Here is a 70,854-nt window from a genome sequence, read left to right as displayed (position 1 = left end):
CTGTCTATGACAGCATTGCAGGGCCAGCCCCAACATTCCCCACTCTGTGACCCCTCAGCTCTGGCAGCCGCTGTGACAGCACAGCTGTGGCAGTCCCATTGTCCTGGTCTCTGTGACGGCACAGCTGTGGCAGCCGCTGTGTTCCCCTCTCTGTGACACCACCGTCCTGGCATCCCCAGCGTTCCCCTCTCTGTGACAGCACAGCTGTGGCAGTCCCAGTGTTCATCTCTCTGTGACAGCACAGCTGTGGCAGTCCCGTTGTCCTGGTCTCTGTGACACCACAGTGGTTGCTGCCCGAACGTTCCCCTCTCTGTGACAGCACAGCCCTGGCAGCAGCACTTGAACAGAAGCAGCAGCTGTGGAACAACAGGGGAGCAGGGGAGGAGCAGAGACGGAACTCTGGAAGAGCAGGAGATGAGCAGTGCTGGAGCAGTGTTGGAGCGATGTTGGACAAGCAGGGGAACTGTGCGGGAGCATCCCCAGAGCAGCAGTGGAGCAGCTTTTGAGCAGCAGTGGAGTAACCATGGAAAAGGTGGAACAGTGGTGGCACAGGAACCACAGCCATGAACAGTGGTGGCACATTGGTGGCACATTGGAGGCATTTTGGTGGCATGTTGGTGGCACGTTGGTGGCACATTGGTGGCACGTTGGTGGCATGTTGGTGGCACATTGGAGGCACGTTGGTGGGACCGTGGTAGCACATAGGTGGCACATTGGTGGCACGTTGGTGGCATGTTGGTGGCACGTTGGTGGAACGTTAGTGGCACATTGGTGGCACATTGGAGGCACTTTGGTAGCACGTTGCTGGCACATTGGTGGCACATTGGAAGCATGTTGGTGGCATGTTGATGCCACGTTGGTGGCACAGTGGTAGCACATAGGTGGCATATTGGTGGCATGTTGGTGGCACATTGCTGGCACATTGGTGGCACATTGGTGGCACATTGGTGGCACATTGGAGGCACATTAGAGGCACGTTGGTGGCACATTGGTGGCACAGGCTCCACAGCTGTGGAGCAGCGCCGGAGATGCCGAAGCTGCGGGACACAGAGCGGCTCCGAGCGCTGTGTCCTGCAGGAGCCGGCCCCGCACACCAGAGCGATCCCGTCAGGCTGACCCAGAGCAGGGGCAGCAGCAGGAATTGCTGCTGGGCTCTGGAAGGCGCGGATGGAGAACATTTAATGGTGGCCTGGGGGTTTGATCCTGCTCATTGTGGTCGCTTCTGGCGTGCCGGGACAGTTCCAGTCCATCTGAAGTCATGAACTCAGGAGATACTGAGGGCAACAGCAATCAAATTGCCTTCTTTACTGCAGGGAAACACAGCTTGGGAGAAGTTTCATGATTTCTGATTTAGGAACCAAACTGGGTCAGTTACTGGCCTGTGCTTTGTTCTAGTCCAAGAAGAAATTTCCAAAGTGCTGCGGTTTGGAGTTACAAACGAGCAACGTGCCTCATCACCTGGATATTGCACTTGGAGTACAGAGCTATTTGTGGTCGTTATGATCAAGAAAACCACTGGAATTCTTTTCCCGATTTCACTCTTTATTCCTCTCTCTGGGATGAAGCCTCCAGGACTCCCTGCAGGTCTGCTTTCCAGAATCTGCTCCTCTGGAGTTGGGATTGGACAAATGAGCAGTGGGAAGAGGGAGGAAAATGGACGGTTCAAACTACAAACTCTGTTTTTGTAGCCTCTGGATTTCCAGTGTTTAGAAATTGTCATGTTTTCAACTATCTGCCCAAATCCCACATTTCTCACTTTTGCCCTGGCAGAAAACCTTCCTTTGGCCCCATTTAGGAACTGACCCTCAGAAACACCTCAGTGCAGATGCTTTTTGGTTGGTTTTGCTAACAGATGACAAGAAAATCAGCGCAAGGGGAGGCATGAGGGAGAGGGCAGAAACAATTCCTTTCTTTTGTCTTCCTGGTAGAAAATCTCCTGCAGAGGTTGTGCTGCAGCAGGAGACTTGGCGGGCCAAGGGCTGAGGGAAGCGATTCAGCTGAGTCAGCTGAGACATCTCCTCCCTGGTTTGCAGCCCTGGGGCTGGCAGGGGACACAGCTGCCCCCCGTGCACCCCACAGCCCCTGGAATGGGGGATTCTTCCTGCCTCTGCCAGATGCTCCTTCTCCATCCCTGGCCTGGGTGCTCCTGCTCTGAGCTCCCTGCCGTGGTCATTGCTGGCGGTGGGGAGCAGGAGGGAGGAGTTCAGCGCCAACCTGGGAGGTGCCAGTGGGGCAGAGATGTGTGGAGGTGACAGTGACAGAGCGACAGGATGTGCAGATGGACACAGGGACAAGACAACACCTCTGGGGGAAACCTCTTTGAGATTTAGAGACATTTCCTTTGGAACACACACACGGACACAGACACACAGACACAGAGTGTAGCTTTGCTGAAAGGGTTTATTTCTCATTTGAGGAAAAAGGCCCAGGGCTCACAGGGGATCAGGTGATTTCTCCAGAGGTGATCATCTCCTCATGCCACTGGAGGGGGACAGGACATGGTTTTCACCAAGCGTTCCAGTGCTAAAAGACAGAGCCCAAAATGTGATGCCCTGTGTCCCCTGGACAGGAGAGGGGCCTCCTGCCCACCTCTCTTTCTAGAGGGTGAAAAGAATTGAGGTTCTGGATAAACCCAGGACAGGATTTGGCCCCTCAGATCCACAGCGTCCCCAAACCCCCTAAGCCCTGGGATGCTCCAAAACTGGCCTGAGAACCTCCCTGCCCCCAGGGGGACTGTGGGGTTCCCAGAGCTCCCCAAGTGCAAGGAAAGACTTGGGGCTGCTCTATGCAGCCACCTTGGGAAACAGATCAGTGAAAGCTCCTTTCTGTCCCTCTGCTGGCCCCAAACTCTGCCCACCCAGAACACCCCAGGGTCCCCCATGAACCTCCCAGCACCACGTCGGGGTCAGGGGAGCACCAAGTGCTGCTCACCTATCCATGGAGAGCGGCAGCCAGGCGCTTCTGCCGCAGAACAGCCACCAGCTTTTCAGCCACAGGGGGCTGGGGACAAAGGCAGCGTTAGAGACACACTGGGGGCACTGGGCTGCACTGGGAGGCAGGGGAGAGCAGGGGCGCCTTGGGGAAGGGGCTGTGGGAGCAATGGGGTGCAGGAGCTGCTGTGCTGCTGCCCAGAAGCACTGGGCTCCTGGCCAAGAGGCACAGCTGGGGCAGGGGCTGGCTCATCCAGGGGCTCCTGGGCTGACAGGGATGGGAATGCAGCAGGGCCCTGGGCAAAGGCTTCCCTGGGGAGCAGCCCTGGGGCAGGGCATTGTCTGGGCTGTCAGGAGGGGTGCACTGGGCTCTGCTGGGACAGACTGGGATGGCCTGGGCTGTGCTGACCAGGCAAGGGGAGGCTCTGACAGCGGCAGAACTCGTGGTACCCACCAGAGGCGTCTCCAGGACCGCGACATTGTCTAAATCCAACTGCAGAGAGACCAGGAGACCTCGCTGGTCACTGGGATGTCCCCGGTGCCAGCAAGGGATGGGGGGACACCACTGCCCCCCAATGCCCTGAGGGGATGCCCTCCCATGCCAGCAGCCCACTCACCTCCCGCAGATCATCTTGGGTTCCTTCCAGGAGTGCCTGGAAAGGAGAACAAAGGCTGGGTCTGGACTGGACCTTGTGGGGCTGGGGGGGACATGGGTGCAGGGAGCAGGGCGCAGGCAGAGGGATGGGAATTCAGGGCCTCCAAGGAGATCTGTTTGAGGTGGGGGGAGACACAAAGACACTGATCTGGGGTCACTTGAGGGCCCAGGGGACAGGGCTGGGGCTGTGGAAGGAGCAGGGTGTGAGGTACAGGGGAGGAAAAAGGAATTGAGGTGTAGGGACATGGGAGGGCAAGGGAGGGACTTGGCAGGGACAGAAGAACGAGGACAGGTGGGGACAAAACCAACGGGACTGGGAGATCATTGGAGTATGGGGAGTGAGTCAGGGAATTCTATAGGAGGACCCTGCTGCAGTGGCCAGGAAGAAAGGCAAAGGATTGAGGGGGGACATGGAAGAAAAGGCCTCAGGACTGGTCAGTGGGAGGGCGTTTGAGGACCCTGAATGGGACACAGAGGAGAGACCAAAAGAGTGGGAAGGGAGGCCAGAAAGGAGGACAGGATGTGGGGACAGCGTTTGGCTGGTGCCTCACCTTGGCCTGTGCCGGGGGGCACAGCAGGATGGAGAAGAGCAGAGCCACGCTGAGCACAGCCACCTTCATCTTCCTCTGGCTCTGGGCAGCGCTGCCTGAGGCTGCAGCAGGTGAGGAGCACCTTTATCCCTGCCGGGACTCCTCCCTGCACCCTCCCTGCCAGCCCCCAGGCCAAAGCCCGGCTTGGCACAGCCCCCAGCCCTGGCCACAAGCCCAGCCCTGGCACAGAGTCCACCCCACCCCACCTGTGGCACGGATCCAGCCCCCTTGCCCGGCATCCCTCCAGCTTCCTGCACGGGGCAGCTGCCCCTGGAAGGGCCCAGGCACCTGGGGGGCCAAGGGGGGCAGGCAGGGAGCCAAAGGCACCTGGGGACCCTGTGGGCACAGTCCCCAGTCCAACACAATCCATCCTCCAACAGCCCCCAGTGCCAGATCCCCCATCTCCTGCTGCCCCTCCCCTGCCAGAGCTTTCCCTGGGGGACACCCCAGAGCTGAGCCCGGCCCCAAACCCAACATGTGGGAGAACAAGGGGAACAAGGCACATGGGATCAGGTGGCTGATTGGCATCTCAGCCACTGCAGACACTGGGGAGCACTGGGCAATGCTGAGCACCTGCAGACAAGGCTGAGGCCTGGGGAATGCCTCAGGAGTGACAATTCCCACATCCACACAACCCGATAGCCCTTTCCCTGCAGATGCCAAACCCCACCAAGCTCCATGCCCACAGCACTGTCCCGAGGGGAATATGCCCTGCCCTGCCCCTCATCCTGTCACACCTGCAGCCACCGAGCCCTCCCAGAGCACCTGGGTCATGGCCCTGGCTCTGGGCCCAGGCCAGCACTGGCCCTGAGCAGGATGTGCCCATCCCAGGCACATGGGGAAGTGGGCACCTGTCCCCAGGCAGCCACTCAGAGCTAATTGGGGTAACAGAGGTGCCCTGTGAGGAGGAGGAGGGGTGTTGGTGCCCTGCCAGCCTCTCTGACAAGCCCTGTTTACCCAGGCCCTGAGGCACCAGGAGCACATTCAGACATCTTGGGCTTCCAGGAAGGAAAATCCACACTGAAGTGGTTCCTGAGAGCTGTCCAAGGCTGGGATTCCTGTTCCCCATTCCAGGGCATTAGTGAAGGGTTCTGCACATCTCTTTCCCCAGGGACAATGTGCATCCATCAGAGAAGTGTTATGGCCCAGCTGGGAAAACATTTCAGGCCACTGCCTTGATTGTTTGCTCTGGAACTCACCCAAGGAGGCGCAGGGCCCAAGGGGGAAGATTTTCCTCAGGGGTTTTGCTGCTTTGTGCCCTTGGACGAGAGACCAGAGTGTCCTCGTGGGGGATTCTTGACCAGATGGACAAGAGCTGTGATGTCATTGGTTTTCTGAGGTCACCTTGGAGAGAAATTGAGGAAGTGCCTGCAGGACCCTCAACAGTGAATGAATGGATGAAGGAGATTCTCACTGTCCTGACCCACTATCCACAAAACCACAGCCAAGGGAAGAGGCCTGGTGGAATCAGGGGGGGAGGGAGACCTTGTTGAGCCTGGTGCACACTGGGCACTGTGGGGTGATCCCCTGCTGGTGTCCCAGCTGTCAGTGCAAAACCACTGCTCTGATAAGACTGGGTCCTTAAGAAACAAAAGAAGTGTTCAAGCTCAGGGGAGGAGGGGATCTGGTCGCACTTCTCTTCTCTGGCAGTTTCTCTCCCAGGGGGGACATTACATGAGAATTGGGATGCGGTAAAGGACAGGGCTGAGGGCAGCTGCTCCCTCTCTCTCTGGGCTTCGCAGGAGGACGCTGGGAGCTGCTGCCTGGGAAAAGGAATTGGTTGCTGCGGGTGGCCAGAGCAGCTTCCCCAGGCAGGCGCTGTCAGGCGCCTGCAGCACCGATAGCGGCTCCACTTGGGGCTGCCTTGACAACTGCCCCAGCCCAGCAGACGCCTGAGCCCGGATGGTGCAATCAAAGCCTCACCAGAGGGACGAGAGGACTCCTCGCAGAGCAGATCCAGCCGGGTTTATCAAGGGAAAATCCAAGGGCCCAGCTGCAGTGAGGGGGAAGAGGGAAACAGGAGCAAGCAGGAACACAACCTCTGCTGAAGGGAACCAGAGGCAAAGAGCCAGGAGCAGGGCTGGGGCCAGGGTATATAACTGGAGGAAGGCAGGAGGGCTCAGGGTACAAATTATCCAATGGGGAAGGGAGTCAGGGCTGGAGTTAAGGTGGGGTGACACGGGACGCACCAATGGGGGAGCAGAGTGGGAGGGGTCTCTCAGGGAAAGCCAATGGAGGAACGGGGAGTACAGAACTTTCTGGAACTGGGGGATGAGCAGCAGTCGATTGACAACAGCACATTCACATTGACAAGCAAAGAACCATGGGGAATTGCACCAGTCTCTCACCTTAACTTAAACAGTGGTGTCCTCCAATGGCATTCCAGGTTTGTCCTCTCCATGGCTGTGTCCTGCATCTCCCCCTTTTTTATTTATTAAATAAACATTTCTCAGTGTTTTGTCAATTCTTTTCTTAAAACACATCAGTGCTGCTGAAATGATAACAACTATGAGAAGGACGCACAATAAACTTGTAAGAATGGGGGCACCCACACAGGAAGGCTCCACTGCATGAGAGTTTTGTCCATCTTGTCCACAACTTTATTTTCAGTAAGAAGAGTCTTCATTTGCTCTTGCATTTGTTTGATGCTGGCCTGGATCGATGTGCTTTTCCATGACAGGTTAAAACAACAAAGTCCTTTGAAATCTTCACAACCATGGCCACGGGAGAGCAGCAGGAAGTCAATGGCCGCTCTGTTCTGAAGGGTGGCATGTCTGGTGGTTTCCTCGTCCGCTAGAAGGTCTGATAAGGCAGCGGATGTAGCCTTGGTCTGCTTACGAAGCCAGCACTCCAGGTGAGAAAGCTCACCGAGGGCCTTCACAGCTGCAACCCATGGTAGAAAGATGGAAACAGCGACCCTCTTCGTCTTGCCCCAATTATAAATTTGGCCATCACAATTTTGATAGAATTGGGAGTACGATCTTTTCTGGGGCACCAATTGAGTTTCTTGTTTCCAATTTTTAATTTGGGTAGTGTTTGGGGTGAGGATAGTAAGCTGACCAAGGCTGCAGGGGCCCCCTTTGATCTTCAAGGGGATCCCTGCCCACTCCCTGTCACCACAGATGAGAAACACTCCTTTGGGAAGCACTCTGGGAAACGGAGAGGACTTAGGTAATGTTTTGGCAGTATAATTGCACCAGTCAACATCATTGTATCTCTTATCATTTGGTGATATATCTCTTCTCACTATCATCTGTGGTTCAGATTTCTCATGCCAATTTTGTTGGGGTGGCTTGTAGAAAAAGTTGACACAAGAAGTCGCTTTGAGGAGCCCGGTAGGTCTCGTTCTTGGAGGTCCTGTGGTGCATGGGGTAAGATCTTCATCCACTTGTCCCAGGTGTCTACCAGGGTGGGCTTCTTACCTGCACAGGGATATTCATTTGGTGACAGGGGGATTCCCACCAGACATGTAGACAGCGGGTCTTTTGCACCTCCCATGGCCATGCAAAAGTTATCCTGCTTGAGAGATTTCCCCAGTGTGACCCATAGGTTTTCTGTTGGTTGTGCCACGACCCATCCAACCACTGTTTGGATGCACAGGAGCACAGTGACGGTGGCAGCAGCTGTTAAGGTATTTCGGGGTGTCCTGGGAGTGGCCATCTGGTCCTCTCGTGAGTCAGGTATCGACTGTTCGAGCACTGATAGAAACATGAATGGTCAAGTTAGTTGTCACTGTAATTTTCTTCATTTTGTCCCCATGGTAGGGAGGGCGAGGAATTGGCAATTGGGGCAGGTGGAGACAATAGCCTTGGCTTGGTCTCTGGAAATCTTAAATTGACCTACTAAAGCTGGAGCATTCTGAGGGAAGAATGCATGGCTTAGACGAGCCTGTTGAAAGACATGTGGTGCAGCGGGGGAAATGTGGGTGGCACTTGCTGCCATTGCTAACAAGTCTGCTCTCCGGTTGCCCTCAGTGATGTATCTTGGCAGCTCTGTGTGCGACCGGACGTGCAGGATGTGATAAGGTTGCTCTCTGTGGGAGATGAACCAAATTAATTCAGAGAGCAAGCTGTAGAATTTTTTATTTTGGACTTCCTTGAGCAGGGCACGCTCTGCCCGCTCTGCTATCCCAGTGACATATGCAGAATCTGTGACTGAATTGAAGGGTGGTTGGAATGTTCGAAACGCCCTCACAGCTGCAGCAAGTTCTGCAGTCTGGGGGGAACCTTCAACAACCTGGATATCAGACTCCCACTTCTGAGTGTCCGGGTCCCTCCAGGTGAACACTGACTGGTGAGATTTGCCTGGACCGCCAATGAACTTCGTGATAGAGTTTTTGAGTGGAGTTTTACTTTTATCTGATTTTGGGGCCAAATGCAGTGAATCTTTAAAAAGTCTGTGTTGAGGATAATGAATTAAAGTTTTTCCGGGATAGCTGTCAAAAGAAATTTGCAGATGTTCATTTGTTTGTAATAGAGAATCCAATTGTTCCAAAGTATAAGGGAGGTAAATGCACGCTGGATCGCAAGCTGCGAGGGTCCGGAGGCGATGTCGGCCTTTAATAATAAGTTTGGCTACAAGTTCTGGTGGGGTGGTAACTGTTTGATGTGGTTGGTGCGGCAGAAAAAGCCACTCGATGATGATGATGAGTGGGGTTTTTGAAGTATCATCCCACTGAAAGAGCAGCACATGGAAGTTTGGGCACTTACCAAAAATACCGAGGCTGAGGGGAAGGGACCGGTCTGTCCGATGTGCCTGGCAGTGTTTGATGGCGCTGGCGACTCTCTCCAAAGCCTCCCAGGCTTCTGGCGTTAGCGAGCGTGGGGAAGCCAGGTCGCCGTCTCCTCGTAGAAGGTCGAAGAGCGGTGCCAGTTCTTCTGTGGTGAGGCCCAGGAGAGGTCGGATCCACGTGATGACGCCGCACAGCTGTTGCGTGTCTCTTAATGTCTGGGGGTGCTCGTTGATGGACAGAGTTTGAGGCACGACGGTCCTTCCTGTGATTAAAAACCCGAGGTACTTCCATGGGCTCCATAGCTGGATTTTTTCCTGAGCTATCTGAAACCCCGCACTTTCGACAGCTGCGACTCTCTTGGAAAGTGCTGCGTCTGAGTAAGACTTGGTGGAAGCACAGATTAGTACATCGTCCATGTAATGTAGGTGTGAGACTCTGTCCAAAGTTTCTCTCATCTGCCTCACGATCGTCATTGGGGACCACTGAAGAAAAGCCCCTTGTCTGAAGTTTCTGGCCCTGGTGGAGAAAGTTACATGCCAAGGGCCCCGAGACCCGAGCACAGCTGCTGGCATTGCTAAGCTATTGTTCACAGGTGTGTTTGCTGTATGCTACACTGAACCCAGTGAAAGGAAGAAGGGGGCCCCTTGCCTTTTTGCAACAATAGCCTTGGAAGTTGTCCCACCTCTCGGCCTGGCTGGACTTCTCCTGAGTTTTGGGTGGTCCCCCACAGAAGACCCCTCACTTGTCTTACAACGGCCGTGACAGACAGACTGAGATGTACAAGGCCTCTCCATCAAAGACCGAGACATGAAATCCCTATGTGAAAAGGCCCCCCCACACTCTTTCCAAGGACTGGGACTGAGACCCCTAACCTGGGGGAGGTGTGTGGGGGAGGCAAGCTAACCAAAGCAAGATGGATGTTGCAGGTGCGAGCAGTGGACCAAGAAGACAATGGCTCTCGCCCACTGCAGAGAACATGGACTGTGTGTACCCTTCTCTAAATACCATTTTTTCCCCAAAAACACAATAGGCTACCTTTGATTCGGTTTCAAGTTTTACCCCTTCCCCCATCAACAAAAAGAGTATAATAAGAGTTCAGATGAACTGCAACCCTGAGATCTCCCCAGAGGTGACCTGGTGAACTCCATTGGCTGGACATCAAAGGACTGCGCCTTTTCTATGTTTGGTAGCTCTATACCTTCCTTTCTCTTCCTCCCTCTTTTTCCCTTTTCCCCAATTCCTCCCCAATGCATTTTCTTGTGGTTATTCAATAAAGGTACATTTGTTTTGATTATCACTGCAGCCCCCTTTACCGTGTCGGTGTTTTTTGCACTCTGAGATCAACCCACAAACCATCACAAAACCCGTTCGTAAGGATGGATTGTGACACTTGCATACATACTATAGAAACCTTCTATCAAACCTTAAAAATTCTCTACAAATTCATTTCCAACATTACTGGGTCTGGCACCGCCCAGATCTGGTGTTTGCTGCCACCTCAAGTGCCCAGACCTGGAAATTCCATTGTTCTGGCAGAGCCAAGTCCAGTAATTTTCTGGTAAAGAAAGTCAAAATCTGGCAATTTCCCACTGCTGGCACTGGCAATGCCAAGATCTGGTGTTTGCTGCCACCGCCTGTACCCCAGTCTGGACATTTATCGGTTCTAACACAGCCCAAGTGCAGCAGTTTTTTTGGAAAAAGAAGACAAAACGCAGCAATTTCCTGGTGCCAAGACTGTCACCACCCAGACCTGGTGTTTGATGGCACCGCCCATGCCCAGATCTGAACATTTCCCTGTGCCACACAGCCCAAGTCCAGCAATTGGCTGGCACAGAAAGCCAAAACCAGGCAAATACCTGGTGCCTACACTACTCCGATCTCGTGTGTGCTGACACCGCCAGTGCCCAGATCCGGAATTTTTCAGATGCCTGCACAGCACAATTCCAGCAGTTTGCTGGCACAGAAAGGTCACATTTGGCAATTTCCTGGTGGTGGCAAATACCCCACCAAGATCTGGTGTGCGCTGGCACTGCCAGTGCCCACATCTGGCAATTTCCTGGTGCGAGCACGACCCAAATGCAGCAATTTTCTGGCAAAGAAAACTAAAACCCGGCCACTTTCTGCTACTGGCTCTGGCACTGCCCACATCTTGTGTTTGCTATGCCAGTACCCAGATTTGGAAATTTCCCGGTGCCAGCAGAGCCCAAATCCAGCAGATTTCTGTCACTGCCAACGACACCACCCAGATCTGGTGTTTGCTGGCAGCGCCAGCACCCAGATCTGAAAACTTCCTGGTGCCAGCACAGCCCAAGTCCAGTGATTTGCTAACACAGAAAGCCAAAAGTTGGAAATTTCCAGGTTCTGGCTCCAGCACCATCCAGATCTGGTGTTTGCTGGGACCACCAGTGCCCAGATTTGGAAATTTCCCAGTGCCTTCACAGCCCAGGTCCAGCAATTTGGTTTTAGCTAGCTTAGGCAGAGAAGTTCCTGGGACTGGGACTTTCCTTTTTCTTGGAACTGTTGAAACCTGCTCTGGACTGAAAACCCAGAAAAACACCTGCAGCTCACACCTGTGGCCCACTGAGGTCTGGGACGCTGCATTCCAGCACCAGAGGGACTTAGAAGAGACCGAGTGAGCCAACTACACCCCACAAAAAGGACTTTCTGAATTTGCCATCTCTTCAGCACTGTCAGAGGTTTTATTTAATATTATTCATTTTTCATGCTCTGGAATACTTTACTTGTTAAATAACCTGGTTTTCTCAACTTTTCTCCAGGGAAGTTTTTTCCGGAACTAATAGGAGGAGAGGCCGGTTGAAGTTGCTTTCTAGACGGACCCCTTTTGGAGGTTTCCTCCCAAAATTTGCCCTAAACCAGCACAAACAGTCACAATGGAAACTTCACCAGTGGCACAACACCCCAGCCCACCAGGAAAAGAAAGGACACGTAAAGTTCTCCAAACATTTGTCCTGCTTTGCTGCAAAAGTCCTGCTGCAGACACTGTGCAGTGTGGAAAGCCAAGAGAAGCTGCAGCTGGTGGCAAATCTTGGGACAGGAGCTTGACCTTGTTCTCCAGGAGAGATTCTTGGCAAGAGCAGACAGGAGAAGATTCCTGGAAAACAGGAACAGCTTTCCAGAAGGGAAATGAAAATGAAAGAAACAATCCAAGATGTTTTCCTTTATTTATTTCTATACTCCCCTTTTCCATGGGGCACTACTTCTCCATCCCAGTAATTCCAGATGCACTGCACCTCTAAGATCAGTGGCTTAGTGATTTTTAGACACTCTAAAATACCATGAGCCACACACAGTTTTGCTTCCCCTGTTTTTACTGGAAGGCAACACTGGAGATGTAAGTGCAGTGCTGGGCTCAGGTAGGAATCCTAGCCCAAGGGAAGGTGTCCCGCCAGTGTTTGCCCCTCAGCCAGGCCAATGCAGAGCAGCAAGCGAGGGGATTGCTGTGCCAGTGTGCAGGAGTCAGGGCTCTGCACCTGGGCTCAAGGCTGCAAAGTTCCCGTGTTTGGACGGACTCAGGGGCTGTGCCCGGGGCGCGCGGGGCTCGAACGTGGGGCTCGTGGGGCGAGCGGGGAACGGACACGGGGACGAACGGCCCCGGTGCTTCAGTTGCAGCGGCGGCAGAGGCGGCAGCAGCAGCGGCGGCAGCAGCGGCAGAAGAAGCATAACCAGATAACTCTATAACTCTTTCTCCTTCTCTCTTTCTTTCTCTGTCTCTCTTTCTTGGTCTTTCTCTCTTTCTGTCTCTGAGTCTCCCTTTCCCGCCGTCGGGCACCCTTCTCCCGGGGTCCCTTGCCCGGCGTCCCTCTCCTCTCCCCGCCTCCCTCTCGTGTCCCCGCCTCCCTCTCCCCCTGCCGGGCCGGGCCATGCCCCCGGCCCGCCCCCGGCCCCGGGCGGGGCTGCCCCGTGCCCGGCCCCGCCCGTCCCGCCGCGGTCTCGCCTCCGCCCGGCTCTGGCCCTACTGGCGGTGGCGCTGCTGGGCGGGCATCAGTGCCGTGTGCGGGGGCGGCATTGCCGCCCTTCGCCTCCGCCTGGCCCGAGCCCGGCCCCGGCCCTGAGGCAGGCTCCAGCCCCGAGCCCGGCCCCGGCCCCGGCCCCTGCCGGGGCCCGCGGAGGACACAGGCGGTGCGGCCGCTGCCGCCGCCTCCGCTGCGGCTTCCCCGGCCCGAGCTCCGCCGCTCGGCAGCGCGGCCGCCGGCCCCGAGCCTCCCGTGCCGCGTTGCGAGGAGCGAAGGCCTGGGCATGGCCGGCCCGGGGCGGCTGAGGGGCGCTCGGGGGCCGTTGCTGGCCCCGGGCCGAGCGCTGACAGCCGCGTCCCGCCCGCAGGGACGGCGCCCGAGGCCCTGCAGGAGCGCTACCGCCTGGGTTCGCTGCTGGGGCGCGGAGGATTCGGCAGCGTCTTCGCGGCCACGCGGCTCTCGGACGGCGCCCCGGTGAGCGGCGGGGCCGGCGGCGGGCGCAGGACGAGGGGGCGGAGGAGGAGGAGGATGGGGCTGGGCAGGGCGGGCGGCGAGCTGAGCCCGCTGCTGTCCTTGGCTTGCAGGTGGCCATCAAGAGGGTGCCACGGAAGCGCGTCCGGCACTGGGGCGAGCTGGTGAGTGAGCGGGGCCAGCGGCAGCAGCCGGGGCTGCCGGACGGGGATGAGCCGAGGCCCGGCACGGTGGAAGCCGCCAGGACGCCTCGAGGGGGAGCGGGCGTGGGCGCAGCGCAGGGCGCAGAGCATCCCGGGCTGGCTCAGGGCTTCCCCAGGCCTGGCACGGCATCGGCCCCACTGAGGGCATCGTGCTCCTCCCGCAGCCCGACGGCAGCAGGGCCCCGCTGGAGATCGTGCTGCAGGCCAAGGTGTCCACTGGCTTCCCCGGCGTGGTGCAGCTCCTGGAGTGGTTCGAGCTGCCCAACCACATCGTGATGGTGCTGGAGCGGCCAGAGCGGTGTCAGGACCTGCATCGTGTCATTCGGGCACGGCGGTTCGTGCCCGAGGAGGTGGCGCGGGAGCTGTTCCGCCAGGTGCTGGAGGCCGTGTGGCACTGCACCAGCTGCGGGGTCCTGCACCGCGACATCAAGCCAGAGAACATCGTGCTTGACCTGGCCACCGGGCAGGCCAAACTGATTGACTTTGGCTGTGGCACCTACCTGCAAGAGACAGCCTACACCCACTTTGCAGGTGAGCCCACGTAAGGGTGTACTCCTGGTCCCGGGATCTCATGGCCCAACATCTCCCAGCCCAAGCTGGCTGTGGCAGCGGGGATTCTCCCTTTTGCTGCCAGTCAGGGGACTGAGTCTTCAGCTGAGTTGCTTTAGAGCGGGGCTGGGTGGGGAGCCATCTTCCAGCCCTGCTGGCAGCCTTTGCCAGCCACTCTGCCCAGGACTGGGGCTGGGCTGGGGCAGCCAGCCCGACCAAAACCCCCCTGGGTGGGGGTAGCAGAGAGGGGGGTGGAACCTGTGCCCCAGCCAGTTTGGTGTGCAGGCGAGAGGAAGGGCTTGCACTGCTCCACTCGCCCTGTTTGCCTTGGCTTCCTAATATTTTTGGGGCAATGCAGACATGGAGGATAGGGGCATGTTTTCACCAGCAGTGAGTGGGTTCTTCCTTTGCATGTCATGGTCAGGCTTAGCCAGGGCTTCCTCTGCCCTCTTCTGACACCAGTGGCTTCTTTTCCAAGCCCAAGTTTGTGCACAAGTCCCAGGTGCTGGCGAGAGGGCAGTGGTCACCCTGTGTGCCACTGATGCAGTCCCCGCAGGCCCAGGGATGCTGGGGCCAGGCTCTGGGAGCAGCAGCATCCCCCTGCTGAACTCCATCTGTATTCCATAGGAACACCGTCCTACAGCCCCCCGGAATGGACCCACTTTGGCTGGTACCATGGTGAGGCAGCAACGATCTGGTCCCTGGGCATCCTGCTGCACCAGATGGTCTGCGGGGAGCACCCTTTCAGGAGGGGCCGGAACCTCAGCTGGGGCCAGCTCCCGCTGCCACAAGGGCTCTCTCAAGGTGGATCCTCTTCTCTGGGCACGGGGGGAATCCCAGTGCTGGGAGCCAGCAGCGGGCTCGTGAGCATCCCGCTCTGGCAGCTGCTGAGGAGGTGGCACATGTCCTGCTCTCCTCCAAAACAGGGAATTGATGGGAAAGTTTAGGCCCAGCCCTGAGCGCATCCACCAAGGCCTGGGCATGGCAATAGTGGGGCAAAGCAGACAGGAGCCTTCTCTGGCTGACTGGCAGTTTCTGCTTTCTCTGCCCAGAGTGCAAAGATCTGATCAGGTGGTGTTTATCCGTGAACTCCTTGGAAAGACCCACATTAGAAGACCTGTTCTGTGATCCTTGGGTGCAGGATATTCCTCGGCCGTAGAAGAAGGGAGAGAGCCACAGGCACACTTTGATCCAGGGCCCTGGTAAGTTGCAGCTCCACACATGCCTTGGCAATCAGAAGCAAAGGAACCCAGACCTTTTTGTGCTGCCTGTGTCACTGCACGGGGGTCATGGGATGGGCACACGCAGCCCTTGTGCTGCAGCTGAGCTGCTCTGCCCAGCACTGGTGGCCGCCATCCAAGCTGGTTTTGCTTGTGCTGGTTCCCTGACAGCTGGGGCCCTGGGCAGAGCCCTGAGAGCCTGGTCTCCCCCCAGGGAAGGAGAAGGAGCCCCTGGAGAAGCTGTACCAGGTGGGGATGCTGCTGCTGCTGCTGCTGGTGCTGCTGCTGGTGCTGCTGCTGCTGCTGCTGCTGCTGGAGACAGCCAGGATGGCACCAAGGATGAGAAGCTCTTCCTCAGCCTGGCCACTGGAGGCTGAAGGTGATGGACTTTGATTCTGGCACCTTCTTCAAAGCCAGACTCCACAGGGAATTTGCAGGTGAGTCCCCACCTGGGGAAATGCTGCCAGATTTGGGCATGGCCCAGCCTGGCTGGGAAGCAAAGGTTCCCCCTGTGCTGGGGCAGATGCAACTCATTCTTCAGTCGCTGCCCAGCTGCTTTTGGCAGGGCTGGGGCATGGACTGGGCTGGGTACAAATGGGAGTGGGCTCCTGGCCCTGCCAACAGCCCCCAGCAGCCACCGTGGCCTGGGCTGGGGCTGGGGCTGGGGCAGCCAGCCCGACACAAGCAAAGCCCCATGGTGGGAGCAGAGGTGGGACTCCAGAAGCTGTGCAGGGGCTGCTTTGCTCTGCAGGCAAGGAAGGGCTGGGCTGCTGCACTGCCCTTGTTTGCTTTGGGATCACTGTGATTTTGGGGGGCAGTGCTGGGTGGAAGTGAGAAAGTGTGGGCTTCCCTCAGCCATGGCTGGGTTTTTCCCTACCATGTAGGAGTTGGCCTTCCTCAAGGCCCTGACAGAGATAAGAGTTTTTCCCGTTTTTCTTGTTTTCCTTTTTTGTCTGTAATCTCTTTTCAAGAATGTGTTGTTTGTTTTTCCAGAGGAAGCGTTCCAGGTGGTCCAGTGCGGATGGGGAAGTGCTTGGGAGCAGCTGTGGCGTGGATGGGCGGTGGCCTTGGAGAAAGCTGAGGCCGTGGTTTGGGAGCAGCTTTTCTTGCAGCCGTGGCTGGCGTGAGGTGGGTCCGTGTGTGCTTGGCAGGGTGGGATCAGAGCTTTTGGGAGATGGCAGCGAGCACAGGAGCATCCTGCTCTGGGCAGCTGCTGAGGGCTGGATGTGCCGTGGCTGGCTGCAGGCTGGGCACATGTCCTGCCCTCCTGCTCTGCTGCCAAAGGCAGCAGGGATGGGCAGCTCTGGGCACAGCTCTGGGCACAGCCAGCATGGCCTGGGCACCGCAGGCCTTGGCACAAGGGCACAGGAGCCCTCAGCTGATGGGCACTTTCTGCTTTCTCTCCTTGCAGCCGGGCTCTGCGGCTGCTGAGGCTGCTCTGGGCTCTGCCAGGGCTCTGCTGGGCTCAGCCCTGGGCCCAGCTGGGCTGGCTCTGCCCTCACATTGCTCTGACAGCTTTGCATCAGACGAGCCCCTTGCGAGCACAGCGCCTGAGCTTTCTGCTTTGGCAGCTGAGTGAGACCCTGCTGCAGGCCCAGAGATTGCAGCTGGGGACACACATCCAATTGGCAAGAACCCAAACCCTCCACAGTCCCAGCTGAACGCCTGGATCTGCACAGGGTGTTTGTCTGTCCCATTCTTCCTTCTTGATTGGCTGGAATTGTTCAATTGCACTTTCTTCCTCCTCTAGAAGTGCCTGAGTGGGCCAAAGCTGGCGAGTGGGCCGTGTTCCTGAGGCAGTGCAGTCTGGAGCTGATGGATGGAGAATTGCCCTTCTGCACTGCCAAACCAGAGCAAAAAGCCCTAAGTGGCACTTGGTGTCTCTAAGAAATCCCTGACAGTTTCAAAGGGAATGTGCAGCTCCTTGCCAGGCTGAGAAGGAAGGGCATCTTCTAAAGGATTTGGGCTTTGACAGAGTTTCCATTCCCAGTCCTGCTTGGAGCGGGAAGGGCACAAAGCAATTTCCTCTTGCTTTGAGCACAATTTCAAATGGCAATGTTGGAAACAAAGCCCAAAATCTTTTCAAAGGCTGCTGGGGTCAGTAAGATGGATCCATGCCATCAGCACATTTACAATGTAAATAACTGAGTTCCCCTTTAAAAAAGATCATTTACCTCTTAATGCAACGTTTCAGAAGTTTTTCACTAACACTTGGGTTTTGTTTTCATCTTTCACATTTTATGTAGTTTTTTTTCTTTTTCCTTTTTTTCCTTTAAATAGAAAACATGTCCTACAGAAGGAATGTCCTTTGCTCCTGGTTCCTGTGTGGAGCAGCTCCCTTGCTGCTGGCTGAGCTGCTCAGGCAGAGCCCGGCAGCTCCTGGCCCTGCAGGGCTGAGGCTTTTCCCCGTTGCTGGGCACAGACTGATGGAGCAGCACTGCTGAACACGGGCACACACAGAGGGCCCAGCAGCAGCTGCCTTTGGCCACCTGAGGCTCCAAGGCCCAACCTCTGAGCAGCCAGGGCTGGAAGAGACTGGCAGCATCTGATCCCTGACTCTGGGCCAGGGCTGCACAAATGACCCCACAGCAGCAGCAGCAGCAGCAGCAGATGGAGCTGACTTTCAGCACAGCCCCTGGCCCTGTTCCCTCCCGTGTGCAGCGGTGTCACAGCAGCCTGAGGCACCTGGGAGCCCCCAGTGCCAGCAGGGACTTGAGATGGCAGCCCTGGGCTCCTGGAGGCTGTGCAAGGAACGGAGCTGGGCACTCCCTGTCCATGGGGAGCTTGCAGATGGAAAAGGCTGCTGTACCCAGGCAGCTCCAAGGGCACAGAAAGGAGGCTCTGGAGCACTGGATCTGTGCCAGTGCCACAGTCCTGGGCAGCAGCCAGGCAGCCCTGGGGGAACAGAGGGCACAGCAAGAGGGACAGAAGCAGGCAAGGGCAGAGACTGGGAAGAGCCCGGCCCGCGAGCAGGAACAGCTGCTCCATTGCACTCTTGGAGAAAGCTCTTGGCTGCTTCAAAGCGCTGAAAGGCGTGAAGGGCAGAGAGGAGGCCACAGCAAACAATGCTCCTGTTTGCACAGCCTCCCCTCTGCGTGTCCCAGAAGGAATTGCATGGACTGGATTCGTCTCTCCGAGTGCTCTCGTTCAGCATGAGCAGCTCAGCACCAGGAGCTGAAGGAGCTGAAGCCTCAGGCCACAGGAGCTGGGCAAGAGGGAACTTCTGGAGCAAAGTAATGCTGCTGAAATAGCCCCAGCTGAATGCAGCGGATCTCATCATGGAATCACAGAATCCTTTCTGTTGGAAAAGCCCTCTGAGCTCACCCAGTGCAGCTGCTCAGCCAGCAGTGCCAAGCCCAGCACTAAAGCACGTCCCTGAAGTGCCAAGGCCTGGACAGCAGCCCTGAGTGAGGCCTGGACAGCAGGCCCCGAGCCAAAGGTGGCCTCTGGAGGAACCTTCCAAGCAAAGGTTATCTTTGTATCTGCTCCCTGCTGAGATATGCATGGTCATTAGCACTGTGATAGATGTAGCCACTCCTTAGTGAAACATGGATGGACCTTTGTGTATTTAGAAGCCAGACAAGGCCATGAAATCTGACATCTGGCCTTGTGTGGGGCTGAAGGATCAAAGTCAGCTGCCTTGGCTCCTCCTTGAGGCCTGGCCAGGCTTTGGGAGGGAGCCAAGAGGAGGATGAAAGCAGATGTTGGCACACTAGCAGTGCTGTCAGTTTGTTCATGCAGCACTGCCAGAGCTGGGCCCTCTCCCAGCGGGCTTGGAGCCTCAGCTGGGGCTGGAGGCACCTGCAGGAATTGCCAGTGCCCAGGAGTGGCTCTGCAGCCCTTGGCTGTGACAGCTTCCCCAGCTGCTGTGTGCATCTGGGGGATGGCAAAGGCTGAGGGGAAATGCTGCTGCATCTTCCCTAATCACTGCAGGCAATCTTTGGTGGGGATGATTGGGTGCATTGCTGAGCTGCTCCTTTTGTGATTCTTTGCTGCTCTGAACTGCAGGAAATGACACTGATTCCTTCAGCTGGAGTCTGTGTCTTTGGTGCTGACTTTGGCCACTGGTCAAACGGAACTGGCCCAGTCTGGCCAGATCCCAACCAAATGTCACTTGTTCAGTGTCAATGTGAGGAATCAGTGCCATCAGAAATTCCCAGATGGGAAGCCCTTCCCTGGAGTTCCCTGGCTCTGGAGTGGGCTGAGGTGGGAGCCCCGTGGGAGCAGTGGGGCAGTCGGGTAAAAGAAGCTGCAGCCCTGGATGTCTTCAAATGCATCCAAAAATTGCACATGGAAAAGGAAAAGGACTTGTGGGTTTGGGCAGACAAAGATGAATTTGTTAAGAGTCCATTGGAAACAGCACCTTCAGAAGGAACAATTATTGTTGGAATGCTCCCACATGGAGCAAGAGCAGAAGGTTTTAATCTTGAGCTCAGCTGCATTTGTACCAGTGAAATATCAATATAATAACTAACTATATGTATTTTTTGTATATTAAGACCTTAATATATATATATATCTGTATATTTATATATATATTATATATATATGTCTGTATCTATCTGTCTATATGTATATCAATATGTATATCTACGTATGAAATAATAGTAATGTGAAATAGTGCTGACAATACTAATTTGGTAGCTTTGGCTGCTCAGGGATGTAATTCTAAATACTCTACAGAACAGGATTGGCCACGGCCCTACTGTCAGTGGTCAACTTTGTGAGATTGTATACAATGTAAAAAGGAGGAAGGGAGGAAATTGGCTATTTCCCCAGGGTTTGGTGATACTGTGATGCAGAGTACTTTGTCTGTTGCTGTGAAAAATACAGGGATGAAGCCTGCAGGGTTTTTCATGTCCCAGACTATGCACAAGATGCAGGATTGGTTGAACGGGTGAAGGGGTTGTTAAAAGAGCAGTTGAAAAAATGAGGAGATGGGAACCTTTGCCCATGGAGAACCCATCTCCCAGATGTGCTCCATGCCCTGAACAATGGCCCACGGGGGAAATGGAAACCCCCTGGCTGTGCACGGCTGCCCCCAGTTTGCAAATCCAACCATGGGCAGTGAGACTTGGACTGCCTGGGAAATTGTTCTGGCTGTGATGGCCCCTGGCAGGGCCAGCCCAGAGGCTGCAGGGCTGGGCCCTCATGCATTGGAATTAATGAGGATGAATTCAAAGCAAATGAGAGCCATCAATACTGAAACAGGAATTCAGATTCCTCCAGGACACTTTGCTTTGGTAACTGCTCCCTTGGAGCTTGGCCTTGCAAAGTGTTCATGTCATGGCAGGAGGAATTGATGCAGAATATCCAGGAGAAATTACAGTAATTCTGTTAAACAATAGTGACCAGGATTGGATTATTCAACCCCATGACAGGGTAGCACAATTATTGATATTGCAATTTTAGGAACGATTGTGAAAAAAGGAGCTCCAGCTCCAATCACCACCGTTTGTGGAGATAAAGGGTTTGGATGCAGCAGTCCTAATAATTGAGCCAGAGTGTGGGTCCGGAGGCCAAATGGCCCTCCCGAGGCAGCTGAAGGAGCAGCTCCTGGGAAAGACAACTCTGAGTCCTGAAAGCTGGGCAGGAGCAATGGGAATGTGTCCCTGCAGCCAAGGATTGTGTGTGAGAACAAGTAGATCTGACAGGATATTGTTTTACACATGCTGCCAGACCAAATCTCCCTGGTTGCCCCAAGGGCCCCTTTGGCAAATGCTCTGATCCACGGGGCTCCATGGGAAGGCTGCTGTGACACTGAGGGACTTGCACAGGAATTGCATCCAGGAGCCCGGGTGCCCCTCAGGGACTGGGACCCGGCCCCTTCCAGTCAGAGGGGAAAGGGCCCCCCAAGCCTTGTTAGCCCCAGACAACATGGTAAAGCTGAACAGCAAAGGGCCTGGGGGCATTATTCTGGAATTAAAAAGGTGCCAGCTCCATGGACAACAGAATTCTTGTTCCTAACTCCAAGGAGATTGAGAAAAAAGAATGAAGAACGGTGTCACTGAAGTACTACTGATGTCTGTAAGGTGTACCTTGATAGTCAGCCAGAATCTTTGTCTGCCACAAACACCTCTAGTGTTTGACCAAGGGGTTAGTCATCAAAATGTAATGATTAATTCTGATGGATTGCTGAGCTTATCCTTTTGTAATTCTTTGCTAAAGATGATGTGCTTTGCTGAGCTCATCCTTTTGTAATGCTTTGCAGCTGTGCATGATATAAATGCCACAATTCCTTCAGTTGGTGTCTGTGTCTTTGGTAGTGACCCTGCCCACTGGTGAAACAGGGCCCCCTCTTGCCTAAGTGTTCCCTGGGAAGGCAAAAAGCCTCCCTCCAAAATTGCCCCCTTGCTCCTTGTTCCCCCCTTCATAGCCTGAGCATGATGTGCTCTGGTCTGGGCTGTGCCCGGGGTCAGTTGGGGTCACCTGTCCTGGCTGTGTCCCCTGCCAAGCTCCCCCGCAGCCCCAGCCCCTCCCCAGCGTGGCTGGACGAGGGGCAGGACAGGCCTTGGCTGTGCTGCAGCTCAGCAAGAACAAAACCATCTCTGCGTGCTCAGCGCTGTGCTCAGCACCCGGCCCAGCAGTGTCTCAGTGCCAGGGGCTGTGCCCTCAGTGCCTGCCAGGGCTTTCCATGGCAACTGCCAGGCCAGGTGCCCCAGGTGTCCCCCCCAGTGCCACTTGCCATGGAAACAGTGCCCAGCCCTGCCCCTTTCTGTCTGGCTGACCTGGCCTTTGGCCCTGGCAGTGCCCTTGGCTGCTGGTTCCTGGTGCCCGAGCGGCCAGCGCGGCACAGGGCAGGTGGCCATGGCACAGCCCCCAGCAAGGGATCCCCTCTGGCTCTGGGCACTGACACCAGCCCTGAGCAAGGGGCCCAGGGCAGCTTTCCATGCCCACCAACCATCACAACGGCTCCGGGCATTGCTTGCCATGGCACCAAACCAAGGAACGGGTCCCCGTGGCCGTTGCCATGGCACCTGCTGGCACCAACCAGTGTCACTGCAATTGTACCTGGAACAGCCCTGGCACCGCTTTGTCCTCAGGGTTGCTATGGCAGCCCAGGGCAGCAGCAGCTCTGCAGGCAAGGGGCCATGGAACCTGGCTGCAGAAATGGCTCCTGGGGCTGCTTTCCAAGGAAACCTGAACTGATGGCGGTTGCCATGGCACCCAAACCCAGCACTGGGGTCCCTGCAGTGTCCATGGCAACAGCCCCTTGCAATGGCCCACTGCCTGTTGGGATGATGATCCACCCTCACAGCTGGCCCAGGGCAGGGCTGGAGTGCTCTTGGTGCCACCTTGGGCTTGGCACACACTTGAGGAGGATGTCTGTTTGCAATGGGGAAACTCAGGAGTTTTAGATGGCTTCAAAACTCAAAGAAGGAAAATCCCTCTTTGCCTGAGTGCAGCCACTTCTCCAAGCAAAGCAGCTCCCAGCTGAGTGAGGAGAGACACCATGGGCTTGGGGAATGTGGAGCAAGGTTGTCCACACTGGCTCAGAGCTCAAGGCACAGCTTCTCTGAGCAGGCCAGACCTCCTTAGGACAGTCCCTGCATCAATATCAGTCACCAAATGCTGCAGTCACCTCTTGTGTAATAAGAAAAGCAATAAAAGACACCCTTTCAAATAGGAATACATATTTCCTAGAAGGTCTTTGAGCTATTTCTCCATAACTATTTCTCCATAACCCTCCTAATGAACTGCACAGGAGCAGAGGGAAATCAAGGCAGAGCCATGGTTTGTCAGGACTTGCTTGATCCTCATGAGCCTCACTGTGCATTTGGAGCTGAGCCCTTGAACCTCAGGGCCTGGGAGGAGATTGCACAAACCTTGCCAGGAGTCAGAGTCAGAGGAAACACCCAAAGTGTCTCCAGGCATTCATGGCTCCCACTGAGGTCCCTGTCCAACACAGGCTCCTCATGGACTCCTTGGAGGAGAGAATCGGTGGCCAGGATGGCACAAAAACCTCTCAGACACTCAGTGTGGAAAGGAAAATCCAAAGTACCTTCAACACCTTGAGTGTCTCAGAGCATGAATGAGCCCCACTGAGTGTCAGTACAAAGCTCTCCAGGGACTCATTAACGCAGATAATTGGGGCCATGATTGCACAAAGCTCTCCCAGAGTCTGGATCCAAAGGGAAACACCAAGTACCTTAAAAGAACTGAAGTACCTTGAAGCATTCATGAGCCCCACTGAGTGGTGTTACTGACAGAGCCTCTGCAGGGACTAATTACAGCAGGTAATTGGAGGCCATGATTGCACAAAGCTCTCAGAGACTGCAAGGCCAAAGCCAAACCCCAAGTCCTTTGAAAAAGCTGCAGCCCCTGCAGGGAGCATTCAGGAGTCGCCAGGGACATTGCTGAGCAAGGCTCCCCAGGGACTCCTTGCAGCAGATCCTTGAGGCCCCTGGGATGTGGGCCAGGGGGGGATGCAGAGGGCAGCACAAGGGGCTGGCAGTGCCCAGCCTGGCTGGGGCTGGGCCAGGAGGCCCCAGGGCCTCAGCACAAGGTGTCTCCTCCCAGCCCTTGTGGCACAGACCCTGCTGTGCCCCAGGGCACCAAGCCTTGGCTTCTCTTTGTCCCCAGCTGCCATCAGTGCCTCCAGTTCTCTGCTCTGCCTGGGGCCTGGGGACACTTTCTCTGTCGTGTCCCTCAGTGGGAGCCACTACAAGTCTCAGAAACTTTGGAGTTGGATTGTGACTTGGAGTTCTGCAGAGGCTTCTTCAGCTCCCTCTCAGGGCCTGATGTTCAGGGCCTGAGCACAAAGGCCCAGAGGCTCCTAAAGTCCTTGTGCTGTGTCTGTGCTGCTGAGCTGGGCCGGGCTCCTGGCCCAGAGGCAGCTCCTGGCAAGGGCAGCAGAGCTGCAGAGAGACAGCTCTGGGCAGGAGCAGCTCCTGTGCACAGCCCAGCAGGGCTGGGGCACTGCCTGCAGCCAGCCCGGGCACAGCACAGAGGCACAGAGAGCTTCAAGCAGGCAGGGCTGGGAAGGGGCTGGGAAGTGCCTGGGGCACAATCACTGCCAGCCCTTGGCACAGCAACCTCTGGCTGCAGGACAATGCAGCTGCAGCTCCTGCACTGATCTCCTAAAGCTGCAACATCCCAATGCCTGCAGACTCTGCGAGTGCATCTCTGAGGATTTCTGCTGCAGGGGAGCTGAAATGCTCATGAAGCTCTCACATGCTGATCACTCACAGAATATTTGCAAGGCAAGGATTTTGATTGAAATTAGGCAATTTCCTAAGACTTTGTCTTCAGATTCCTACTACTGGAGAGTGGCAGGGAGGGAGGATAATTATTAAAGGATGATTATGAATTATTAGTTATGAATTTTGGCAAGTGGTGCCTGAGACCACCAAACTGTTCCTTCTAGTGACCAGCAGGTTCACAGGAGATCCCTAATGTGCCTTCAGCCACTGTGCCCATGGACAGCAGCAGCAGCAGCTTTGCTGGAGCCATCAGGCTCAGTCTGAGCTGTCCTTTCTCCAAGCTGCAAAGAGAAGCTGCCCCCAGGCAGTGCCCTGCAAACAGGCAGGGTTCTGTCAGGCCAAGGAGAGTGCACAGAGCTTTGGGCTCTGTGAGTGCTGGCACAGAGAGATCAGGCACAGGGAAACCCCTGCAGGAGGAAAATCTCCAGGAAGCAGAGAGAAGATCAGGGAAGGAGAGAAAACAGAACCCAGCAATGCTGTGGCAGGGAGAGTTGAGAGATGTGCACAGGATCCCCTGCAGTGCAGCCCCTGCCTCTGAAGAAGCCCCCTCCCTCCTGTGCCCCAGCCAAGCCTCTGCCCTCAGGCCCGGGGCTCCAAGGTGTGCAGCCCCTCCTGTGCAGGCAGAGCTGCAGCAGAGCCGTGGGGCAGCTCTGCAGCCCCGGGCCCAGTTCCCTCTGCAGAGCACAGGGCTGGGAGCAGCTGCCCGGCCCTGGGGGCTCTGGAGGGGCACAGCTGGCTCAGGGTGACGCTGTCCCCAGGGCCCGGCTCTGGGCAATGCTGTCAGGGCAGCCAGGGAAGGAGCTGCATCTCCCTTCAGCCAATGCCAGCAGAAGGACACTTGCAAGTCCCTCTGACATTTCAGTCCAGGCTGGGAGCTTCACCCCCGCATGCAAACCTGTCCTGGAGCATCTCTGAGTGATAAGATCCATGGGCAAAGGCAGAGGTGTTGTGACCCTGAAAATGCTGCTGGGTTGGTGGAATGAGCAACGTGAGTCCTTGGCTACAGAAGTGGAGCTGGGCTCTGCTGGATCCATCTGCTCTCACAGTACCTGGGCGTTTGTAAGAGGAACGTGGGAGTGTGAACATCCTCCAGCTGAGAAAAGTGAAAGCCCAGAGGAACTGCAAACAGAATGAAGTGACAGATCATCTGCCCCCAGTCTGCACTCATTATCTTGCCTCAGGGAAATCACTCTGTTCTACCAGAGGGCAGCAGAAATGCTCAGGGTTTCTGATATCCAAGAGTACCAGGAAGTCCATGAAAGGAGCTTAAAAAGAAAACATCAGGACTCTGAAACACAAGAGCATGTCCGTGTGTGTTACAAAGGAGGGTGTGTGGGAAATGGCTTTGATTTTGGTTACAGGTATCTCCTCTAACCCTTCACTGTCCTTTTCTCCATGAACAGGTGCCCACGTGCAGCCACAGCAAATGTCCAACAGCAGCTGCATCAGGCACTTCCTCCTGCTGGCATTGGCAGAGCCGGGGCAGCTGCAGCTCCTGCACTTCTGCCTCTTGCTGGGCATCTCCCTGGCTGCCCTCCTTGGCAACGGCCTCATCATCAGCGCCGTAGCCTGCGGCCACCACCTGCACACGCCCATGTTCTTCTTCCTGCTCAGCCTGGCCCTCACTGACCTGGGCTCCATCTGCACCACTGTGCCCAGAGCCATGCACAATTCCCTCTGGGACACCAGCACCATCTCCTACACTGGATGTGCTGCACAGGCCTTTTTCTTTTTGTTCTTTATCACAGCAGAGCTTTCATTCCTGACCCTCACGTGCTCCGACTGCTACGTGTCCATCTGCAAAGCCCTGCACCACGGGACCCTGCTGGGCAGCAGAGCTTGTGCCCACATGGCAGCAGCTGCCTGGGCCTGGGGCTTTCTCACTGCTCTGCTGCACATGGCCAATACATTTTCCCTGCCCCTGTGCCATGGCAATGCCCTGGGCCAGTTCTTCTGTGAAATCGCCCAGATCCTCAAACTTCCAACCCCAGGGAACTTGGGCTTCTTGCTGTTGGTGCCTGTTTATCATTTGGCTGTTCTGTGTTCATTGTTGTTTTCTCCTATGTGCAGACCTTCAGGCCGTGCTGAGCATCCCCTCAGAGCAGGGACAGCACAAAGCCTTTTCCACCTGCCTCCCTCCCCTGGCTGTACCTCTGTTTATCAGTACTGCAGTGTTTGCCTGTTGTTGCAGGCTCCCAGCCAGGTCATAATTAGCATTGTCTCCATGATTGCAGAAGGCTGATCCATGGCTTTATTCTACTATATTATATCATATCCTACTGTACTTATTAAGGAACTCCTCCCCTTACAGACAGTGCGATACAGCTTTGCCCTAATTGCTCAATCCCTGCAAACACCATGCAGTGGCCAGGCAGAGCTGTCAGCAAAGGAAGGGCCCAGCCAGGTGGGGCAGCCGGGGGATGCCGACAGCCTGCAGGGACAGAGGCGCAGGGCAGGGACACCGTGGGACAGCCTGGGCTGCACAGGGCACAGGGATGGGCAGCAGCTGCAAGACAGCCCTGCCAGAGCCAGCTTGGGCAGCACTTTGGCCATGGCTGCTGGGCCTGGGGCCAGGAGGGGACAAGTGACCCTTGCAGGCCTGGGGCCTCATGGCCTCCTTGTCCCTGCTCAGCAGCCTGGCAGGGGCCGCCCCACGCTCCTGGCCCTGGCATTGCACATCCCCACATGCCAGTGCCCATCCCGGGAAGAGCCCTGAGCAAGGAGGGAGGGACAGGATCTGCCTGGCCAGGCCCTGGGGCTCAGGCCTTGGCCCTTTGCATTCCTGAAACACATCCAGGTGTGCTCAGCACCAGAGACACCTTTGCCTTGCTTGTGCCCACCTGGCATCACTGCCTGCAGTGTTCTGCTCTAGCTGGAACCTGGGGACACTTTCTCAGTTGTGTCCCTGACAGGGATCTCTTCAAAGTACAAGAAACTTCAGTGTTCCAATAGAATTGAGTTTGTGAGTGTTTTGTGACATCACTGAGGGGATGGTGACATCACAGAGCTGGCTGTGACATCACAGAGCATATTATGAGGCCATAGAGAAGAGTCTGCCATCACAGAGGGTGGCTCTGTGTCATGAGAGAGTGGGTTGTGACATCACCTGGTGTCTGTGTGACATCATAGAGCAGGCTGTGACGTCACAAAACAGATTGTGACATGACAGGATGACTTTGGGATATCAGTCTTCTGTGATTTCACAGCACTGCTGTATGACATCACAAGGTGACATAGAGTTGGCTCTGTGACATCACAGGGGCAGTGTGACATCACAGGGAAAGTGTGACATCACAGGGGCAATAATAGTGACAATAGCAAAAAGAAGAATTAATAATGGCAATAAAAACCCTACCATGCTTATACTTGGTTTGCATGGCCAGGTTTTGGTAAGGGGAGCTCGAGGAGCACCTTCTGTGAGAGGCTGCTGGAAGCAGCTGCTCCTCTGTGTCCCACAGAGTCAATTCCAGCCAGCTCCAGGATGCACCGGCCGCTGGGCAAGGCTGGGCCAGTTGGAAATGGTGGTAACACCTTTGGGGCAAGAGATTTAGGAAAATGGGTGATGGTGTAGGTGTAACTGTGAGCAGGGAAGAGCAGGGTGAGAACACGTGAGAGAAGCAACTCTGCACACCCCAGGGCAGGGCAGGAGGAGGGGCAGGAGCTGCTCCAGGGGCTGGAGCTGATTGCCCTGAGATTCCCTGGGCAGCCCCTGGGGAGGCAGCTGGGCCCCTGCAGCCCATGGAGGGCCCGGAGAGCAGAGATGCACCTGCAGCACCTGGAGGAGCCCGTGCTGGAGCAGGGGGTGCCTGAGCAGGGGCTGGGACCCCATGAGAAACCTGTGCTGGAGCAGGGACCCAGCAGGGACCTGCAAAGCCGTGGAGAGAGGAGCCCACGCTGGAGCAGGGTCCTGGCAGGACTTGTGAGCCCCTGGGAGAGTGAGGCAGCTGCAGCAGTTTGTGAAGAGCTGCTGTCCGTGAGATGAACTCACCCTGCAGAAGTTCATGGAGAAGTGTCTCAGGAGGGACCCCTGGCACAGCAGGGGAACGACTCCTCTCCCCGAGCAGCAGAGAAACAACGGGTGATGAACGGAGCAGAGCCCCCAGTGCCTGTCTGCCTGCACCACTGGGGGAGGAGCAGAGCTGGGAAGGAGGGAGGAACAGGCAGAAGGTGTTTGTGAAGCTTTATTTTACTTCTCACTATCCTGCCCTGATCTGGATAGAAAGAAATTCAATTAATACCTGTAATTTCAAAAAGGTTTTGCCTATGATGGCATTTGCTGAATGATCTGTCCCAGTCCTTAACTCAAGCCATGAAGCCTTCATTCTGTTTTTTCTCCTGTCCATCTCTGGAGGGGAGTGAGAGAGCAGCTTTGGTGGGTGCCTGGCATCCAGGCAGGGCCAAATGGCTACATGTTTCTCTTTTCTTTTTACTCTTTTCCCTTTCCCCTTTCCTTTCCTTTCCTTTCCTTTCCTTTCCTTTCCTTTCCTTTCCTTTCCTTTCCTTTCCTTTCCTTTCCTTTCCTTTCCTTTTTCTCTCTCATTCTTTCTTTCCTGTTCTTTTGTTCTTTCCAGAGGTCACAGTGCAGAGGTTGAGTGGGGCTTTGATGGAGGGAGTGGAGGTGGCGGGGAGTAGCGGGGACAGGAGGCACAGGGCTGTGGCACAGGCACCCGAGGGGCCCGGGCAGCTGGCAGGGGGCAAGGCCTGTCCCCCTGAGCCAGCAGCAGCCCCGTGCCCTGCCCAAGGCGCTGCCAGCAGGGGCTGGGCCCCAGAGGCAGGGGCAGAGCCCAGCCCCGGGGGCGGCGTTTGTGCCCCGAGCCCCGTCCAGCCCAGCCTGCCCCGAGTGCGCAGCGAGCGCTGGCACGGCTGCCCTGGACAGCGTGGCCTGCTGGGGACACTGAGAGCTGCCCCGCTGTGACCCTGCCCTGGGCACTGCACAGGCACCAACCCAACCCCAGCCAGCAGCACCCCTGGGCACGGCCCAGGCACTGGAGAGCATCACAGCCAGCCCTGCTGCTGCTGGGGATGTCCCAGGCACCAGAGCCCATCCCAGCCCCGCTGCTGCTGCTGGGGATGTCCCAGGCACCAGAGCCCATCCCAGCCCCGCTGCTGCTGGGGATGTCCCAGGCACCAGAGCCCATCCCAGCCCCGCTGCTGCTGGGGATGTCCCAGGCACCAGAGCCCATCCCAGCCCCGCTGCTGCTGGGGATGTCCCAGGCACCAGAGCTCATCCCAGCCCTGTTCCTGGGATGTCACAGCCCCTACAAGTGTACCGGGTGTGGGAAGAGCTTCTCCCAGAGGTCAGCCTTGACCCAACACCAACGCAGCCAGCACTGAGGGAAGCCCTGCCAATGCCCCCAGTGTGGGAAGAGCTCCGTGCGCTGCTCCAGCTCCATCCCCACGGGAGGATCCGCGCTGGATGATCCCCAGTGACCCCGGTGGGCAGAGCCCCGGTGATCCGTGGTGCTGGTGATCCCTGTTGGGAAGACACCTGGCTGGGGGCTCCACATCCTCCTGGCTCCTCATGGCCTGGGTCTTCTTTTCACATTTCTTCATTCTTTCCAAACACCCAAAACCTGGGTAAAAATAAAGATGTTGAACTAAGATGGGGCTAGAGAAGTGGGGAGCTGTTCCAGAGGTGTGGGGGATGCTGGGTCCGAGGGAGCTGAGAGTTCCCGGGAAGGACTTGGGGCTTGCTCAGGGCTTTGGGGACACGAGGCCAAGCGGCTCCGGGTGCTTTGGAAGATGCTGGTGGAGATTCTGGGGCTGCTGATCAAGGACCTCCCGGCCTGGAACTGTCCCTGTGTCCCCTTGTCCCGCTTCCTGGTGTCCCCTGTAGCGGATACCCCCCTCCCTGCTGTCACTCCCCTTTCCTCCGCCCATTCCCGTGTCACCCCACTCTCAGTCCCGTCCTGCTCCATTCCCAGTATGAACCCCATTCCCTGTCCCCAGTCCCCATTCCCTGTCCCCATTCCCCATTCCCCATTCCCTATCCCCATCCCCCATTCCCATTCCTCATTCCCATTCCCTGTCCCCATCCCCCATTCCCATTCCTCATTCCCATTCCCTGTCCCCATTCCAATTCCTCATTCCCATTCCCTGTCCCCATCCCCATCTCCCATCCCCATTTCCATTCTCTGTCCCCATTCCCTGTCCCTATTCCCGGTTCCCTCTCCCCGGACGCCGCCGCCATCGCTCCGGCCCCCCTCGGCCCTCACGTGACCGTGCAAATCCCGCCCTGCTCCCGCCCACCAATCCCAGCGCGCGATCGCTCCCGGATTTGCATAACCACGCCCTCAGATTCGGCCCCGCCCCCGCCGGCTGCAGCCGCGTCCGGGCGCTGTTTGCTCCCAGTTCCCTCCCAGTGCTCCCAGTAAGAGCGGGACCGGCAGGGAGAGCGCTCCCAGTTCCCGCCCGCTGCTATCACCATCGTTCCCAGTGCTCCCAGTAAGAGCGGGACCGGCAGGGAGAGCGCTCCCAGTTCCCGCCCGCTGCTCTCACCATCGTTCCCAGTGCTCCCAGTATCGCTCCCAGTGCCGGGCGTGGCGGGGCCGCTTTGGAACCCCCCCAGGGCAGAGCGCGGCTGCTTTTGGGTGCCGGCACTGCCCGGGCCGGGCTGGGAGCGGAGGAGGAGCGGGAGGGAGAGCAGGGACAGAGGAGGAGGAAAAGGAAAGGGAAAGAGAGAGAGAGGAGCGGGAAGAAGAGGAAGAGGAGGGCCAGAGGAGGAGGAAGAGGAGCAGCGGGAGGAGGAGCCGCAGCACCAACCCCACGCGGTTCCCCCGCTCGGGCCGCGGCTGCCCCGGTTCCGCCCCCTCCGGAAGCCGCAGGTGGGCGGGGAGGGGGAGTCGCCCCAAATCCATGGCGGAGAGGGGCGATCCCGGTGCAGAGGGACCCCCGGCAGCCTGGAGGGGTGGGGGAGGCTGGGGATGAGCGGGGTCCGGGCCCCCGAGGCTGAAAGGGGCGCTGACTTCTCCAGCTGCACTTGGGCACCGGGACCATCAAACCCGACACGCTCAGCCCTTGTTTTGCCCCCCAAACCAGGATTTCCCATTCCCAAACCTTGGCCAGGTGGAGGAGGAGACTGCGAGGAGGAAGAAGATGCCCCAGGACACCCAGACAGGTGAGGAGGAAGTCAGTGCCCCTTTCCCCCTCTCTCCTGCTCCATCTCCCAGCCCAGCACGGCCCCCGGCTGCAGGACAGCCCCACTGCTGATGCTGTCCAGCCAGGGATGCACTGGGGGGATCTCCTTCCCCTTCCCTGTGGCACGGAGGCAAATCCCATCCTCTCCTTGTCCTTCCTCCCCCAGGGAAGGAGCTGAGCATGGAGAGCAGGGAGGACAAATCCCCACAGCAGAACCTGGTGGCTGAGGCCGTTTGGAGTGGCTCCAGGGCACAGGAATCCAACGGGGAGGAAAAGTCCCGGAGATCCCACACAAGGAGGGGCTGCAAACGCAGATCACAGGGATCCGAGGAGGAAAGACCCACCTTGGGCTGGGAAGGTGACCACAGGTCAGAGTTGGGGGTCCCTGAGCAGCTTCAGGATGGGGAGTGTTATAAAATTGACTCAAAATGAGTAATTTCCAATCAAAGAATTTATTAATTATTGAAGCAGTTATACTATGTAAGCAAAGGCTCAGCGCTGGGCGACAGGGGAGTCTCCGCTCCACCTACTGCCGCCCCAACTAGTTTCTGATTCAGTCCTTTTATCCTCTCCATCCTTCAGGAGTCCATGTTATCTCGGAGTTCTCTGCGCCTGCGCTGGTTGTTGCTAGAAGGTCATCCTTCTGTCTCCTGGTGGTCGGTGATAAAAGGCTGTGGAGTCTTCCTCAGCTGTGTCTTCTTCATCCTATGTCCTTATTTGGTGACTTCTCCGTGGAAAATTACCAAAATCTTATGATTAACGCAATATGTGCCCTATCAAGCTTAAGCAAGCAAATGTCCTGCCTTGCAAACTGTGCCCTATCAAGCTTAAGCAAGCAAATATCCTGCCTTGCAGACTGTTTATCTGCCCCTGCCCCTTCCCCAGCTTTTCCCTGGTCGTTATCTCTGTGAGTTATCTGCTTGTACCATTTGTCAGCGGGAAAGGTTTCCCTGCTGGGTGTTAATCTGCCCCTGCCCTTTCCCCAGCCTTTCCCTGGTCGTTATTTCTGTGAGTTATCTGTTTGTACCATTTGCTGGGTGGGACTATGTGTGGGCTCCTGCAACCCCTTCCCTGGTATCCTTGTGGCTCATATCTCATGAAGTAGTACAGAAATAGTCAGCAGACAACTCTTGTAACACACTGGTCTCTTTTTCGTGACGAACAAAATGTAATCCCTCATCTCAGGGAGAAGCCCCACGAGTGCTCGGAATGTGGGAAGAGCTTCAGGTGGAGATCGTCCCTGATCAACCATTGGAGAATCCACACAGAGGAATGGCCCTATGAGTGTGGGCAGTGTGGGAAGAGCTTCAGGTGGAGCTCCCGCCTGAACTCCCACATGGGAATCCACACCAGGGAGAGGCCCTATGAATGTGGGCAGTGTGGGAAGAGCTTCAGCCACAACTCCAACCTGATCCACCACCAGCGCGTCCACACCGGGAGAGGCCCTACGGATGTCCTGAGTGTGGGAAGAGCTTCAGAGCCAGATCCAGCCTGATTTTCCACCAGAGGAGCCACACGGGGAACGGCCCTACAAGTGTGATGAATGCAGCAAGAGGTTTCAGATCAGCTCCAATCTCCTCCATCACCAGCACACTCAGAGGAGAGGCCCTTCCGCTGCCCTGACTGCGGGAAGGGCTTCAGGGACAAGTGCAGCCTCCTCAGGCACCAGCTCATCCACTCCGGGGAGAGGCGCTACGAGTGTCCCAGGTGTGGGAAGAGCTTCAAGACCAGCTATGAAGTTACTGCCCACCAGAGGAGCCACACGGGGGAACGGCCCTACGAGTGTGGGGAGTGTGGGAAGAGCTTCAGGACGAGCGCCCACCTGAGTGCCCACCAGCGCATCCACAGCGGGGAGAGGCCCTATGAGTGTGCCTGGTGTGGGAAGAGCTTCTCCCAGGGGTCAGCCTTGACCCAACACCAATGCATCCAGCTGTTGTGTTGTCTGTATAAGTTGGACTGTTCTGTTCCCCCTATCATGCAATGGTTCTGCCCTGGTTCTCCCTTTCCTCCTTTATGCTGCCAGTTATCCCAACTCCTCCCCAGTTGCCTTGGAGATTAATGTACCCTTTCTCAAATCCCTCCCCAGTGCCCTGTCCGTCACTCGGCGCTCCCACCCTTCTCTCTAGAACTCTCTAGAAACTTTCAGCTAGAGCGTCGAGTGATTGGCTCAGGGGCCGGGGCCCCACCCTCAAGTTATCCCCATTGGGGTTTTCCCTAAGTCAATCTTTTGTATCCCACTCCCCTCTGAAACCCTATTCGTCCAAGGACTGACTCCTCCCCTGTGTCCCTCCCTCCTTATAAGCTGTTGCAACTTCCTCCTCGCTCTCTTCGGTTGTCAGTTTCCCCTGGGACCCAATAAACCTGGATTCACCACAGCTGGCGAGCGCTCTCTCATTTCTGCTGACTGTAGCCATAAGCCAAGCCACGTCCTGCCACAAGGTAACACTGCTGTCACGGCACAGAGCGTTTGCCTTAGGTGCTGTCCCGAACCACGGAGATCGGGATAGTGCCCCCCTACTGCTAGCGGTGCTGGACAGCCGGCCGGGACGTCCGAGAAGGACAATCAATCAATCTTCCTCCAGCTGGACCGCTTCATCCAGCACTGAGGGAAGCTGTGGGAGTGCTCCCAGGGCGGGAAGAGCTTTGTGTGCTGCTCCAGCTCCACAGCTCCATCCCTCATTGGAGGATCAGCACTGGATGATCCCCAGTGACCCCGTTGGGCAGAGCCCTGGTGATCCGTGGTGCTGCTGATTTGTGTTAGGAAGACACCTGGCTGGCTCCTGGCTCCCCGTGAGCACCTGGACACACCCACAGACCAACATCAGAAATCCATTGTGGAGAGCTGTCGCCCTGACTTTTGAAGATTTTTCTAAGCCTTCTGATGTTTACATTCTTGTAGCAAACTTTCTCACATACTTCCTGTAAATAACTTATTGTTTTGCATTCTTTTATGGAGGAGAAGAAATCTGATGGACTGTTGGTTTGTCCAGTGTCATTGGAGAGGTGGCACTGTCACCCTCCAATCCACTGTCACTTTTGGAAAACTATAAATGTTGGAGTCAGGAAATAAACTTCCCTTTTTTCCCCTTGAGAACAGTGGTGTGTGCGCTCGTGTTGTTTCATGTCCTATAGCGACATGGAGCAGATTTGTCGACTTCTGACCCCAGAAAAATCTCACTTCTTACGTCTTCCTGGTGGCATCAAGTAACGCTGGGTGGCCTTGGAGGTCTTCTCCAATACAAATCCATCATTTTAATTCTCTCTGCCCCACAGGCATCTTCTACAACCAAATCGGATCAGACTGGGGCAAAACCCATGATTTTGGAGACAGTGGGGTTGGAAACTCCTCCAAAAAAGGTTCTTCCCACCCACCCAAGCACGTGGATGCTCTTCTGGCAGGGACACATAAATCCTTTTGGTTTTGCCTTCAAACACAAAGGTTTCTGTTCATACCTTTGAAAGCCCTGAAATTGGGGTAAAAATCAAGACATTGAACTAAGGCTTGGATGGGCACACGTGGGGACACAGCCCTGGGTGGGGACCTGAGTTGGAAGTGGCCATGGACAGGGACATGGGGGGACACAGCCATGGATGGTGACATGGGAGGACATGAACATGGATGGGGACATGAACTGGGACAGCATCAAGGCCACCACCTGTGCCACCACAGTGCCACCAGCACCTTCATCTCAGCCATAGCGCTGCCTGATGCAGTTCCTGCCACCACGTCCCCCCTGCCACCATTGTGGTGTCCCAGCCAAATGTCACCACCCACCAGGGCAGGATGGGAACTTGTTCAGCTGGTGACAAGTGGCCCAGGAGAGAGTGACAGCCACCAGGGTGTCCCAGGGCCACCGCGCTCAGGGGATCCCAACCGCCCCTGGGGACAGGGCAAGGGTCAGTGTCACCCACAGGGGCCATGTGGGCCCATGCTGGGTGTCACTGGAGGCGTCCTGGTGGCAGCGTCCCCACAGGTGTGGTGACATTGTCCCCTGGTGTGTGTCCTGGTGGCATCGTGTCCCTTACATGTTGATGACCCAAGTTACATCATCCTTGTTCTCCTCCCCAGTTCTAGAATGTTCCCCACTCCTGCTTTCCTATTGGTTCCCGTTGCCTGCAGCTCCTCCCCTGAATCCCAGTTGGTTGGTGCCCTTTTGTCCCGCCTTTGCACCACCCTTGTTCCCTCTGCCCATTGGCCCTCAGGCCCAAAGTGCGCTGGTGTTTGCAGGGGTCCCAGGACGAGGGAAGAGACGGGAATCTTGACTCCATGTTTCAGAAGGCTGATTTATTATTGATGATATATATTATCTTAAAAGAAAATGATATATTAAAACTATACTAAAAGAATTGAAGAGAGGATTTCATCAGAAGGCAAGCAGGAATAAAAAAGAATGATAACAAAAGCTCATGACTCTCCGAGAGTCCGAGCCAGCTGACTGTGATTGGCCATTAATTAGAAACAACCAACATGGACCAATCAAAGATGCACCTGTTGCATTCCACAGCAGCAGATAATTCTTGTTTTTCTTTTGCTGTGAGGCTTCTCAGCTTCTCAGTTTCAGAAAATATCATGGCGACACCAAAGCTCCCCCTCCCTTGTCCCATATAAAAGCCTGGACCCTGCTTTGTTCTTGGTTCTTGGTGCCTGGACCCCTCGGGTGTGTTGGCCCATAAAGCACCCCTGGAACTCCAAGCAGGGATCCCCTCCCGCCTGTTTTCCCCCCGAGCTGCAATCGCCATCGGCCTGGTGCTCGCTGAGCCATCCCTTTCCTAGAGGAGACGCCCTGGGGAAGGCAGTGCCTGGTGCTGGGGATGGGCACTGGGGACTGCTTTGGGCTGGGGAGACTGAACTTCCTTCCAGGGGCTTCTCTGGGGCAGGGCTTGGATTTGGCCTGGAAACAGAGGGAAGGTTCCAGGAGGGTTTTGTTCCTGCCCAGAGCCGAGGCCTTTCCTGTTCCTCATCCTGCCCTGGCAGCGAGGGCTTGGGGAGCACCAGAAAGGGGCAGAGACACAGCTGGGACAGTGACCTGACTTGACCCCAGGGCATTCCCAGACCATGTGGAAGAAGAATCAGTCTGGAAAGAGGGGGAAGAAGCAGAAAGGGGGGGCATGCTGGCAGTGATGGCATTTGTGTCCCCAGGTCACCATTGCCTGGGCTGGAGCCCTGCTCACCTGGGCACGGATGAACACCCACCTGCCCGTGGGAAGCAGGGAATGAATTCCTGGTTTTGCTTCCTTGCACAGCTTTTCCTTCCCCCATGGACCTGTCTGAGTCTGAGCCCAGGAGTTTGGGCTCTTTGTCTCTTTCACTGCCTGGATTCTCCCCCATGGGGTGCTCCCAGGAACTGGGCCTGAGGCCAGAGAAGGAGACAGGAGAGATGGAGCTGTGCACTGTGGCCATGGCAGCAAGCAGGGCACCCTCAGCCCATAAATAAAATCAGGCACAGAAACGGGCAGATGGGATTTTACACCCTTCCCTGCTGCTTGCATTTCCTGCAAGCTTTCTGCAGTGTTGCTGGCAATATTTTTGTACTTTTTCAGGTGATTTACACAGCACCTCACAGGACACACTCACGGGATCAGGAGAATTATGTGATATCCCATGGATTCATGTCCCTAGGAAATACCAAGGCTCTAGTTGATTAGTTACTGTTTGAGTCCAGAAGTGGGAAGTACAAACTTCCATTTTTCACTTTCAAGTGCTCATGGGGAAAGCACAGCATATTCTTCCAGATCTCTGCACAATATTTGTTAGCTACGTACAATAACAAATCTCATTTACATCACTGCTCAACAGCTCAACATAAGGAACCCAAACTACTGGCCTATCCCTAAGACTACACAAAAAGAAGAAAACAAATCTATTTTGCTTCCCACTTCACCTGCATTTGGGATTTTTGATTTTGCATTATATTTTAACATGTAGTTTTCTTGTTATGTCTAGGCTCTGAAGTAGGGTTTGTCGCTGTTGTGAAACCAAGATTAATCAAGGATTAATACAGAAATAGATGTTCTAATCTATCCCTGGACTTCTGCTGGTCCCTAGGAAAGCTGGTGGGTGATTTCTGTCTGTGTTCAAATATTTAAAGCAATAACAAATAGTCCCATACTTGATATTTCAGATAAACAATTTAATGGCATCTTAACATTGTTTTCACGATCTTATACCGTGCATCTTTTACTCCTTATGAAGCTGAAATCTTTTTAAATACAAGCAATTCTACTGCAATTTTAGAAGTTTCAGAACCATTTTAACATACTGAAAACAAAACAGTCTAAAAAGACAGGTCTAACAGCCATTAAAATGCAGGAAAAAGCAAGAGGACTTCAGGTAAAAGAACATACATTGAACAGCAACATTTCTTCCACTATGTATTTATGTGTTAAGAAAAATGGAGTAAATTTAAAAGAACAGAAGTTCTTTAAAACCAGACTTTCTAATGCCAGAAACAGCTTTGAAACAACTTTCTATGCAGTTCTATTTATTTCAGAATTTAAAATTGGCCAATTTTTGTCCCAACATTTTGAAGCACAAGGGAGGAAAGGTGGAAAAGGCTCTGCAGGGGTTGCAGTTATAGATCTATAAAGTTCATATGTGTGAAGGAATGAACACAGTATTGAACACACTATGACAGAAAAATGCAACAAAGCACTAACTCTGAGAGAAAAACAACCCTGCAAGCAATGCCAGGGCACTGGGTATTTCTGCATTTTAAGCAAAGAACTTTACAACATCTTTAATTTTCCTTTTCCTGTCCATTTTGGAGAGCGCAGCCCAGCCCGCCTCGCGCATTCTCCTCATGGTTTTGAGTTTCAGAGCAGAGCCTGGAGATTTCACACTGGAGCTGGGGTCCAGGAAGGAAAATAAAGCCATCCTTTAGTTTCTGTAAACAATCTGATTAACTGCTTGCTTTAATCTTAGGAAAGGCTAACATACCTTTTTTGGTGCTGTGGAATGTAATTGTGAAGCTTGTGGATAATCTTTGTACAAATTTTTAAACATTTCTTCTTCCGAGACTATGCTCTAATAAATGAAAAAGTTACTTACTCACACTATATTAAAAACTACTTTTTCTTTCCCCCTAAGGATATTAAACTATGAAAAATAAAAAACATTAAGATGTCATTATGAGGCAAAACAGTTCAATAAAAAGCATGTTAATTATGTACATACAATTCCAGAAAGAACCAATCAATTAAAAATATACCCATAAATATTGGCTTGAATGTGGAAGCCCAAACTGTTTGTTTTCATTCTCAGAGCCAGCAGTGAGCACAAAGAAGTGCTCAGCACAGGATTTGCTCTCTGACTCTTACCAGGAGGTCAGTGTGCTCAGAGCTGTCTGACTGAGTGTCCAGCTGCACAAGCACTTTCTGCTTTTTCCTGCTGCTCTGCTCTGAAGGCAGGTTTGTGCTTCTTCCACTGTGCATCTTATCCATTGGAGGAGTCTTTATAGCATATGTCTGGGAAAGAAAACGTTTCTATTTTTAGATTTTATTTTATGGGGTAAGAATGGAATCTAAAGCCAAACTCAGGAGCCAGTGTACAGTCTGAGTGTCCAAGAATTCACCTGAGAGAAATGGTGGAACTCTTCTCTTTCCATCCAAACACGAAGCAGTGACCCAAACAAAGTGGGGTGGGGTGGAAATAGCGTTTTTTATATTATTTTTGTTGCCAAATGAGGAGAATGAAGGGGAAGCTATGGAAGAGCTGAGTTTCATGGCACATTGTATTTCAGTTCTTCATGCTTATCTGCAGAAATTCAGGTTATTCTGAACTGTAGCCACTACATGTGGACTATATCAAACATCAAAGAAAATGGGAACAAACAAAACTGCAGGGAAAGGCTTTCAGAGAAAGATTGATAGCTATATCAAGACTGGTGTTAATTAAAATAGTCTTTTCACTAGAAGTTAAACTGGGAAGCCTTGAATGGTCCAGTGCAGTCCTTTTTCAGACAGATAACATCAAAGTGGTGCTGGATTCCATTGCTCCAATATGAAACCCACAAGTGAACTCCTAACAGGGAAGAAGGGTAAGTTCTGCAGTCAGGACTACTTTGACACTTTGACCATTTTTACAGCTAGATCAGCTTTGTTCTCTTCCATAGAGGAAAAGTGCCTTTACAAATGGACACTTTTAAGACTGAGTAAAACAATTCCAGAGACATAAAAAAATCAACAACGGAGCAAGAAAAATTACACACTGGGAGCCCTTCCAGAAACTGCTGTCTAATATCTCCATGGAATGGTAGGACCCTTTAAAATCCCTTCTTATCCCAGGGGAAAAAAAAATCATCTACAGAGAAGTAAGAAATACAGGCAGAAAAATGCAACAAGAAAAATTCACTGTTAGGAGTTACAAAACTTCAGTGTTGGACTGCCCAAGGGGCTTCCTGCACTGAAGGAGATATTTTTTATTTTTATCTTTTTTATTTCAGGAATATAATTTGGAGACTTTCTATTTTTACATGAGTAGATTCACTGTATAGATCTAAACAAGGTTTAGGAGTCCCAGGAACATAAATTTTTATTATCTTTAAAAAGTTTGAAGTCCAAAGCATTCCAATGTCTTTTGTTGAATGCAAATAAATTATCATGGCACTTCAATTGATTCTACACATATAAACACTACCAAATTCTAAAAGCAATTAAAAAGTTGAAGTTACCTTGTGTTTCTTTTCACTTTCAGGAATCATACTGTGAGAGTGCTCTTTTACAAGATTCTCCTACAAAAGAGTTATGTGACAGCAAGGAAATATTTCTTTGAATTCAGTTGTTAAAAATCTTCTTGGTGTAATTACAGAGCACAGTCTATAATCACAGACTGTTACAAAGCTCACACAAAAATATGACCAGGTTTAGCACAACCTCAGCATTCAAAAGTCACTGAAAAACCCCTACAGTTTAGGGAACTTTTTTGCTTTAGCTAGTTAAAGTTAACTAAACTAAAGGAGAGTTTTGTTTTGTTGTTTGTTTATTTATATATAATCTATAATCACAGACTGTTACAAAGTTCACACAAATATATGACCAGGTTTAGCACAACCCCAGCATTCAAAAGTCCCTGTTTTTCTGTTCAGTTTCATTTCTTATCCAACTCCTCCCACAGCACAAGCCCAGGCCACACCTCTCACCCCCACTGCTCAGTGAATAAAAAACTCCACCTTCTCTTCAATTTCTGCTTTCAGTTGTTCCTTAAGGGAGGCCAGTTCACTTTTCAAACATGACAGCTCATTTTCCTACAAACCATTAAATAAAGGACAGGGTTAACTATGCACAGCCCAGAAAAAAGAAAACAGTCCCAAGTGAGACAGTAATTAACAGGGACACTCATTAGATACACAAGAGAATTCTATTTGCTTTTCAGCCCTATACTTGAAGCTTTGCTTTAGCTTGTTTAAAAAAGACAGAAGCACTATAAGAAACAGGAACTTGATCAGAAATGTTCAAGGTAAGACCTTAAAACACTTGGGAGAACGGGTGAGAGGGCAAAATCGAAATATTTAAAACAAAAGTTTCCTATTCCAAGTGGGAAGTCAGAGCATGACACACTATCTGCAAGAGCAGACACAAACACACTGCTACTCCAATTCATTTCTAGAAACATTTGGAGTTTTTAGTGCCCAGAATAAGATCTGCTGCAGCAGCTTGGGTGGGACTGCTACTGGCAAAAATTAAAACCACACTGGAAAAGTTCCCAGAGAACTGTCTCTGGTGGGAAAGACCCCAGAGCACAGCAGGAAAAAGAAACTCTCTAAGCAACCTGAAAAAAGATTTTTAGAAGTCACAAACTGACTGAAGATCACATCTTTTGTCTCTCTGTGCTGTTGGTGGGCAAGAGGCAGGGATTGGGAAAAAAGGTGTTTTAAAGGTTTATTTTAATTCTCATTACCCATTTTTAATCCTATTAATAATAAATTTTTGATGCTATTTAAGTTTGAATCTGCTTTACCCTCAAAGTGTTTTTCTCCTAATCCTTATCTCAACTTGAATTTTTCTTTCCCCTCCTCTGCTCAACTACAGCAGAGAAAAATGAGTGAATGTTTTTTTGTGTGTGCCTGGCCCTTAGCCAGTATAAAACCACTCCACAAGGACATCAGCCCCTTCACTGAATTACTGAACATTGGAAAGTACTCCTTACCAGTGCTCTTGCTGATGAGAACTGCTTTTGCTGTTTCATTTTATAGACTTTTAACTCTGCATCTTTTTCTTCAACCATTTTATCATATTCATTCTGGGTTAGAAAAACCAAACCAACAACAAACTCAAAACATGTGACTAAATGTTACAATTATAAAGTTATCCAGTCTTAAAACATCATTTCTTTCAAACCAGGCTCTTAAGATTCAGAATGAAGAGATTCATTGATGCTTCTGCAGAAACTGTAAACCAGAAAATGCTCAATTCAAGTATTATTTTGTGGACTGGCAGAGAGTGCTTGATTTCTGTGCAGCAATATGTGCTCAGCACTAAGAGCCAGGTGTGCCATCTTTATTAATGTATCTGCTAAAGATATTGCAAAATAGAGGAATAGAAAGGAAAACTAAAATGTGTCAGGCTAAACTGCTGACAGTCACTAAGGCATCTCAGAGAAAGAGCCAAACTGATACTGCAAAATATTGCACTCAGATGGTATCAAAGGAAGCCTGAATTGAAAAAAATCTAAAAATCCCAGAAGTTTAGATGAAGGGAATTTATCTGCCCATAGGAATCTTTTGAAGATCTTCAAATGAATTTGATTTCAGATGATGCAAAGTCCAGCATGTGTTCAGCTTCCTTTTCCCAGATTCAGGCCTGTTTCTGCTTTGGAAAGGTCATGAACGTGGTATCACAAGTTATAAACATGCTGTTAACATGGTATCACACACTGCAAACCACAGCAAGCAGGAAAATCTCTTCCCTTGTGCTTTTCCATCAGTGCCATCATCTCAGTTATCTTGTGCTGACATCTGGCATCAGTTTCTCTCTGTATCATTGCTGTTTCATCACAAAGCAACCTCATCTTTTCTACCTGTCAGTAATAAATTGCATTTCATTCATCAACATAACCATATATTTCTTTTAAATCCTAATTTCTTCTTTCCCCTGTGGGTGCAAAGTTTGCAGTCCCACTTGGGCTTTATTTGCTTTTAAGATCCCTTTCAAATCCCTCATCTTTTCTGCAGATTGTTAAAATGGGCAAGATCAAAGGTACAGCCATGGCAGGCAAGTTCACTTCAAACCAAAAGGCCATTTCAAGCACTCTGCCCTAACATTTCATAGCATTGCCATCAAAAAAAAAGTGTGGGCAGAAAAATACTAATATGGGAGAAGTTATAATCTAATTTAACTATGCTGACTTTATACCAAGGGTGGAATTTCTTTGAACTATATCTTGAAAGCAAGAAGTTTTAATGGAGTTCTTATTTTCAAAGACATATTCAAATACGTCAGCCTAAGCACCTCATGTACTGAAGCTTTGCTCACAGGCATACACAAATTCCATTTATGTCTGAAATGGAAGAGCAAGGACTCTGGCCAAAAAAGCTTCATAAAAACATTTTAAATTAAAAAAAATTAAATTGCAGTAAAAATTAACACCTCTCACCTCTTCACGAAGTTTATTTTCATTTCCTTTTCTTGTTTCTATGTCTTTTTGATAGATGTCAACTGCTTCCTTATGTTGCTTGTTCATATTTTCCATCTCTAACTGCAATTTATTCACCTTTTGAGAATGCAGAATTGCTGCTGTTATTTGTTTAGGAATTACTGTGTTAATGATTTTTTCTTACCTCTTGTTTTTGAGCACAAACACACTGTTACTGTTCAGGTATATGATTAAAGTGTTTCCTATTTAAAAGTTCAGCTTTTTTTTTAATAAAGAGCTGAACTTTGGCCTGAAGTGAGTTGGAAAATACTCAAAGAAAGAATGGCAACAGCCCAGTGGGGAAGACTGCCCTAAGCAGTCACCCTAAATGCTGTGAATGCCTCAGAAAAAAACAAATACAGATGGAGATTTGATTCCCTCTCTTGTAAACCTGTATCAGATTTTCACAGCTTTTATGGTACATTTTTCTCCCAGCTGTGCATCTTGATTACAGTTTTTCCTTTTAAGGTTATCATATGAATATCCTCAAAGAAGTCCACTTTTCTTCAAGTGCAGTACCCAAAGCTGGACACAATATTCCCATCAGAGGGATTGCCACTGCAGAGCACATTTAAAGAACAGCCTTAAAAAAGTAATATATATATACACATATTTGTATATGTCTTTTAAATGCTTTTCTGTTACAATGAGGTTGCTGAACCCTGTTCAGTCCACTATCAACAAAAGAACAAAAAAAAGGAACAGATTAGAAACATCATTAATTGCAATGTGAATCCATCTCTTAAATGTCCAACAGTCAGTGCCCAATGATAAAAATGGAAGCATCTTCTAAAAACTGTGAGCTCATTCCTGCAAAGTCTGTATCCCAGATCCCAAAGCAGCTCAGAACGTATTGAACAAGTATTATCATTACTTACAGTGGCACTTAAAAACACTCACCTCATCTTCTACAGGATGTTATTTAAACCTACCTTCCCTTCATAAGTATTGCTTTTCTTGCTTTCTGCAGTAAGTTTCTTTTTCAGCACCTTATTCTGTTGAAATAAAACAAAACAAGCACTGTACCTTAATAAGTAAATAGAATTATGTAATGGTTTAACTGCATCAAGAAATTCCAGCTTTCATCAGGCAAATAACTCTCTGTTGTGCAGCTCAGGTTCCAGAACAATTCTTCAAACAAATGAATGTTCAACTAATTTCTGTGATAATTACTGTTTCTTCATGACCTTAAGAAAGGCTCCTCCTGAGCAAGAGCAGGGAATAACAAATGAGGTGCAGAATGGGAATTACAACTAAGATGCTGCTGACAGAAGGTGTGAAGATGTCATGACAAAAAATACAAGTTCTTTATATTTACAGTGAAGTTACTACAGTTTGTGCCAGTGCAGAATTATTTTCTACTAGTGGTAACTGAGATACTTATTACAAGTACAAAAATAACACCATGCACTAAATGAAAAATGAAGTTTATTAAAGATATTATTTTTGTAATTGCTCTTTTCAAATTAAGGCACATTTAACAAATCAAGTGATTCCTGAGATGACTCCCTAATTTGCTCAGGGTTAGGATAAGAAAGGAGAATTTTTAAATTACATAGGTGTATCTAAAGATATCACAGCAGACACAAACCTGCTGAAAAGGCAACCCAAAATATAATGTGTTTATGTATTTGTGAAATGAAAATCTCTACCCACCTCCTGCTGCAACTCTTCAATGCATTTGGTTTTATTTTCCACCTGCTTCTTTAAATTGTTCATCTGAAAGAGAGATTTCAGACATTCATTAGTAAGTTCTACAAATGACTCCCTGTGTGAGCAATTCCTGTAAATGTTCTCAAACCTGCACTTGCACCAGTCTGGTTTGTTCCAATGGGACTGCAACACCAGCTGACATGTTAGAATAATCAGAGTTTTAGCCATAAAGTACCACAAGATGTTAATTAATAGAAGTGAACCAGTTCCTTAGTGGTTATGGAATTAAGAAAGAAGAAGAAAAAAAACCCCAATATCTTCACAATTTAAAAATACACTTGTAGGAAGTTCCCTACATCCATGAAAAAATGAATTTCCCAATTATTTTCTAGAATCTTCAATGGTTTTCCTTTCTTGAAATTTCATTTTCACTACTCTTAACCTGAAATGACAATTGTAAATCTTTGACTGTTACAATGAAATTTTGAAATTTGCTAAAAACCCCAGGTTGCTTTGAACCAACAGAAAGAAAAGTAGAAATGTTTGAATCTATTTAAGCTAAAACTCACACTACATATAAAAAGCTAATCCAGAGCCCATCCATCACTGTGTGGGTATATGAAAAATCAGAAAAGCAGGTTCTCTGTTTGCCTGAAAAGAACCAAATCTTTAATATGAAACTTGCAGCAAAGAGTGAAGATCCCCGTGACTGTGCTTGTCTTTTGAAATACCAGGGCTCAGCATGGGCACACACAATGGCACAGCTGGCAGCAGCTGAGAGAGAAGAAACCTCTGGCAGAGATCACATCCCCCAGGCAGAGCTTTGCAGAAAAATCCCAACACAGATTTTACATTTCATGCTCTCCTACAGGTTCTGTAAGATATTTGCATGACACATGACATACATTTTCTTCTCTTTCATCCAGTGTACTTCTCATCTCTTCACCTGTCTTTGCCATTTTCTCCTTCCAAGACTCCAGTTCATTTCTAAGTGCCAAATTAACAAGCATTAGTAAATATTTCCTTCTTGCCTTTAACTTATTTTCAGTACTTCTAAGAAACCCTTCTTTTATTTTCTAAAAAGAGCTGCTAATGTTGATGGGAACTTCATAAGCTGCACAATGAAAATGTTCTTAAAATGCAGCAACATGCCCAGTAAGTCAATGTGTGAACTGTCCATACTTTTTTGAAGTAGGAAAAGATGTTCCAGCTAAGCCAAGGAAAATACATCCTCACCTGGACTATTGCAATGCAGCTGTGAAACATGGGAGCTGCCTGTCTACTGAACTGGTGATACAGAGAGTAACTCTTACCCAGTTTTGCCTTGTCACATTTAATCCATAACCTTCACCTTCCATTTTCATTGCCTTCTCACCTGAGGTGTCTAATGCACAACAAGACAGCTCCTACTATGTAACACAAAATGATGGCAAACACTGTTCCTGCAGCAATTGGTATTTCTGATCTGAGAAAATTTCTACTTGGCCAACAGCAATTCTGAATAGTTTCTGTTTAGCTATATAATCTAGAAAAACATTAATCAAAAAATCCCAGAAAGCAGCATTTGAACACAACTAACTATTTGAGTCTACTTCCTTTCACAATATCAGTTCTTAATATTTGTTTTTACTTGCCTTAGCTGGCTATTTGCCTCTTCTAGATTTTCAACTAACTGCTTTGTATTTTCTTCTTTTTTCTTACTATCCTAAATAAAGACCCATGTGTCAGCAACGAAATAAAATTCAAAGCGACTTCTTAAAAAATTCAAAGACATCCAAAGCACACTGACCTGCCTTGCTCACAAGTGTAAATACACTTCCTTTCCAACTCAAACACAAAAAACAGCTCAGGTACTCTACAGACCCAAGTCATGTTGCAGCTCATCATCTAATTTGTAAAACTGAGTAATTTGTCAAATTGAGTATTGTCCTTTCATGAAACCTGGAAGTTTACAACTTGCCTCTTGTTGTTCTTGCAGTTTCTTGACTTCTGCAGCCACAGCATTTTTCTCTTGTGCTGTTTGTTCTTTCTCTAGTGAAAGCTTACTGAGATACACTGTTAGTTGTTCTAGAATTAATGGCATATATGTGGTTCAAAACTTTCATTAGAAAACAATCATAGTTCATTTCACTGTGGATTAAAGCAACTCCACCAAAAGTAATTAAATATTATATTTTCAAAATGGTCATACGCCTCTTGTTCAAGATCTGTTCTCAGAGTCACAAGCTGCTTTAAATAATCTTGTTCCTTCTCAGCTGTACTTGTCAGCTGTGCTTTCAAATCCTGGAATTCTTTCTGCAAAATGAAAAGGAAGAGTTTTGAGTATCCATGTGCAAACTCCAACTACTGGAGGTTATCAGACATGAACTAAGAGCACAAGGCTTTCAGAAGAACCCAACAACATCCATGTCATGGATTATCCAGGTTGGATCTTTCCAGTCTCTGCTGGGATCTGGAAGTGCTGTGAGACAGTGAACTGTGACACCAGTGCTGTTCATGTCTGTCCCCTGCTGTGAGTTTAATTACCTGGGCTGCAAAATTAGGGTGGGACCCTGCTCTGGGTGCTGTTTCTTATGCATAAACTTGTGTCCAAGTCATGATGTGTACCTTCACTATTTCTAAAAACATGTTACTATTGCCCTACTTCAGACCTCTCTCATCTGGAGAGCATTTTCATTGCTCTCTCACATTTTTCTCTCTCTGCATATTTTCTACAGTAGCCTCAAGACTCTTCTTCAGTCAAAGTCCTCCAATTTGCCCATTTTAGAAAATGAGTGAAACTCAGTTCAGAACACTCAATGCACAGATTAGAACAACAAGCAAACACAGTGAAATGCACACCTGATTTCCCACTATCTTAACTTGAGTTGATATGGATTCTTGTTAGGCTTGTAAATCTAAAATCATAATGAAAAGAAACCTCTGTTCAGAGTGTATTTCATATAGCTGAGACTTCTGTGACAGAAAATGGGCCTGTGTCACAGTACAGCAGGGTTCACAGAGGCCAGAGCTAATTACCTGCCTGTAAGGAAGAACAAACGGGAAAACTTTATATCCAGAGGGAGTGGCATTTGAATGGGCATGAACAAAGAAGGAAATAACCAAAAACCTTGAGAAGGAAAACCAAAAACACGGGAGACAAGAAAAACCAAAAGCACAGGAGACAAGAAAAATAGTGGCAATAAAAAAGTTCTCCTAAGAAAACACTGAAATTGTGTGTGAGAAAGTTTAGTAGAAATGTTAAGGTAGACTAGATGGTGTTTATTTATGACATTTAAGATACTTACAAAGCAAGAGGAATTTCATATGAAGAGCAAATGCCATGAGATTAATAAAATGAATATTTACCAGAGTTTCTGACAGCTCTTCAAGGTGCACTTCTTTATCACATTTTACTTTAGTCATCTCTTCTACAGCACATGGAATGTAAAATTAATGGAACAGAAATGATTTTTCAGATTTAGCAGGCAGTATAAAACATTTACCCTTTTGCAATACCCAGTTCTCAAAACTTGTTGGATTAAGTTAAGAAGCTGAAAAGCTAATTTATGACTTAATCTAAATGTAGACTTGAAAAATGATTCAGACATTAGCAAATCTCTATCTGAAGAGAAACTAAATATTTATCTTAAATAAAGTTTAGAGCCTTTCTATGTTTTCCACAATTATAGCTTCAAATAAACCATGGACTGTTAGACTAGAGTATTCTGCAAGTATTGCTGCACCTGCATTGTTCCAGAAAAAAATCTGAACTGCTGAAGGTACCACATGGATATGCTGAGAAAGGAAACCAGTTGTTACTGACTTCCAAATGGTTTCTCTGTGCACATTGACAGTGCTGGTATTTTTTGCAAGTTCTCAGCAGCAAGGCAGAGCTCTCACTCTGGGGACTAAGGAGCACATCCCTAGAAAGCACAGGATATCACATTTATGATATTTAAAGACAACCCCTGCCAGCATCATTCCACTTCCAGCACGGGCAGGGTCCCAGAAACCTCAATGGGAGGGTTTTATCTCTGCTACAGAAGTCACTCCTGGCACCTGCAGTGCTGCTGCTCTTAGCTGGAAACCAAAATTACCTCCAGAAGAATTCATGCAGGAATGGTCTCACTATTGGAGCTCTGCACAGCACTGCCCTTTGGCTGCTGCCAGTACCAATGACCCCCAAAGAAAAGGGATCAGCTGAGTCAAAATAAATTCAGGCATTCCTGATAGGTACAGGTACTGTAAAATCATTTCTCCACCTACTAGAGACAGTCCATTTCCAGACAACAGCAGAAAACATTTTTATTACTGCCTGGCTCATTTTCTGCCTTTCTACAAGCCTTACCCAGTTCAGCAGATTTCTTTTGGAGCTCCAAGGTAAGCAGCTTTGAATCATCTTCATATTTCTTTAATCTAAGAAAATGGTAAATTAAAAACCCCAAATGTAGGGTACAAAGCACTCACTGCATTTGAAACTTCAAGGACAATAAGACAAAGTCTTAGCACAAGCACTTTAAGAACATTTACCTTTCAACAGGCAGATGATGAATCTGCCTGCAACACATATCAAATTACACTTTTACAACCTCAGAACAGTCGACATAAAAGTAAACAAATATATACCTACAGAAATCTCTATTTCTTAAAGACAGAGTTATGAAAGTTGGAGGGGGCAAAAATTTACTTTTTATAGACCAGTATCAACTATCACCAACAAAAAAATTTACATTCAATTCTCTGCATTTAGACCACTGTGTGGAAAAAACCTCCAAATTTCAGCTTCATTTCCAATTGTTCTTGATTTTGTCATAGACTGCAACCTGTAAGATCGCTCTTGGAATTGAAACTCATTAATTTACCTATTTTGCTCTTCTTGCAGCAAGCTTTTCAAATTGGCAACAGAAGTCTCCAACTCCTCTGTCAGGGCTGCAAGCAAAGCCTTCATTGTTTTACATTCTTCCTCCTGCTCTTCCTTTTCTCCAGTAACCTGAATTAACGTTTTCACTCTAGTCTGGAGCTCAGTTTCCAAGTTCTTTTGAGTAACCTTCAAGACATGATATCATTTCTAAACATGTTTTGCAACAAACAGCTACAGCTGTTTCATGTCTAAAGTATCCATAATTATTTATGCAAATACTCCTCTAGTCTATTTCTACTGTAAAACTATAAGCAAGGGGTACCTCTGCCTTTTGCAATGACATTTTAGCCTCTTCCAGCTCTGCCCTCAAATGTTCTTTACTGACCTGGGATTCCTTTAACATTTCTTCATGATGTACTAAACAAAAAAAGATGTTAATATTTTTTAAAATAGGATATTTACTAAAAAGTACTGCTAAAAATGGAAAATTACATACATTTAAAGAATTTAACAAAGACCAATGGTACTGACATCATATACTATAAAATAATAGATAAAATTTGAATATAGATGGCTTAAACATATTGAAAATCAAATTCTGAAAAGTAAGTTTCCTCAGTGACATCTGCCTGACTGTAAATTTGCAAAACTGAAGCAACATATTTTCCCCTTGCAATCTTCCAAAGCTCTCAGTGCTTGACTCACCCTAAAAACGACCCTGCCAGTCTTGCTCCCACTGGAGCAGCTCCTGTTCCAAACAAAAATAAGGCCTTCAAGGCCCCAAAATTCTGCTGCCAACCAGCAACAGAATAAAACCACCATGACCCTGTTTCCTATGCTTCTATGAACAATTACATCTCATAAATAAACAATCATAAACAATTACATTTAAATTCTATAAACAATTACATTTAAACACAGCAGGCAGAACTCTTACATTTTGCTTCCATTAAGTCAGCAATCTTATTTTGTGACGTCTGCAGCTGAGCCTTGATGTCTTTTATGACATCATCTTTTTCATCTCTCTCTATGGTGAGAGCTGAAATCTAGAAAAATGCAAGAAATATCATCATGAAGTCTGGAAAAGGGACAGATGTTAATTTTCATTTGTACCCCAGGTATGATAAGCAGACATTTTGCTGTCATTCAAGTTAGATTAGATAGACAGACAGACAGACAGAAAATATTTGGCTAGATATAATCTTAGCCAAATATTGATCAAGTCACATTACTCTAAAGAAAAAAGTTCTCCAATTCAAAATCAAACCATAAATTCCAGTAGACTAAAGGTACTGAAAGATCACTAAACTTAGTAGAATTTGACTTAAATGCAGCTTCAGATGTTATTTTGTCTTTTTTACTAATACCCAGAAACACTTCTTGGCTCTTGCATTGCCCCTTTAGTCACAAACAAAGCTCTACATATGAGATGGTAAAATGAGCAAACCTGCTTTTCCTTTTGACTGACTTCCAGTTTGCATTCTTTTTCAAACTTGTCCACTTTTTCTGCTTCTTCTTTTACTTTTGAGATACAGTAACATCCACAGTTAACATTCTAGCTGAAATATACTCCAAGTTCAATACAACTTCCACTTTAAGATTGCTTGGAATTGTACAGCTGTACCATTTGTTTCCCAAGAGTAATTGTTGAGGCAATGTTTGATTTTATAATCAAAATACAAACAGAAAAGAGCATGTGAAAATGAAACAGGAACATACCAGGCTATACATACAGAGAGAGAGCATTTAGCTAAAGTTTCTGTAGCTATACACTAGTGCATTATCATTTAAATAAACCAATTATGTGAAATAGGTATTGATCTCTAGACTGTACTTCACAGACAAAACTTCAATGTTGAGTGACAGTTTGAAAAATAAAGTTCCAAATTTGGCCCAGTGGAACAGCAACAGAAGGGGCCAGGCAGTGAACAAAGGCTGCATGAATAAAAGAAGGGTCCCAGTGTCTCAGGGTGACCTGCTCACCATTCCAGCCCTTCACATCTGTCTGCCCTGGCCCTGCATGTGGAACACAAGCTATGAAGTACAAAATTGAGCCAGCTGCATAAACACAATAAACTGAATTCTCACATTTGAAACTCATTTCCGATCTGTCGTTCTCTGCTTGCACACGAAGCTCTTCAAATGCCACTGTCAGTCTCTAAAAACAAAATTTAATATCTGAAGTTCAATACTGGAAACCCTGGAACTTCTCCAGGGGCTGCTGCCCACCTCAGCCATTCTGAGGAACCAGCAGGTGGGTGAAACAGAGCCCAGAAAGAAGCCAGAAGTTGTGGCAGTGACCCAGCACTAAGCACCCATCCCACAGATCACAGGGATCCACATCCCACACACTGCTGCACTTTCTCCATTGAATGTGTTTTATGGAACACAAAAATCATTCTTGAAAAGGGATTGAAAGCCCAACTTCCTGCATCACACATGACATGATACCCACACATGATGGATACAAACAGTATCCCAACATAAACATGGAACTCAGCTCAGCTCACATAACTCACATTCCTTTCATCAAGCTTGGTCACTTACTTCTATGTTGCTATGAAGTTCCTCATACAATTGTATTGTTTCTGCCTTTTCCTGTTCATCTATCAAAGCAAGAACATATGAGAAAGTTTTTCTTTTAAACAAGAATGCCAGCTGTCCAAGTCATTATACTTAATCAGCATAATGAATTAAAAAAGGAATTATCAGCTCCATTCTTATTAAATAAGTTCTTATGAAACATGGTGCCAAAAGTCACAGGATTTAGGGAAAATGTGTATTTCATTGAAACATTAAGCAAGCTCAGCTTTTAAATTTCCTTCCTAAGATATTTTTTTCTGTGAAAAGTCTAATTCTGGATCAGTTGATGTGACCATATTAATTATTATAGTATTAATGCTGTTGAATAATAATGTATCAACACTGTCAGTATTTCTAAACTGTAATCTAGGGTTTAGCACTGAATTTCTTCCTATCAGCAGATACCTATAACCACAGAGCTGTCATTAGAAAATTGCAACACTCCATGTCCATATTTTCCTTCTTCCACTTTTGTAATTGATACTATTTTTTCCTAAGAAATCAATTAAAAAGAGAACAGTAAAGGGAACAGCTATCAAAAAAGAACAGTACATTCATATACAAGTGTTTGTAGAATTAAGGCTAAAAAGAAATCGACACTTCTTAAGTATCCAGGATCAAGTTAGTAAAATTCAAATGATTAGAATAACAATTCTAAATTGCATATAAAGTAGAACTTCCAATCAAGAACATATTTTAAAACCTCAAGAATTTAAACTTCATTAAGTTATCCAACTGTCTTGTCTTCTTCAGTTGCATGAGAAGAATTCCAGTTACTCATTATACCTTGGGGTTAAGACCTTTTCTCCCCATAAATGCGTGATGGCTGAAAACAGGAAATGTCAGCTCTGGAAATTTGTTAGAGAGTGCTGGGAATTTAGAGTAGATTCTACTGCCTAAAAACAGGCATGAAGGGTCACTTCTTATGTCTTAATATATTCCCAGTGTGTGGATGGCCCTGCAAACCTTCAATGGGCTGAGCAGCCTTGAGGAGCCCTGCCCTGCTCTGGAGCGGCTGCCAGGGCCAGTCAGGGCTGTGGGCACGGCCTCAACCCTGGGTCACTGTTTGGGCACCCAAAGAGCTCCCAGGCTGGCACCTTTCAGCAAACAATTTCACTGGCTTCAAAAGCCCTCTGCATTCAGCATTACACACCAAAAGTCTGTTAGACCTGGGGCTTCACTTCCAATTTTGTGAGCCACTTAAAATTCACTTTTCACTCTGAGAGCCACATCCAGTCGATCCCAACTGGAGAACTTCTCTGAACAGCACGAGAAATTTCTTCTTCTTTCTTCTGTTTGTGAATTTAGAGCAAGCTAGAAGTACATTTACTCTGATCAATAAAAGCTAAAAAAGCATTTACGTTTGCTGGTCTTCTCTGTGAAGCAAGTGCAGGTTTCCTTGAGCACATTACACAGATGCCTCAAAGCAGCAGCTCTAAAGGAGGGAAAAAATATCCTGTTTGCACAGGAGTGCACAGTACTTTGTGTGCCTAAGGAGTAACAATGGAAATGACCTTCAAAATTTCACAGCTACATAAAACTGCCCACATGGAAACTGATTCTTTCCACCACAAGAATATATACTTGGTTCTATTACTTACTCTTTCAAGAGATCTTTATTTTCACATATCTCATCTTCCAGTTTCAAATGGAGTTTTTCATTTTCAAACTAATTTCATAGGGAACAAATGCAAAAAGACACTGTTATTGAAAAATAGATTAGAAATGCACTTTGACTTCTCAAATCCCTCATGAAAAAGTAAGTTGGGGCATCAGTAGACAGAAGTCTGTTTTAGCTGGTATTACATGCTGAGTCATCTTTTCCATGAAAGATGCAATCATTAATGAACAATAATTTACCAGCAAATGAGACACTTACAGGTATATTCTTCAGACAAACACACAGGACAGGTGCCTGCAACTTCTCAAAATAATCATTTTCTCAAGGCACAAACCAAACTGCAACAGTCTTTACGATTTAATTGTATCAATAATAGTGTCATACTGAATCAGGAAGCACTTAACTTTGTTTATTGAATGTATACTATACAATACTGGCCTGCAGTTCTTCAATGGCTTTATTCTGTGCTTCAATAGTCTTTTTATTTTCCTGGAGCTTTCTTTCTTTCTGGTTTAATTCAGTTTCCACAGTCAGTTTCCACTGCTTGATCTTCTCAGCCTCTTTGTAGAGTTTTGAGAACAATTCATTCATTGTTTCTGTATTCTATTGAAACAGGTTCTACAATTTAATCTCAAATACTATCTAATTAATAGTACATAATATCTAATTCATACTGTTGGAGATAATGTATTTATCTCTTAGAAACATCACAAGAGTAATATTTTTCTACAGATGGTGATACAAGTTGATATATGATCAGGAGCCCAAGTTTATGCACAGGATGCACAAATCTTTGTGCATCCTCTATGTATGTATCAAAAGGCTTTACAGAGCACACAGGAGAAACAAATACAATGAAATATCCCAAACCCCCTTCAGACATCACCAAATAGATGGGCTTAAAGACATGGATAACTGCAGTCCACCAAAATCAATAAAGTTTTGCCAGAATTATCAGTGAAGCCAAAATTCCTTCTAGCAGGTTCTTCACACCATTTCTGTCCTCTCCTTCTGACAGACACTGCTGAGTTAAGTAAAAGCAGCTTCAGAGACTTTGCCCAAGAGTACCTTGTGATCTTGCCATGAACACACACAGAATGACAGAGTCACAGAATAATGAGGTTGGAAGAGACCTCTCAGATCATCGAGTCCAACCTCTGCCCCAACACCTGGGCTATAGCACCAAGTGCCATGTCCAGTCTTTTTATAAACACGTCCAGAGATGGTGATTCTACCACCTCCCTGGGAAGAGCATTCCAGTGCTTCATTATTCTTTTGGTGAAAAATTTCCTCCAAATATCCAACCTATCCCTCCCCTGCTGTAGCCTGAGACTGTGTCCTCTGGTTCTGTCAGTGCTGCCCGGTGGAAGAGACCGACCCCACCTGGCTACAACCTCCCTTCAGGCAGTTGGAGAGAGCAATAAGGTCACCCCTAAGCCTCCTCTTCTCCAGGCTAAACAAGCCCAGCTCCTTCCAACGTTCCTCACAGGGCTTGTGCTCCAAACCCCTCAGCAGCCTTGTTGCCCTCCTCTGGATGTGCTCAAGCACCTCAACATCCTTCCTAAACTGAGGGCCCAGAACTGGACCCAGCACTCAAGGTGCAGCCTCACCAGTGCCCAGCACAGGGGCAGAATGACCTCCCTGCTCCTGCTGGCCACACCATTCCTGATGCAGGCCAGGAGCCATTGGCCTTCTTGGCCACCAGGGCACATTGCTGGCTCATATTCAACCGGCTGTCAGCAGCACCCCCAGGGCCCTTTCTGCCTCAACACTGTCCAGCCACACTGTCCCCAGCTTGGAACGTTGTGGGGGATTTCTGTGGCCAAAATGTGGAACTCAGCACTTGGACTTATTGAACTTCATGCTGCTGCACTCTGCCCATCCATCCAACTGATCTAAGTCTCTCTGCAGAGCCTTCCTTCCTTCCTTCCTTCCTTCCTTCCTTCCTTCCTTCCTTCCTTCCTTCCTTCCTTCCTTCCTTCCTTCCTTCCTTCCTTCCTTCCTTCCTTCCTTCCTTCCTTCCTTCCTTCCTTCCTTCCTTCCTTCCTTCCTTCCTTCCTTCCTTCCTTCCTTCCTTCCTTCCTTCCTTCCTTCCTTCCTTCCTTCCTTCCTTCCTTCCTTCCTTCCTTCCTTCCTTCCTTCCTTCCTTCCTTCCTTCCTTCCTTCCTTCCTTCCTTCCTTCCTTCCTTCCTTCCTTCCTTCCTTCCTTCCTTCCTTCCTTCCTTCCTTCCTTCCTTCCTTCCTTCCTTCCTTCCTTCCTTCCTTCCTTCCTTCCTTCCTTCCTTCCTTCCTTCCTTCCTTCCTTCCTTCCTTCCTTCCTTCCTTCCTTCCTTCCTTCCTTCCTTCCTTCCTTCCTTCCTTCCTTCCTTCCTTCCTTCCTTCCTTCCTTCCTTCCTTCCTTCCTTCCTTCCTTCCTTCCTTCCTTCCTTCCTTCCTTCCTTCCTTCCTTCCTTCCTTCCTTCCTTCCTTCCTTCCTTCCTTCCTTCCTTCCTTCCTTCCTTCCTTCCTTCCAACAGATCATCACAAGCTCCCAGCTTAGCGTCCTCTGCAAATTTACTAATGAAGGACTCGATGCCCTCATCCCCGTCGTCTATAAAAACATTGAACAGAACTGGTCCCAGTACAGAGCCCTGAGGGACAGCACTGGTGCCTGGCTGCCAGCTGCATGCAGCACCATTCACCATCACTCTCTGGCCCGGCCATGCAGCCAGTTCTGAGCCCAGCACAGAGTGCTCCTGTCCAAGCCATGGGCTGCAGCTTCTCCAGGAGTGTGCTGGGGGAGACAGTGCCAAAGGCCCTGCTGGAGTCCAGATACACAACATCCACAGCCTTTCCTGCATGCACCAGGCGGTCACCTGGTCACAGAAAGAGACCAGGTTGGTCAGACATGCCCTACCCTTCGTAGAGCCACGCTGGCTGGGTCTGATAGCCTGGCCATCCTGTGAGTGCTGTGGGATAGCACTCAGTATGAACTGCTCCATTATCTCACCTGGCACTGAGGCCAGGCTAACTGGCCTGTGATTACCAGCATCCTCCTTCCTACCTTTTGTGTAAATGGGTGTCACACTGGCCAGTGTCCAATCATCTGGAACCTCAGCAGTGAGCCACAACTCTTGATAAATGATGGAGAGAGGCTTGGCAAGCTCATCTGCCAGCTCCCTCCTCACCCTGGCATGGATCCCATCTGGACCCAGGGATTTACAAATACCCAAGTGTCCCAGTAGTTCTCTGCTCACACACGCAGCAGGAAGGAAAACCACCACCCTTGTGCCCTTAGAACACCTTGAAAGTGTCCTACAAGCAGTGCTGGGCCAGTGGTCGAGGCAGGGAGAGCAACACACGAGCCCAAAGGGCCCTTTGGTTCACTTACAACACCCCCAAACACCATCCTTGTTTTGGCTGCATCACAGTTTTGTTCCAGTCCTGATGGTGCTTTAATAGCTTAGGATTAAAAAAGTCTAAAAAGTTGTCAGGGATATGAAAATCAGCAGGGAGAGTGCAAGAAATGTGTTTTATTTTGTGGTAGCAAAGAGTGTTTTGTAGCTGCAAAGTACAGAAGCTATTGGAAAAAAAAATGAGCTGGACTGAGTTGTGCTAAAGCAGAGATCTGCTGGTAAAGACACTGTCAAAAGAATCCAGTGCTTGAGGAAACCACTGAATTCATTGTTTTACAGATAAAACAAAGCCAGACAAGGCAATGGGGATAATCTACTTCCGTTTTCCAAAGAATACTCTGACTTCAACCCTTCTGCCCCTCAACAGAATATTCAGAACCAGTTCTACAAGGATACTCAAGTGTTTAAATCTTACTCTAATTAAAGCTCATGGACTTCACAGGCACTTCAAACAAAGAAAGAACAACAGCAATATTGCAGTCACCTTAATTTTTAAAGATTTGTTTCCAGGCATGTTCACTAAATCACAAATATCTCCTCTAAGTGATTCAGCTTTAAACAGGAGACAAAAAACATTATTCCCTTTTAACTACTTCCTTTAGCCCTGAAATATCTACTGAATTTGCTTTAGGCACTGTTTGGGAACAAATTCAAAAGACCCCAAGGAATTAGATGTGCAGAGTTGATACTTAGCTGACCTCTTCATCTACTTCAGAGCAAAGTTTCACTTGCTGTGAAATTGTATCTGAAACATGAAGAGATTTTGATCAATATCTTTCTAAAAACAGTAACAGTGAAACTGTATTTAACAGTTACAGATATGAAACTGTGAGACTACTCATGAAAATTAAACCTTGACAATACATAAAAATCTAAAGAAGGTGCATGGCAAATGTTCCAATCGTACCTGAATCAGTGATTTCGCCACGGTTCGACACATCAAATGGCAGCTTAAGGTCATCATCTGAGCATCTGTTCAAACCCTGCACAAATTTAAACATTAGTTCCTTATGGGTAGATTTGTAAAGAAGAATTATAAAATCCATAAAAAATCCCTACAGATGATGTGAAAATAGAATTGGTCATTAATAAAACAGCTGCCTACAAATTTCAAAGCCCAAGGTATTGGTAATGGCTTTGGAACTCACTTCTTCCTGCCCAGTGGTTGATCAAACTGTTGGTGTCCTGCAGTTTGATTTATAGACTGTGGCCAAAGGGGAGCTTTCAATGCAGGGAACTCAGCAGCTCCTGCTGGCTGGGCCCTGGTGCATGGCAAAGGACTCAAGGAGACAAATTACTTTTTTGAAGACCAGTAGTTGATATTTCTTTCTTGCTTTGCTTCCAAGGGCACTTCTAAACTATATCTGATTATGTTTCAGCATGAAAATACCCTTTTACAAGGTTTTTAAGTCACAGAGGTTCATCCTGTAAACAGCTAACTCATCTGCTGTCAGAATGTCCCATTTGAATCTCAACATATTTCATAAGGAGCTTCGACATGAAAAAATAACTTGTTGAATTCCCATAACTCAGTGTGGGGACAGAACATTTTCACTGCACACCTGATCTGGTGAGACCAAGACACCAACACCAGTGCGAGCATCTGAGTGGGGCCTGTGGGAATCCATCAAATCAGAGGGGTTTGGGAAAGCTGCAAAAGGCAGCCTCAGAGACAGCAGAACTGTGATTAGAGCCAAGCAGGAGCCATGAGATAGGTCAGCAGAAAAATTATTTAAAAAGTAGAAAAGTAAGGGCAAATAGAACAATGGTCTGTGTATTAACGCTTGTCTAGAATAACTCCCTAAGTTACAGAAAAGTTTATCTAGCGAGATATTAGGAAGTTCTAAGCTTAATAATGGAGCTCTGTGCATTGTGTTTTAAGGCTTACAAGCAGCAGGTATTGTATTCAAAAAAGGCAAGCATTGTTTGCACCAAAGGTACCTGTGCTTACAGTGGTTGGATAAAACTACTGTCAATATGCTTTTGCTTTGTGTGATTGGTCAAAAAACTTTGAAAGTAAGTTGTAAAATTAAGTTCTTGGTCTGCTGCCTGGGATGTGAGCTGCTGGCATCTTCCCATTGTCATCACCATGTAATGAGACTGATGCTGGAAAAGAAAACAGCTCAAGGCAGTTCCTCAGCAGTCCCGTCCCGTTTGTGATTTGTACACAGAGCCCGGCCGACGACAGAGCCCTGCTCGCTCTCTGGGCTCAATTACCCACATCAAACGCGGACTTACAGCACAGAGCGTGAGATGAAGGACTACATTTTGTTCATCACGAAAAAGAGACCAGTGTGTTACAAGAGTTGTCTGCTGACTATTTCTGTACTACTTCATGAGATAGGAGCTACAAGGATACCAGGGAAGGAGTTGCAGGAGCCCACACATAGTCCCACCCAGCAAATGGTACAAACAGATAACTAACAGAAATAACGACCAGGGAAAGGCTGGGGAAAGGGCAGGGGCAGATTAACACCCAGCAGGGAAACCTTTCCCGCTGACAAATGGTACAAGCAGATAACTCACAGAGATAACGACCAGGGAAAAGCTGGGGAAGGGGCAGGGGCAGATAAACAGTCTGCAAGGCAGGATATTTCCTTGCTTAAGCTTGATAGGACACAGTTTGCAAGGCAGGACATTTGCTTGCTTAAGCTTGATAGGGCACATATTGCGTTAATCATAAGATTTTGGTAATTTTCCACGGAGAAGTCACCAAATAAAGACATAGGGTGAAGAAGACGCAGCTGAGGAAGACCCCGCAGCCTTTTATCACCGACCACCAGGAGACAGAAGGATGACCCCCTAGCAACAACCAGCGCAGGCGCAGAGAACTCTGAGATAACATGGACTCCTGAAGGATGGAGAGGATAAAAGGACTGAATCAGAAACTAGTTGGGGCGGCAGTAGGTGGAGCGGAGACTCCCCTGTCGCCCAGCGCTGAGCCTTTGCTTACGTAGTATAATTGCTTCAATAATTAATAAATTCTTTGATTGGAAATTGCTCGTTTTGAGTCAATTTTATAACAATTTGGTGCCGCGACTCGGATGAGAGTTTGGATCGGGTAAGATCTACCCAGAGTGGGGGGCGCCTCATCCTGTGCTTTCCGGGTGGCCCCTCTGGGAAGACCTCCGCCACTCTCACCGACGACCCTAAAATATATACTAGTAAGCAAACGGGACAAATTATACCGGTGAACCCCTTAATAATCTGTGCACGGAGTCCGGACGAAGACGCAGGACGCGTAAGTATAAAAGGGAATCCGTTCGGGCGGGGTTGGGATCCCGGAGTGTGGCGGTGGACAAGTGTGAATGAGAGGAGGGCCGGCAGCCGGACTCTCCAAGTGAGTGTGGACCCTCGAGTAGTGCGGTTCCCGCAGACCCGCGAGGGCTCGGGCCACGAAAAAGGGGAAGTGAAAGGAATTTGAGAGTGAAAGAAGGCACTCCGGACGAATGGGGCAGGGGAAAAGCAAGACCCCAACCCAAGTCAAACTCCCCCCCATTCCAAGGGACAGTCCCCCTAGGATTTATGCTTAGTAATTGGAAGCATTACCCGGGGACCGAGACTAAGGATAGGGCCAGAATGATACATTATTGCATGGAAGTATGGGGTGGGAAAGAGATTTCCAAAAAAGTTTTTTGGCCCGTGTTTGGATCATCTGAAGACTGGGTTCAACAGGACTTGAACCTATGGGTAAATTCTAAAGAGCCCTTCTCGCAAGAGGAGAGCGATTATGCCAAAATATGGGTAGCAAGACCCGAAGTGTATGTTTTCCAATTAAGAGAAGGGAAAGGGGATCCGGACAAAAAGGGGAAAAGGGACAATCATTTGGGTGACTTAATTATAGCACCGCCCCCATATGTCCCACCGCTAGCACCCAATGCCCCACCACCTCCACAACCACCTGCACCAAACAATGATGAAGAGGGTAACCAAGGGGAGGTTAACCAAACCGGTTACCAAGGCCCGATTACAAGGAGCCGCAGTAGGATGGAGATGGGGCTATTCCCTCTACGGGAGATGCCCATGGGTGGACCACAGGCGGGTATAGGATTTATTACTGTCCCCTTGAGTTCGGCAGATGTACGAGACTTTAAGAAGGACATGGGACATTTATTAGAGGACCCTTTTGGGGTAGCCGAGAGGGTCGACCAGTTCTTAGGATCAAACATCTATACCTGGGAAGAAATGCAGTCCATTTTGGGCATTCTGTTCTCTACTGAAGAACGGAATATGATAAGAAGGGAAGGAATGCGTATTTGGGACACGCAGCATGTCCAAGGCCCGGCTGCGGACACTAAATGGCCCCTACAGAACCCCCATTGGGACCACCAAAATGCGGCACATAGAACACATATGCAGGATTTAAGGACCATAATTATTCAAGGGATTAGGGACTCAGTCCCGAGGGGGCAAAATATAGATCGGGCATTCAATGATAGGCAAAAGAAGGACGAGTCGCCTACGGAATGGCTCGAGAGATTACGGAGGAACTTACGATTGTACTCCGGAATGGACCCCGATAGCCAAACTTTACAGTCAATGCTGAAAGTTCATTTCGTTTTAAAATCGTGGGACGACATAAAGAAGAAAATCCAGAAGTTAGAGGACTGGCAGGACAGGGGGCTGGATGAACTGCTTAGGGAGGCACAGAAAGTATATGTCCATAGGGACGACGAAAGAGACCGCAGACAAGTAAAGTTGATGGTCGCAGCAACAGGTGGGGGGAGGTACCAAAGAGAAGGGTGAAAGGGAGGTTCGAATGAACAAAAAGAGAGAAGTATAGGGGAGTCAGAAGGGGTGAAGGTGTGTTTTTATTGCGGAAAAAAAGGACATTTTAAGTGAGAATGTAGAGTCCGAATCAGAGACGAGAAGCAGTTCCAAATGGACTAGGGGGGTCAGGGGCTCTATTTGGTGGGGACCCGGAAAAATCATAAAGAGCCCTTGATAAAACTTAAAGTGGGTCCCCACAACCAAGAAATGGAATTTTTGGTAGATACGGGGGCAGAAAGATCCACGGTACAGAACCTACCAAAAGGATGTACCATCTCTAAAGAAACTGCCACTGTCATAGGGGCGAAAGGGGAACCTTTTGAAGTACAAATCATAAAAAATGTGACTATAGAATCAGGATCCAAAATAAGGATGGGAAATCTATTATTGGTACCCGAGTCAGATTATAATCTGCTCGGGCGAGACATGATTATAGAATTAGGGATTAGTATAGGTGTAGATAATAAGGAATTAAAAATTAAATTATGCCCTTTAAGGGTAGAAGATGAAAAGCAAATTAACCCCGAAGTCTGGTACACGCCTGAGAGCGTGGGACAGCTAAAAATCACTCCATTTTTGGTAACTATCAAAAATCCGGATGTCCCCGTCCGAATTAAGCAATACCCATTATCCCCAGAAGGGAGATGAGGATTAAAACCAGAAATAGAAAGGTTGTTGAATAATGGATTGTTAGAACCCTGTATGTCTCCCTTCAATACTCCCATCCTACCAGTTAAAAAGCCAAACGGCACCTATCGATTGGTGTATGATTTAAGGGAAATAAACAAGCGAACTGTAGCCCGGTTCCCGGTGGTGGCAAATCCTTATACCCTCTTGACTAAACTGGGGCCTGAGAATTTATGGTACAGTGTTATAGATCTCAAAGATGCTTTTTGGGCATGCCCTTTGGCTAAAGAAAGCCGGGATTATTTTGCATTTGAATGGGAAGACCCCGATACGGGAAGGAGACAACAATTAAGATGGACGGTACTCCCTCAAGGATTCACTGAGTCCCCTAATCTCTTCGGGCAGGCTTTAGAGCAAATTTTACAGGATTACCAAGCGGGGCCAGGGGTTACATTAATCCAATATGTAGATGATCTACTCCTGGCGGGGCAGCAGGAAGAGAATGTACGGAAAGAAAGTATTAAGTTATTGAACTTTTTAGGATTAAAGGGATTGAAAGTCTCCAAGGCACAACTACAATTTGTCGAAGAAGAAGTAAAATACCTAGGCCATTATCTAAAGAAAGGAGAGAAGAGAATAGATCCTGAACGAATACAGGCGATTTTAGCATTACCAATTCCAAGAAATAAGAGACAAATCAGGCAAATACTTGGACTAACTGGTTATTGTCGTCAATGGATTGAAAATTACAGTAGTAAGGCGACTTTCTTGTATCAGAAACTTACTCAAGAGGGACTCCTAAAATGGGATCAGGAGGACACCGAAAGGCTGCAAGAGCTTAAAGAAAGCCTAATCCATGCCCCGGTATTAAGTTTACCTAATACTAATAGACCCTTCTTTTTGTTCATAAACGTAGACAAGGGGGTCGCATATGGGGTCCTTACTCAAGAATGGGCAGAGAAAAGGAAACCGGTGGCTTATCTATCAAAGATCTTGGACCCAGTAAGCAGAGGATGGCCCACGTGCTTACAAGCAATTGTAGGATGTGCTCTTTTGGTAGAAGAAGCCCGGAAAATTACATTTAATAGCAGCCTGAAAGTGCTGTCCCCCCATAACATACGGGGAGTCTTACAGCAAAAGGCTGAAAAATGGATCTCAGACGCAAGGCTTCTAAAATATGAAGGAATATTAATTGAGGCTCCAAATTTAACTCTAGAAACTACTAATATCCAAAATCCAGCTTCCTTCTTATATGGAGGACCAGAAGAAGCACTAACACATGATTGTATAGTGACTATAGAAGAACAAACAAAAATCAGACCAGATTTGGAAGAAGAGGAATTGGAAAAAGGAGAAAGACTGTTTGTGGATGGATCCTCCAGAGTAGTTGAGGGAAGGAGAAAATCAGGATATGCTATCATAAGGGGACCCAACCTGGAAGTGATAGAATCGGGACCCCTTAGTGGATCCTGGTCCGCCCAAGCATGTGAACTATATGCTGTACTACGAGCCCTGGAATGGTTAACAGGAAAAGATGGGACTATTTTTACGGACTCAAAATATAGCTATGGGGTAGTCCATACATTTGGCAAAATATGGGAGGAAAGAGGACTAATAAATTCACAAGGGAAAGATTTAGTTCACTGTAAATTAATATTAGATGTACTCAGTGCCCTACGAAAACCCCGAAAAATAGCTATAGTTCACCTGAAAGGTCACCAAAAAGGACTGGATTTGAGAAGTAGGGGAAATAATACAGCTGACCAGGAGGCTAAACGGGCTGCCCTGAGACTCCTCACTTTGCAGGAAAACATAAAACACTCCCAAATGCCAGAACCTGACCCCGACATCAAGTTTAATAAAGAGGAAGAGAATAAAATACAAAAACTAGGAGCTAAAAGGGATGCACAAGGAGCATGGAAATTAGCAGATGGCAGAGAAATAATACCCAGAGCATTGGCACATAGATTACTGACTAAGATACATCAAAAAACACATTGGGGATCACAGGGACTGGTAGATTATTTTGCTGCAAAGTATGTGAGTGTGGGAATCTGGGACATTGCCAAACAAGTAACCAGAGGATGCCTAATTTGCTTACAAGTAAATAGAAAAAATTTGAGAAAATTACCGGAGGGAGGCCGACCGCTAGCGAAAAGGCCTTTCTCCCACATTCAGATAGATTTCACCGAGCTCCCCAAAGTAGGGAGAACCAAATATTTATTGGTCTTGGTGGACCACCTAAGACCACATTTTGTGGAAGCCTTCCCAACCGTAAGAGAAACAGCCAAAGTAGTTACGAAAATATTGATGGAAGAGATAATCCCGAGATATGGGGTCCCAGAAGTCATTGACTCAGATAGAGGGCTGCATTTTATTTCCCAAGTTACCCAAAACTTAGCAACAGCTCTGGGCATACGGTGGGAACAACATGCCCCCTGGCATCCCCAGAGCTCTGGACGAGTTGAACGAATGAATGGGGAAATAAAAAAGCAATTGACCAAACTGGTAGCAGAAACCAATTTGACCTGGGTTAAATGTATTCCTCTAGCCTTGCTAAATATAAGAACAAGACCTAGAGCTGATTTAGGGGTATCACCCTTTGAAATGATGTATGGGATGCCGTATAACCTAGAAAATCCTAACGAACATCCTGTCATTAATGACACATGTACACAAAAATATTTGGTGGAATTGACAAAGTACAGAAAGGCATTATGGGAAAAAGGTATGTTAGCACAACGACCTCCTTTAGATTTTATCTTACACCAGGTACAGCCAGGAGATTGGGTGCTCGTGAAAAGCTGGAAAGAAAACCCCTTGACTCCAAGGTGGGAAGGACCGTTCCAAGTACTCCTCACCACAGAAGCAGCCATACGAACCGCTGAAAAAGGATGGACTCATGCTAGTCGCATAAAAGGACCGGTGAAACCCCCTCACAGCTGGGAGGTTTGCAGTCTCCTGGGAGAAACCAAATTAAAGCTGAAACGAACTGATAAATGATTTGGATAGTAATCTGGGTTGGAGATAACCATTATCTCCAAACCCAGCTAATAGGGAATCGGGAGGCTCTTGGATATTGCAAACTCTTAGAGGACGAGTTAAGAAAGCCCTACTTTAAGTCCCCGAGATTAGAACATAAAGGGCACCCATGGTGGAAGGGGGAAAAAGCACAAAACAAAGATATAAGGTTAAAGTGTAACTGGTTAGATTGTGACTGTCACCCCCTTGTATGCTTTTCCTGTAAATTGTGTCACGAACCTTGGTGGTCTCATTGTCGGAGTGGTAGAACACCTAGGGGAATTTGCACGCCGTGCTATGAGAAAGAGAGGAGACTAACTTCTATCATTCTTAGTAGCAGAGTTGCTACGGGGGAGGTAAAGCTTGGATCTGACGAGTGGTGGGAAACCTTTTCCAAAGGGGTAAATCCTGATCGGTTCTGCTACCACCCTAACGAACCGATCCCCTTTCTCCTGGACATCCTGGAAGTGGTGTGTCAGAAGAAAGCCCCCAATTTGTGGCGTGACCTCTCATTAATAAAAGCTAATAACTGGGCCGCCAGTGCTAAAAAGTGGAAACGGGAGGTTTATCCGGCTCCTGAAGAATACCTCTGCTGCCGAGAAGATGGTAAACCCTGAGGCTCGCAGCAACCGAGTCGTCGGGCGAGGCAGAGAGGTAATAACCAGTGGAGTCCGTCGGAAGCCTCGACCCCCATATGGGATGTCCAGGAAATGTTGGCCATCCTGCCCCAGGATTGGTAACCCACCACTGGGGAAACCAAAGGTAAAATTTAACCTGAGCTCCGACAATGACAGCCCCAAATTACAAGCCTTAATTCTTTTCTGGTGCATTGTAACAAGTTCAGGGGCAGAAGGGTATTCACATCAACCCTTCAAATGGTCACTGATTAGATGGGAAGACCAGTATGTTATCCAGACCAAAATCACGTCTGGCGCACCCAGCTTTTTATGTACTTTGTGTGATTTAATACCTGTAAATCCATGTTTAAATCAGTTTGGATATTATTTTTGTCCAAGCTCAAACCCGGGAAAAGGGTATTGTAACTATCCAGGACACTTTTACTGTGCTTATTGGGACTGTGCATCAGTAAGCTCCTTTGGGGGGAACGAGGACGGGTTTATCAGAACTGGATGGGGTCCATACGAGTGTACACAGCCCACTTCCACATATACCCAGAAAGAAGGAGGGTTAGATGGAACATGCAATATGATTTACATTAATGTGACAAAACCACATGACCAAGTCTGGTTATTAGGGAAAATGTGGGGAGCCCGATTATGGGAACCAGGGACAGACAGAGGGGGGCACTTTATAATCCAAAAGACAACCGTGCCACACAACCCCGAACCAATTGGACCAAACCAGGCGATAGCTGGAGAACTAACGCTAGGAGAAAATAATGGAAATGAATCAGAAACAGCCCCAACCACTAGTCTTCCAGAAATGTATAAGCAAAACTTTACTAATTCGACCCGAGGACCTGAAAACCCGGGAGAAGGGGACTTGTGGAAAATATTACAGGCCACTTTCCTAGTCCTGAATGAGACCCATCCAAATCTAACTGAGGAATGTTGGCTGTGTTACACCATAAACCCCCCGTTCTATGAAGCCATAGGGGTAACAGCAAAAAGCAGACGAGTAAATGGGACCAACCCAGCTAGGTGCCTATGGAAAAAAGAAGGAGAAGAATCGAGAGGGATAACCTTGGCAAGGGTAACGGGGAGAGGAAGATGTATAGGACGAGTACCAGTGGAAAAACGACATCTATGTCAGGTTATGGGGAATTTGAGTGACCCTAAGAAACCTGCCAGCTGGATACTGCCAGCAGCAAATACTAAATGGGTCTGTAACATTCTCGGAGTCACCCCATGTATAAATATAGACCGATTTAATGAATCCAGTGACTTTTGTATTCAAGTATTGATCGTACCCAGAGTCCTTTACCACCCCGTAGAGTACGTTTATGAACAATATCAAAATATAGGACCCCACATAGTGAAACGGGAAATATTCACAACCTTCACTGTGGCAATGTTACTAGGAATAGGTGCAGACGGGACAGGAACAGGAATAGCCTCACTCATACAGCAACACCGAGGATTCCAAGAACTAAGAGCCTCTGTAGATGAAGACCTCAGGAGGATTGAAACCTCCATCAAAGACCTCACAGAATCATTAGATTCCCTAGCAGAGGTAGCCTTACAAAATCGAAAGGGGTTAAATCTATTATTCCTGCAACAAGGAGGACTATGTGCTGCTTTAAGAGAAGAATGCTGCACATATGTAAACAAGAGCGGAATTATACGGGACTCAATGGCAAAACTAAGGGAGGGGCTAGAAAGAAGACAAAGAGAAAGGGAAAAACACCAAAGCTGGTATGAATCTTGGTTTAACTATTCTCCTTGGCTTACAACTTTATTATCAACGATAGCGGGTCCACTACTTCTCTTACTATTGGGACTCACGTTTGGCCCTTGTATTTTTAATAAATTGATTAGCATTGTAAAAGGCAGATTAGAAGCTGCTCACCTTATGCTCATACGAGCAAAATACGAAACCTTGAAGATGGATGATCCAGAAGAATCTCTGGAGCTCAGCAAAAGGGAATTAGAGCGTTTTGACGAACAAAATTGAGTATCAAAACAAAGGGGGGATTGAGATGAGGGATTACATTTTGTTCGTCATGAAAAAGAGACCAGTGTGTTACAAGAGTTGTCTGCTGACTATTTCTGTACTACTTCATGAGATATGAGCTACAAGGATACCAGGGAAGGGGTTGCAGGAGCCCACACATAGTCCCACCCAGCAAATGGTACAAACAGATAACTCACAGAAATAACGGCCAGGGAAAAGCTGGGGAAGGGGCAGGGGCAGATAAACAGTCTGCAAGGCAGGATATTTGCTTGCTTGATAGGGCACATATTGCGTTAATCATAAGATTTTGGTAATTTTCCACGGAGAAGTCACCAAATAAAGACATAGGGTGAAGAAGACGCAGCTGAGGAAGACTCCGCAGCCTTTTATCACTGACCACCAGGAGACAGAAGGATGACCCTCTAGCAACAACCAGCGCAGGCACAGAGAACTCCGAGATAACATGGACTCCTGAAGGATGGAGAGGATAAAAGGACTGAATCAGAAACTAGTTGGGGCGGCAGTAGGTGGAGCGGAGACTCCCCTGTCGCCCAGCGCTGAGCCTTTGCTTACGTAGTATAAGTGCTTCAATAATTAATAAATTCTTTGATTGGAAATTACTCATTTTGAGTCAATTTTATAACATTACCCACATCAAACACGGACTTACAGCACAGAGCGGATGCTCGAGAAGATGATTCCCTTCAGTTTTGATGGAAAACAACAACAAAAGTCTTTGTAATTCAAACCGAAGATGTCTGTGCATATGCCACTCCAGGCATACACACAGAAACGAGTCCAGTGCAGGAGCCGTCCCGGCCCACGCAGGGGCAGGTGTGTGTGTGCTCCAGGCCGGGGCTGTGCCGGGGCAAGGGGCAGGTGTGTGTGTGCTCCAGGCCGGGGCTGTGCCGGGGCAAGGGGCAGGTGTGTGTGTGCTCCAGGCCGGGGCTCTGCCGGGGCAAGGGGCAGGTGTGTGTGTGCTCCAGCCCGGGGCTCTGCCGGGCACTCCCCGGGCCCAGCACTGTCCCCGTGTCCCCGGGGAAGGGCCCTAGCGCTTTCCCCCCGTCCTCTCCTCAGCCGCGGCCTCCAGAGCAGCACAGCCCGAGGGGGCGGCCGGGGAGGGGGGGTTTGGGGCCGCCCTCAGCGGCCCCGCGGCCGAGCGCTCACCTGGGATCTGCCCGCAGACACCTGCCCAGCGCTCAGGCGCGGCGGCATGAACAATTTAAAGCGGTTTTCCTTCTCCATGGCTCCGATAAAAGGGCGGGCGGAGCGGCCCCACCTCCCGGCGGCCGCTGAGGGCGGGCGCGAAGGGCGGGAAGCGGCAGCGGCCCCTCAGCGCGGGGGCGGGGGCGCCGCCTAGCGGAGCTCGCGGGGCACGGCCCGGGCACGGCCCGGCCGGACAGAGCGGCGGCCGCGGGGCCATCGGCGGGGCCATCGGCGGGGCCATCGGCGGGGCCATCGGCGGGGCCATCGGCACCATCGGCGGGGCCATCGGCGGGGCCATCGGCGGGGCCATCGGCACCATCGGGGCCATCGGCGGGGTTTGCTCGTCGCCCGTGGACGCCAGAGAGGTCTTGGGGCAGCCCGGGGGCCCGGGCGGGTTGGCGATGTCGCCGTGGTCGCCGGCCGGGGGCAGCACAGCGGGACTTTGGCCGTCGCGGGGAAGGCAGGAGAGGTCTGAGGGGAAGGGGAGGTCCCGTCTGTACAAGGAATAACTGGGGGAGCCCAGTCCTCCTGTGTGAAAAATGCGTATTTTATGATTGGCTTTACGCAAATATTCAAATGAATATTATATGTGTTTATGTCAGAAAGTTATGCTGTATTAATTTTCTTAAGTAGTGTGTTAAATCTAGTTTTAGGGTATAACATAATGTTAAAATAAAAACTATGCTATGTGAGATACTTTTTTTTTAAAGAAAGGACTTGCAGCAAGATAGCAGCCACAGAACACCTAAATCTTTCAGAGAAAGAGAATTTATTGCTTTCCTATCAGAGGAAACGAACTTCTTCCTGCCTGCTCAGCCCTGAGGACGCTGTCAGGATTCAGAGGAAGAAGTTGACACTGAACAGACTCCTTGGTTTGAATGAAATTTATGCATCATGTATGAGGTGTATGAATATGCAACAGGTTATTGTTTTTAAGGGCGAATCCTCTCTTAAAGTGTGTCTTTTTTCAGGCTTATTTTGCCCAGAAAAAGGTACCCAGATGTCCGTAACTTTTTCTTGGTATTGCCTCATATTGTCCTAATCCAAATTATCCAAGTTATTATTACTCAAATTATATTGCTATTTTCTAACCATTTTATTACTATGAAACTTTTAAAAATTCAAAAAACAAGTGATTGGCGTTTTTCACATCCTGTGACCCCGCGGTGTTGTAAATGGCTCCCCCAGAAACATCAGTACATGGGATG

At 49.2% G+C, this 70,854-nt stretch overlaps 2 protein-coding genes and 1 pseudogene across 2 annotated transcripts in view; 1 reads left to right on the top strand and 2 right to left on the bottom strand.

The window, feature by feature from the left end:
* Positions 1-8,723: 8,723 nt before the first annotated feature.
* LOC143696397 (serine/threonine-protein kinase pim-1-like) lies at positions 8,724-26,741 on the top strand. Its single transcript, XM_077192530.1, has 6 exons — positions 8,724-8,769; positions 13,249-13,355; positions 13,466-13,516; positions 13,720-14,086; positions 14,732-14,908; positions 26,719-26,741. Exons 1-6 carry the CDS (start codon positions 8,724-8,726, stop codon positions 26,739-26,741), a joined length of 771 nt encoding a protein of 256 aa, XP_077048645.1.
* A 13,152-nt stretch (positions 26,742-39,893) lies between these two features.
* On the bottom strand, positions 39,894-58,389 carry LOC143696396 (synaptonemal complex protein 1-like; annotated as a pseudogene).
* Positions 58,390-69,488: 11,099 nt separating this feature from the next.
* The window catches only part of LOC143696395 (serine/threonine-protein kinase pim-1-like), a 14,249-nt gene continuing 12,883 nt past the window's right edge, over positions 69,489-70,854 (bottom strand). Inside the window, exons 6-7 of the mRNA XM_077192529.1 lie at positions 69,963-70,174; positions 69,489-69,614 (exon numbers count right to left, since the gene is read on the bottom strand). Of these exons, the coding sequence (XP_077048644.1) occupies positions 69,489-69,614; positions 69,963-70,174 (338 nt within the window). The remainder of the gene's footprint in view (positions 69,615-69,962; positions 70,175-70,854) is intronic.

The sequence above is a fragment of the Agelaius phoeniceus genome, chromosome 34 (assembly GCF_051311805.1).
Source record: "Agelaius phoeniceus isolate bAgePho1 chromosome 34, bAgePho1.hap1, whole genome shotgun sequence".
NCBI classification, from domain to species: domain Eukaryota; kingdom Metazoa; phylum Chordata; class Aves; order Passeriformes; family Icteridae; genus Agelaius; species Agelaius phoeniceus.
This window is presented reverse-complemented; position numbering and strand designations above follow the sequence as displayed.

Bases quoted from the DNA above. Each gene is read 5' to 3' on its own strand.
- LOC143696397 (XM_077192530.1), top strand. From the start codon at position 8,724: ATGTCGGCCTTTAATAATAAGTTTGGCTACAAGTTCTGGTGGGGTG. The intron at 13,517-13,719 runs GTGAGTGAGCGG...CTCCTCCCGCAG, and splicing joins TCCGGCACTGGGGCGAGCTG to CCCGACGGCAGCAGGGCCCC. The intron at 14,909-26,718 runs GTGGATCCTCTT...CTGTTGTTGCAG, and splicing joins GCCACAAGGGCTCTCTCAAG to GCTCCCAGCCAGGTCATAAT.